The 72089-nt window shown below is 39.9% G+C and overlaps 3 protein-coding genes and 2 long non-coding RNA genes across 7 annotated transcripts in view; 3 read left to right on the top strand and 2 right to left on the bottom strand.

Annotated features, from left to right (window-relative positions):
- The window catches only part of slc22a2 (solute carrier family 22 member 2), a 10211-nt gene extending 8249 nt beyond the window's left edge, over positions 1-1962 (top strand). For 2 of the 3 annotated variants that reach the window (XM_058379337.1, XM_058379338.1), the window contains 2 exons: positions 1-22; positions 113-1962. The exon at positions 1-22 is cut by the window's left edge and continues 78 nt beyond it. In XM_058379337.1, coding sequence (XP_058235320.1) covers positions 1-22; positions 113-200 — 110 coding nt within the window. In that variant the 3' untranslated portion in view covers positions 201-1962. Of the gene's footprint in view, positions 23-112 lie in introns of those variants that run through there. The other variant, XM_058379339.1, reaches the window with a different exon arrangement.
- Positions 1963-3515: 1553 nt separating this feature from the next.
- On the bottom strand, positions 3516-18099 carry plg (plasminogen). The gene is made up of 19 exons (XM_058379335.1): positions 17972-18099; positions 17608-17637; positions 15409-15532; positions 15175-15281; positions 14311-14425; positions 14091-14230; positions 12068-12188; positions 10978-11096; positions 10725-10887; positions 9065-9189; positions 8790-8946; positions 8130-8314; positions 7261-7421; positions 5493-5701; positions 5340-5414; positions 5117-5257; positions 4391-4497; positions 4131-4276; positions 3516-3833 (listed from the first exon to the last, which is right to left on the bottom strand). The coding sequence occupies exons 1-19, from the start codon at positions 18018-18020 to the stop codon at positions 3669-3671; spliced, it is 2439 nt and encodes an 812-aa protein (XP_058235318.1). The 5' UTR covers positions 18021-18099; the 3' UTR covers positions 3516-3668.
- A 17468-nt stretch (positions 18100-35567) lies between these two features.
- On the bottom strand, positions 35568-38776 carry LOC131346072 (uncharacterized). Its single transcript, XR_009203566.1, has 3 exons — positions 38714-38776; positions 36774-38339; positions 35568-36664 (listed from the first exon to the last, which is right to left on the bottom strand). It is a non-coding gene; the product is annotated as an uncharacterized LOC131346072 (long non-coding RNA).
- Positions 38777-40583: 1807 nt separating this feature from the next.
- LOC131345710 (uncharacterized) lies at positions 40584-52644 on the top strand. Its single transcript, XR_009203521.1, has 3 exons — positions 40584-40639; positions 52265-52346; positions 52535-52644. It is a non-coding gene; the product is annotated as an uncharacterized LOC131345710 (long non-coding RNA).
- Positions 52645-53651: 1007 nt separating this feature from the next.
- Positions 53652-70834, top strand: si:dkey-206f10.1 (adenylate cyclase type 8). Its single transcript, XM_058378673.1, has 18 exons — positions 53652-54559; positions 55289-55438; positions 55511-55641; positions 56850-56961; positions 57111-57238; positions 57347-57505; positions 57604-57835; positions 57917-58102; positions 58415-58515; positions 61144-61345; positions 62808-62891; positions 62980-63152; positions 63248-63329; positions 64395-64553; positions 65567-65713; positions 65833-65925; positions 66469-66586; positions 68720-70834. The coding sequence occupies exons 1-18, from the start codon at positions 53660-53662 to the stop codon at positions 69142-69144; spliced, it is 3582 nt and encodes a 1193-aa protein (XP_058234656.1). The 5' UTR covers positions 53652-53659; the 3' UTR covers positions 69145-70834.
- Positions 70835-72089: the final 1255 nt, after the last annotated feature.

Here is a 72089-nt window from a genome sequence, read left to right as displayed (position 1 = left end):
ATGACATTGAACACCCACACAAGTGAGTTTTATTTATTTATTTGTCTTATATAATTTGTTCAAGCAGCGTCACTGCCCTGACTTCACTTCTTATCGTCTCTTTTTGCCTCAGAAATAAAGAGAACACGATGAAAACTCATCAGCTGGAGAATCTGCTGCACCCAGAAGTGACAAATAATAAAGAAACCACGACAGTATGAGTGGAACTTTTCTTTTTTTTTGCTCCGACAAGGGAGTTTAATCTGACACCCGGTCAGCAGCTGATGTGATGGACACTTCACTGTTCGGTTTCGGAGACCCGGGACCAGATATCAGAGGGTGCTGTTTAGAAAGAGTGAAATTGAGTATGTTTTGAGCGGATCCGGTTGAACTGGTGAACAGATTTATCTTTTGAACTAATTTTAATATTGTTTTTTTTTTTTATTGTTTGTATTGTTGTTGTTAATATTATCATCGTTTAAAAAAAAATGCCCTATTTGACTATTTGTGTTGTGATGATGATGAAGAAACTTCTCTGAAAGCTAACACACTAAATTTCTAGTTGATGTCACTTCAATTCCTTTGTTGTGTTGGTGTAGGGGGGCACAAACTTTTGCACAGTCTGTGCAATCGATCAGAACTATCCTGTAGAAACAAATGCACTTGAGTTTCAGTTCATAGGCTAAAGTCCCATTTATCAAAGTGGTATATAAATGTTTTATAGGCCAAAAAAAACGAAAGATTTTCTAAATGTTTAGCCGATTTCTTATGTGCGCCATATGTTGATAAAGGACTAATCACCTGTAAATGATCAAGAAAGAGCACTGCACAGTTGAGTTGTCTTTAGCCACACCCACAAATCTCCATTAAAGGGAAAGCACACAGAGAGTGCCACGTTTTCCAGTAACGCAGCTCAGCCACTGCGGCTCACCTGCTGCCATAGACACACACTAACTCATTTAACTCATGCCATAACTTATCACAATTAATGATTAGAATCTGATTGTTTAAGATTCACATTAACGAGTCTCCTTAAAAATATAAATTTAGACACACCTAAGATACACAGTGTTTTTCTGACTGAAGAGGAATTTACTGAGCTCATTTCTTGTGTAAACACTCCTGCAAAGGATTTACGAAGCCTGCTATGCGCATTTGCTAATAACTTAAAACAACTATATCAAAGATGTATGTGAATTGTCCTTGTGAAAACAGATACACTATATTTCCAAAAGTTTTGGGACACCCCTCCAAATCATTGAATTCAGGTGTTGTTTTTCAAGGGGTTGGGCTCGGCCCCTTAGTTCCAGTGAAAGGAACTCTTAATGCTTCAGCTTCATACCAAGACATTTTGGACAATTTCATGCTCCCAACTTTGTGGGAACAAAGCAAGGTCCAAAAGAACACCTTTGGGATGAATTAGAGTGGAGACTGCGAGCCAGACCATCAGTGTCTGACCTCACAAATGTGCTTCTAGAGGAATGGTCAAAAATTCCCATAAACACACTCCGAAACCTTGTGGAAAGCCTTCCCAGAAGAGTTGAAGCAGTTATAGCTGCAAAGGGCGGGACAACTCCATATTACATTCATGTGCATGTAAAGGCAGATGTTTTGGTCTGGCTCACAGTCTCTGTGAAGTTCCTCCACACCAAACTCACTCGTCCATGTCTTTATGGACCTTGCTTTGGTCACTGGTGTGCAGTCATGTTGGAACAGGAAGGGGTCATCCCCAAACTGTTCCCACAAAGTTGGGAGCATGAAATTGTCCGAAATGTCTTGGTATGCCGAAGCATTAGGAGATCCTTTCACTAAAACTAAGGGTGTCCCAAAACTTTTGGCAATATAGTGTACATGAGAAAAAATTAAGCTGAATATGTTAATATGTTTTCAAACGTCTGGTTTTGCAAAATGTTACAAAATGTGAACTGAATGAAAATACTGGTGCTAATTCATAAATAATTGCTGAATTCAGCCTCCAAAATATCTCCAGTCTCATTTTTCTGTTGTATTAAATAAATTGAGTTCTCACTGGTGTGAATTTAACCAGCCAGAAAACCGATTTGTTGTCAAGCAAAATGCTAGAGGAACGCACCACCTCCTGATAAACACTGTTCCTATGGCAACCAGTAGTAGGAACATCTACTGACGACTACACTGTACAGAGACTGGAGACTTGCAGTGATAAACCCGCTGTATGTGTGAGCGTAGCTTTATTATGATGCTGTGTTTATGGACATCCATATTGAAATTTACCTGTTTTTATTTTTTTAATTTTTTGTTTGTTTGTGTGTTTTACGTTATATTTTACTAATATATTGGTTCTCGATAGCCGAGGTCAGAGAGAGGTCTCTTAGGAGCTCTGTTAGTGTCCTGTGTAATAATAGTGTGAGGGTGCTGGAGTGTTGTGATCAGAGTGCGTCTTCTTCATGAGGTCTTGTGTGAATGAAAACTCCACTATGAAACCCTGTTGCCATGGTAATGTTCACTGCCCTTCAGTAGTATTAATGTCCGTTCCCCAAAATGCCTTTTAAGATGAAATACAGTCAACTGAATCGATTTGCATGAACAGAACCCTGTCTCTGTACTCTGTCCCTGTTGTAGATCAGTTAAAGCAAACATACAAAGACAATGAAGCTGTCATTGATATATGATATGATACTATTTTGCTCATCTGACAGATGATGATGTGAAGAAATATCTATCTATCTATCTATCTATCTATCTATCTATCTATCTATCTATCTATCTATCTATCTATCTATCTATCTATCTATCTATCTATCTATCTATCTATCTATCTATCTACTCCATCCATCCATCCATCCATCCATCTATCTATCTATCTATCTATCTATCTATCTATCTATCTATCTATCTATCTATCTATCTATCTATCTATCTATTTATCTATCTATCTACTCCATCCATCCATCCATCCATCCATCCATCCATCCATCCATCTATCTATCTATCTATCTATCTATCTATCTATCTATCTATCTATCTATCTATTTATCTATCTATCTACTCCATCCATCCATCCATCCATCCATCCATCTATCTATCTATCTATCTATCTATCTATCTATCTATCTATCTATCTATCTATCTATCTATCTATCTATCTACTCCATCCATCCATCCATCTATCTATCTATCTATCTATCTATCTATCTATCTATCTATCTATCTATCTATCTATCTATCTATCTACTCCATCCATCCATCCATCCATCCATCCATCCATCCATCTATCTATCTATCTATCTATCTATCTATCTATCTATCTATCTATCTATCTATCTATCTACTCCATCCATCCATCCATCCATCCATCTATCTATCTATCTATCTATCTATCTATCTATCTATCTATCTATCTATCTATCTATCTATCCATCCATCCATCCATCCATCCATCCATCCATCCATCCATCCATCCATCCATCCATCTATCTATCTATCTATCTATCTATCTATCTATCTATCTATCTATCTATCTATCTATATATATTCTGTAAATCAGTACTCCACAATCCAAGTTTCCTTTTCTTTAATGTGTGAATACATATAGATTGTCATCTGTTAAAATTAGACACAAAATTAAATCAACTATGTTTTTTGCTGAGGGTTTAAAGAGTTCCAAATCAAAGAACCGTTAATTTAGCTACGAAGTTTTCATCTGCATTTCAGAATTTGACGCCTGTGTGGGTTTCGATAAAGTCAATGAACTTGGAGACGCGAGCGTACACACCGGGCTTCATGGCGTTGGCACAGCCGAGACCCCACGATGTCACTCCCTGAAGAACGAAGGTGTTCTGACCAAAGCATACAAGAGGACCACCACTGTCACCCTGAGAGAGAGAGAGAGAGAGAGAGACTGAGTGTGAGTGTGTGTGAGAGAAAATGTGTATGAGTGAGTGTGTGTGAATGAGTGTGTGAGGTGTGTGAGAGTGAGTGTGTGAATGAGTGTGTGTGTGTGAGGGTGAGTGAGTGTGTGAAAGGTGTGTGAGTGAGAGCGAGAGTGTGTTAGTGAGTGTGTGTGTGTGTGTGTTGTATACCCTGGTTCAACACAGTAAACTGTTGTATTTCTGACGTATTCATTGAGTAACTGATCATCGTCTGATTCAGCAAAGGCTTGTGAGTGTTACCTGACAGCTGTCCGTTCCTCCCTCTATGTTTCCTGCGCACATCTCGTGGTCCTTCACTCGGTTGTTCAGGTATTCCAGACGGTTACACACTTTGTTTTCAATAACTGGGAAACCCGTCTCCTTCAGAATGCCTTCTCCACCCGTTCCTGTGAAACACACCGCATCACCAGAGGGATATCATTCTGGATTGTGTAAACTCAATCAGGTCCTCAAAAATCTGCTCACATGGAGGTTTTTAAGTGTGTGTGTGTGTTGTGTACCTTGGGTTTCTCCCCAGCCTGTAACATAGCACTCTGTCCCACTGGGTACGATGTAGTTTTTCTCAGGCAAACACACCTTAGACACTTTATCATTTAGAATCGCTGGCCTGAAATCAGGAGAAAAAAGTCTTTGTGGTTTGCTTCGCTTAACAAGTTTATAGTAAGAACCTATCCAAAATTATTGGCACCAATCATAAATATAAGCAAAAAAACAATAGTATGCAAATGATATATAACACACTATAGTTTTATCTAAACAGTTCCAGTGTTGTTTTGTGATTGTGCTTAATTGCTATTTTCAGCTGCTTATATATTTTTATATTCATTTTCCTAACATGAAAGAGATGAAAGACTGTCAGACAGACAGACAGTTAGAGACATACACTCAAACTAACAGACAGTTAGACAGACAGACATCCAGACCTTTAGACAGAAAGGCAGACAAACAGTCAGACAAATAGTCAGACAGACAGAAAGTCAAACAAACAGTCAGACAAATAGTCAGACACTCAGACTGACAGACAGTCAGACAATCAGACAGACACAGAGAAAATCAGATAGACATATAGTCAGGCAGATAGACAGACAGACAAACAGAAAGTCAGACAGTCAGACATGTTGGTTGTTGGTTGGTTTTGAAGGTATATAATTACACCCCAATGTAACCGTGTTGTCCTGATAACATCAACACTAAACTAATGCTGCAGGAACTCATGCTCTCCTCACCTGTCCAGCTTGAGTAAAGCAATATCTGTTCCCGGAGGCCCCTTTACAATTTTCTCCAGGTTTCGGACCTGTTTGGACAACTCATTTGCACGTTCTGTATGGATTCCTAAGTACACTTTGTAGGCAGATGGTCTGCTAGATCTGCAACATAAAAGTCAATGTCAGCATCAAGACAAGATGTTGTGGGAGACCACACTCTCAAAGCAACGTCACTGTAACTGACCGTTCGAGGCAGTGAGCTGCTGTAAGGACCCACTGAGCATCGATTAAAGTTCCTCCACAGAAGTGCAGGTCAGTGCTGGAACACAGTCACAGTCAACACACTGCAGACACAGATGTAGCAGATCATCACTGTAATATGGTTCGAGACTCTTACTTGGTCCGGAGACTGATCTGCCAAGGCCAAGAGTGAGGTTTAGAGGTGCATCCTCCGACGATCCGGCCGAAGCAGCGTCTGGGTTTCACAGCCGGCTGACCGCATTTCCCTTGTACACAGTCTGGAATGTTACAGTAGTCCCATTTCTTTGACGGATCCGTCGTGTAACACCAAGGTCCGTTTGTGTCACCGTCAGGGTTTCTGCAATTCTAGAAATTAATTAATTAATTTGTTTATTTATTTATTTATTAATAATAGGATTGAAGTATTTCTAAAAGTTAATTTTTATTTTATTTTACTTTTATTTTATTTTTTGAATTTTATTTTTATTTGAATTTCATTTTTTTTTTAATTTAAATTTACTTTCATACCTAAAAATATAGAGGCCATCAAGCCTGTTTTATCAAGTTAATTTAACACCTTATTTAACGATGTAGATGTTCGCCATGATAGCTCTGTGTTATGACATTATTTAAATAATATTTAAAAAATAATTTATTATTTAAATAAATCTTTTTTTTTTTTAATTTGACTTCAGAGTCAGACATAAATATACCTGGTTCTAACATTACATTCTCCATGATGATGATGTAGGTATTCATAAGCAGAACTGTAAAACTGACTCTACTTAATGATCATTGAAAGTATAAATGATACTGACATTACAGTGTCATGCTAATGGTATAGACAGGTATTCATACTGACATAGGCATTCATAAACATCTTATTAACAGAACTGGGAAACCTGAATGTTGCAGAAAATATGCATGGCATGGGTATTTATACTGACATTGCAGTGTCATGAGTCTGACATAGGTATTTATACTGACTTTACAGTGCAACGAGACTGGCATACGTATTTATACTAACATTACAGTGTCACGAGACCGATAGGTATTTATACTAACATTACAGTGTCACGAGACCGATAGGTATTTATACTAATATTACAGACCGATAGGTATTTATACTAACATTACAGTGTCACGAGACCGATAGGTATTTATACTAATATTACAGACCGATAGGTATTTATACTAACATTACAGTGTCACGAGACCGATAGGTATTTATACTAATATTACAGACCGATAGGTATTTATACTAACATTACAGTGTCACGAGACCGATAGGTATTTATACTAACATTACAGTGTCACGAGACCGATAGGTATTTATACTAATATTACAGACCGATAGGTATTTATACTAACATTACAGTGTCACGAGACCGATAGGTATTTATACTAACATTACAGTGTCACGAGACCGATAGGTATTTATACTAATATTACAGTGTCACGAGACCGATAGGTATTTATACTAATATTACAGACCGATAGGTATTTATACTAACATTACAGTGTCACGAGACCGATAGGTATTTATACTAACATTACAGTGTCACACCACTGACACAAGAATTTATGTTGACATTACACTGTCATGAAACTGACATAGGTATTTATACTCATATTACAGTATCACAAGCCTGGCATAGGTATTTACTTTACAGTGTCATAAAACTGACAATGCACCAAATGCAGTCTTATACCTGACCCGTGCTGGAGTAAGCCTTCATAAGTAATTTATGTAGGTTTATGCCAGTTAAAGCCTCATTAGGAATACATCACTACAGAAACTAGTATTGGTTAGCTGTAAAATATTATATTGCTGCATTCTTTAGAAGTACTGTCTTATACTATTATATCATTAGTATATAGTAACCAGTAAAGTTATGCCACAGCATCCAGGTTCTGTGACCTACGTTAGAATCCAGACCCTTTCCGGGGTGTGATTTTTCATTAAAGTTGCTCATGTGGGGGGTTGAGGCACTCCACGCTTGGCAGGTGATTCCTGTTGAAGTAATCGATATCGAACCTCGATAATCCTCTCCGACGCCAAGTTTGCAATTTTCATTTTCTTTTTCTAAATAAAGCACAAGCAGTGTTACAAAACACAGCAGATAATAATGCGTTAAAAGTTTGTGCATCCAAAAATTAATATGATAATGTTTATTTTATAATAAAAAAATGCTAAATATGCTCAAAAATAATGCTCAAATGTGTGTGATATAATTATCAATGAATAAATCCATTAACCAGGACTCTCAGATCACATAGCAGCTACCAGCTTCCTTCAAGCCATGTGAAGCCTTCACATCTTTACAAAACTGCTGCTTTAAGTGGCTGCCCTCTTCCACATACATAAACTCAGAGATGCCCCTGATTGGCTAGTGTCACTGTGATTGACAGGGGAGAAAGAGTACTGCCCTCCCACCCAAAATGCACAACCAATTTCACTCTTGGTCTCTACTTGGACAAGTCTTGGACACATTCAAATCCCAATAATTGGAAGATTTTTTCATTTTATACAAGGGCTGCTCAGATCTATGGTGGAAGCTTGAGTGGTTGTTGATTAGAAAATCAGGGTTGAAGCCTCAGCACTGCCAAGCTGCCACCATTGGGCCTTTGAGCAAGGCTCCAATCCCCCCTCTGCAACATGGCTGACCCTGCGCTCTGACCCCCCAACCCTCCAAGGATGGGATATGCGAAGAAAGAATTTCACTGTGCAGTAATGAATATGTGACAAATAAAGGCTACTTAACTAGATAGGTGTGGTTTAATGAAGACAGACCTGTGTCTTTTGAAGGAGGAAGAGGCTGTGGTATGACAACAGGGGGAGGACGCACATCCTGAGGGGGAGGAATGCTACCACAGCGCTCTATCTTACAGTACTCCCAGCGTACAGCGGGGTCAGTGGTGTAGCACCATGGAGCCCTGTCACCATCAGGGTTCCTGCACAGGTTCCTTCTCAAGTCTCTGTGTGAGGAAAGAGATATATGGATTAAAACATAGAGACAGAGGTTTTCAGTGAATCGGTGAAGCTAGTAGTTTAGGAGCTAAGGCAACAACTAAGCCACGCCCCTAAATCACATGCATAGACTGGAGCTCCTGAAGGCTATTGTTTTGGCATTACATTTGTAACTTCTTGAAATTAATTGTTAATAAACTGTAAAATAGAGGTAATGATTTTGTCCAGAAACCATTGGGAATGCAAATGTTTTGCATTATTATGAGAGATTTTCAATTTAACGGTTTTGTCCCCCTGAGAAACGTTTGCAGGTTCTATGTAGGTTTCCTTATAAACACGGCTTCTATGTAGAACCCTTTTAGCTAACAACTTTTAACACACCTCATGAAAACCAAGATTTTTCTAGGAGTATTGAAACAAAGGGTTCTTCAAGGGTTCCTCTGGATATCTAAAGGTTTTCAGTTAATGTTACAACATCCTTACGCATTGGGGTATTGCTGTGGTGTCTTTGAATGTTTATGAGGGTTTGTAGAGCTCCAGGACTGACACTTCTTCCCAGTGATGGTCTCTGACATGACCCCACGGTACAAACTGCCGTTTCCTGTGTAACAGTCCTCAGCTGGAGCAATAACCGGCTCGTCTGTTAAGACAGTTGTATACGTATACATGATATTTAAATAGTAACACAGTCACTGTGTGTGTGTGAAACATGTGTGATGATTAATATCAAGTGAATCCTGGCTGTACGGAAGGCTGACCTGGGTGTGGCTCGGCACCACAGCTCGATATATTGCAGTATTCCCAGCGGGTATCTGGGTCTGTGGTGTAACACCAGGGGGTCCTCTCGTTGTCAGGGTTTCTGCAGTAGTTGTTATCCAGACCTCTGCAACACACAAAATTACAATTTCTCTGAGAATAAAGCCACAATAATGCAGCATACCTTTACACTCTTAAATTTAAGTCCTAAAGCATTTATTAATTTGTTGTACAATCCTACGACATGATTTCTGTATCAGTGAGGCTTCAGAGTAATTCAATAGATCTTTTTAGAACTGTGTTCTAGTTGGAAACCTTTATGTACATTAATGACAACACACTAATGACAACATTCTTCTGTCAATGAAGGAATCCAGCAGAAGGATAAACCAAGATAGGTTTATTTCTTCAGTGTATATTTCTGAAGGGAAAGTGGTTCCTCAAGTGCTTGGTTGGATGGTTAAGTGTTCTTCTGGCTTTCCAAGAAAAAGAAATCTCACTGCATTCTTGCACTTTTCATGAACTGTGGCAGTGCAACCTACATGAAAGTCTCTTTTAAAGCCCATAGACATCCCATTGATCGAACTCCAGTGGGCTTTTATGGTCTTCTGCGGCAGATTCAAATGCAATGAGCTTTAATGGGTAGAAAGAATAATTCAGATTGAATAAAAGACTTTTGATATGTCTTTATGGGTTTTGTCCAGGTGCACGGCTTCACTGGGAGTGAATGGGAATGTGGGTAGAGTCCCTTCAGAAATTATTGGTAGAATAAGGACCATGCTTTTGTCGTTTCCCCTGATGTGTGTTGTGGATCTTTGTCTTGCTGCATGATGAAATTCCTCTCAGATTGGATGCATTTCTCTCTAAATTGTCAGACAGAATGTTTCTGTTTCTGTAGACCTCTGAGTTTCACCATCAATAAAGACTAGTGAGAACGTTCCAGAAGTGGCCATGACACTACCACCACCATGTTTCATGTATCATTTTGGATCATGAATAGATTTTTTTCCCCCATATGTCGGCCTTTCCATCACTTCGGTAGAGGTTCGTCTTGGTTTCTGAATTATTGAGTCTTCGGATTTTTACCGCTGATGATGGTATAGCCTTTATATTTCTGCTCTCAAAGTCTTCTTCAAACAGTGGAGTCTTCTTCGATTCACCCCTGCCTTGTTGGTGATGTTGTTTCTGGGTTTTTCTTCATAGTTATGTCATGGTTTCTGTCTCTGTTTTTCTAAGTTGCATAGAATATCTAGTTGTCAACGTGAGGAAATGAAATATTCATCTTTTGGTCTCAAACCCAAATAAATTGGCCTTGTAGTTCCAATATTTTTGGAGGGGAATGTATTTCAACATTTATTGGACAGTGCTCTTGGTTTGTCCAGCCTGGACACACTGATCTACTGTATAATTGGAAGATCTTTCAAAAGGGCCGAGCCTTATAGTCATCGGCCAATTCCTTAAAAAAGGTTTGGATGGGTAACAGCTCGAAAGGACATTTTCTATTGAAGCATTTTTGCCACTATTACCCTAGAAGGACCAAAAAGGGATCAAAAAACAATGCTAGATTTAACCACATTTCTTTCTGTCTTAATGATTCCTTAAAACATCTTAATTAGCCAACACCCATCATGCCTCCATAGGTGATAACACATGGTTCCTCACTTGCACGGGTAGTTCTCTGGTGTTCTTGAATGCTTCTGAGGAAACTGAGATGACCATGCCTGACAAGTTTTCCCTGATTTGGTCACAGCGACAGTGCCTCTGTACGAGCTCCCATCTCCTGTAATACAGGTGACCTCTGGTGCGATGGTTGGAGGCTGGGTCGCTGTGGGGTTAAAAGAAAAGACATGTAGAGAATGTGTACAGTTCACTGAAACCATATGGAGGAACCTCTGGAAATAATAAAGGAGCTTACCGCAGCGAGGGATTGAACAGAAATCCCAGCGTTTGGCTGGACTTGTGGTGAAACACCAAGGTCTAGGTTCTCCATCTGGATTTCTGCAGTAGTTCTCCTCCAAGTACTTCTCAGGAAAACTACACACACACACACACACACACACACACACACACACATAGCCAGTCATTAAATAGGTATGAATGTAATAATTATTAGATAATACAGGAGCTCACAAACTTCAACATCCATACAACATTAATTATTTGTCTCACGTCTCGTTTCATCTAAGTGAATCTTTACAGCGTTTTTGGTTGCAGTTCTGATCTACGTAACATTGCCTTGTTTTGTTTTATGGCGAAGTTTTCATGTTTTACTTTCAAATGTCATTTTAAGTTTTTTAAGTTGCTTCAGAAAATGTCACACCCTCAAGGGTCAGGGATTGACCTTGTTACTGTCCAATTTAAGAAAGTTAAATATTCCTTCGCTTTTTCCCATTTTTGAAGCTTTTTTTTGTCTGACTTGTGCTTAGATGTTCCTCTTCCTCCTTGGCGATGTTCTTTTACTGTTTATTTTTAGTGAGTTTTAGACATGAAGAAAGATTTAGCTAGCTGCCCTCATGGTTATGCCGGAATCGACAATCGACCCATCAGCCCCAGCATGTCACATGTCTGCCACATGTCCTAGTCTCTCAGACCTGTTCTGTTAGCACTAATTAGCTCTTCTCTACCAGCTCCTGTGTCTCAGTGTCTGGTAAGCCTTTATTGTCATCATGTTTTATTGTCTTCATGTTCGTTGCCTTCTTCTTTTTTATTGGTTCTTGTTTTTTTTCATGGATTTTTCTTTATTTGTTTTGAAATTTATCAAATAATACAAATAATAGGATACAATAAAATCTATCTATCTATCTAATCTATATTATCTTATCTATCTATCTATCTATCTATCTATCTATCTATCTATCTATCTATCTATCTATCTATCTATCTATCTATCTATCTATCTATCTATCTACCTATCTATCTTATCTAATCTATCTTATCTAATCTATCTATATATCTATCTGTCTATCTACCTTGTAATAAATGTGCAGAGGTAATAAAAGTCTTACACGCTGGGATTGTATCCATGGTTATTGGGTTTCTGTGAGTCCCACCGTTGACAGGTGTATCCTCCCTCGGTGGTGGAAATCTTCCCTCTGTAGTTTTCTCCACTACAGTACATGCATTCCTCTGTAGACCATGAGAGAACATAATAATAAGCAGAAGAAGAAATAAAAAAATAATAATAATCATAATAATCATAATTTTTGCTTAGATTTTCACATTAAATAAAAGTTTGCATGCAAGGTATCATTCTATATGTTAAATCAACCTTAATACAACATTCTAGTACAAGTATAGAATCCACCTAAACATATCAAATGTTCACTCAAATGCTAGATGTCACATATTCTTCACTAGTGACTGTATTTTCGGTAGCTGAAAGGATTTACAAGTCTGACTGTACTGGCAGACAAGAAAATAAGTGTCATGTGAGAGTGTGCTTTGCGCAATATGTTTAAAAAAAGAGAGATAAATCTCCATCCATCCATTTTTTTTATCCTACACAGGGTCATGCAGAGCCTGGAGTCTATCCCAGGAGTCTTGGGGTACGAGGTGGGGGACCTCTGGATGATCACACACTAAACATAATTTACAGATACCAATCAGCTTCCAGCTCATTTTTGGATTAGGGGAGGAAACCGACAGGACCTGGAGGGAACCTGAAGTATGAGGAGAACACTGAAACTCCACACACACGGTCAGAGACGGGATTTGAACCCCTGAACCTCAAAGCTGCGAGACAAACATAATAACCTAGAGGTAAAATTAATTATTACATATTGATTTATATTCAAATAGGATAGTGGTAGAAGTAGGTGTGGTTAAATGACTATGAGTGGTTTACTATAGTTACTTCTGTATAATTTTTTGTGTATATTTTACTCTTTATTCTTTATTTCATCATAATTGCTTCTATTTTCATGGCATGGATGGTCAGGACTCACTAGGGTTAAGGTTGTCGTATCGTGTATGGTTATGTGTGTGGCAAACAGAATTAAAATATGATACTTGACATTCGAGTAAACATTTGATACGATGACATGCAACGTATGCTCGTGCTAAAATGTCAATATTCAACATATAAGATTATATGGGAAAAAATGACAGTAAAAAATAGGATCATGCATAAAACTATAAACAATGCATAAAAATAAAATTATGTAAAATAAAATACAATATAATTAAATAAAATACATTTGAATGTAATTAAATTAAATAATATTTGATTTGATTTAATTGAATTAAGTTTCATTTTATTTTCTTTAATAAATAAGGGAATCAGAGTGAAGATAAATGGTGGTCGTTAGATTTGTGCCACACTGATCACGGACAATTCATCGTCCAGCCACCAGGGGGCACCAAAATCACTTTCTCTGAATTCAAGCAGAATGTAAATAAATCCCGGTGTAAATGTGAACGCTGTTTATCAGCTCAGTCATGGGAGTTCTAAACTGACAGTTTATCTGGCTTGCTACACTACTTGTGACTCAGGAGGCTTTCACACTGCAGTTTAGTCTGAAGCTGTAATGGGGACCAGCGAGTGTTTTTTGGTACCGAACCCTAGACTACTAGAGTTCGGTTCTACTGGATATGTACCGCGATTAGAGTGGAATAAAGCATCCTGCACGCGTGTTTTAGCTGATGAATTCATAACAACACACATGTAGCATGAGTGGCAGGGGAACACTACGGGACACCGAAGAGGTGAGACACCTTAACGATCCTAATAATAATAATAATACTAATAACGTGAGTCGATATGATTGTTTTCTCCTTAAACGCAGACAAAATCAAGTCGGAAACCTACACCAAAGCTGCTGAGAGGGACAAAGTAAACAATCAAGAAAAGTCTTATCATGTCCCGGATCCTGCTGGATTTGTTTGCATGTCCAGTCACCTGTGTATTGACCCTGTGTCTGTCTCTGACCCCTGACCTGTTTTGATTTCTGTGTGTATGACTGGTACTTAGGCTCTGTGGCACTTTAAGCCTTGTGCTTATGATTCGTCTGAATTCCATGTGAGTCGTACCACTGCAGCTCGGGATGGAACAGGACTCCCATCTCTTATTCACATCCGTGGTGTAGCACCAGGGGCCCTGAGCGTCTCCGTCTGGGTTTCGGCAGTAATTGGACTCCAGGTCAGCTTTCGGATGCGTTTTGGGCGTGATGCTGCAAGGACAGTACAGTTATCTTTCAAACCTTTAATCATAATGCTACGGTATGAATATTATGACTTCAGTAACTCGTACTTCGGCTTGTGAGGGAACAAAGCTTCCCAGCGCTGGCACTGTGTTCCTGATTTTGTCCTGCTCTGTGTTCCTCTGTAGTCATTCCCGACGCCGTTCACACATTCAAGTAAATAACCTGAAGGGAAGAAAAATGCTTTTTAAAAAAAATAATAATAAAATGACCTGGTTCATAACAATAACAATCTCTCAACAATACATCAGGTTCAATCTGTGTTTAGTGCTCAGTCAACACTACAGTGTATCTTAGTAAAGGTGTAAAGTACTTAAGTATTCAGTTACTTGACATTTTAACCCTTTTCTCTGGCATTCGAAATGGATTTATGGCACATTTTCACTCAATATAAAGAAATGAATGATGTTGTGTCTGTGAGTCCGATCTAAAAAGGAGTCTGTCGGCTTTCAGTGTGTTTTAGACGTGTGTTTTTCCCTCTGTTGGAGAACCTTACACAGAATTTTACTGGTTGAAGATGAAATCTGAGCTGCTTTTTAGATGAACAAGCACTTGGAGAACATCTCAGAGAGCAGAAATGGGTTTGAGATCAACATTTACTTTGAAGATACAAACATTTCATGTGGAGAACTTTTAGTTTTTTGGAACATTTCTATTAATATATCGCCCCTAGTAGTCTAGGGAAAAAACAGAAATACTTATAAAACACTGCAAATTCTTAAAGTCCTGAGTTTCTGCTTTCATATTAACCTCCACTGTGGAGTGAGACATGACCAAGACACTCAATCATCAACATGGACACAACAAACACAGGAAAATCTCTTTGTCCTGTGGGAAATCAGAGCTATTACCAAAAAACAATCATTAGAATGAATAAAGTTAGCTACGTTTTTATCGACTCCCACACAACTTACGTTTCTTCTCATACAGAGCTGTACTCGCTTTCCGATACACCTGCTCTATCTTCGAGTTAGCTGGTATCGTCATACATTCCTGATCTTTCTCGATGAATACGAAAGACCTGAAACAGAGAAATGAGAGATTTCACAGGTTCAGTCATCATGTGTGTGTGTGTGTGTGTGTGTGTATGTGTGTGTGTGTGGACTGTATAACTAATCTTCGAGGTTCAGCGTGTCTCAGAGTCTCACCTGCATGTGAACTGTGTTTCTTCATCACACTTTTGTGCACATTCCTCCACCTTGGCTGTAACGTACGTTCTTCTCTGCAGCGTGTAAATCCAAGCGCCGTCGGTTTTGAGGTACGAATCTATATCTGCCAACGAAGACACAATGACATGACGCGAGTTAACACCAGTGCGAGGATGCTAGGAAGGGTTTATTTATAAAGTCTTAGTAGAGTGACTATCTAAATGCTTAATGAAACTGACTAGAAAGTACACTCAGGTGCGAAAGTTAGCGCACCCTAGCATTAAGCGCATGTTAAACAAAGCACACCGATCAGTAATAAGTTTGGAGGCTTGTGCCAGACGCACATCTTTATTCTGTCTTTGCAAAGACAAAAAAAAATCGATCCATTTTCTGTAGCACTTATCCTACACAGTGTTGTGGAAAACCTGGAGTCTGTCCTTGGGGCAGAAGGTGGCGGACACCCTGGACACCTCAGAGCTCGTCTCATGGCACAATCACACACACTCACACAATTCAGGAATGCCTACAAGGCATGTCTTTGGACTGGAGGAAACCAGAGAACCCTGAGAAAACCCCTGAAGCACAGGGAGAACATGTAAACTCCACACTCAAACACAGGGCAGTGGCGAGAAATCGAACCTGCAACCTCAGGGTGGTACGAGACAAAAGGACAAACCACTAAAAGCCACTGTAGCTCCATTTTTGTGTTGAATCTAAATTGATGTCAGTTAAAGGTGCAGCTTTCAGGTTGAACAGTTTCATATCCCAGCAGCCAATCACGTCGCAGCAGTGCAGCATATAATCATGTGGATGCAGATCGAGAGATCAGAATGAGGAAATACGTCACCTCACTCTGACTGACCTTGTTATCAGTGTCGGTTTTCAGAATATGTCGGATTTTCACGCACATCCGTTGAGCAGGAGTTCTGTGGTCAGAGGAGAACCTATGGACCGGTTCGAGCTGACAGGAAGGCTACTGTTACTCACAGAACCACTCTGTTCAACCATGATGACTAGAGAAGCAGCTCAAAACACACAGCATGTCAAACCCCCCAGCATCACATCCCAACTTCTGTCTCAACTTAGCTAGTTGCTAGCTCATAGCCAGCGTTATCTAGGGGCGAATCATCTGCTAGCTTCCTTACACACCGACATAGATGTTTATCACACATCTGACCCATCACAAGGATCAGGCTGAGAACTTGTGAGTTGTCTATCAAACAAAATGACTCCTTATGATGTAGTAACACCTTGCGAGCATGAAAAGACTAGACTAGACTCTTCTATCTGGTTGAAGTGTCTGAGAGGAGAATGCTAAAGGAAACTTCTCAGTGTCTTTGACAACGCATCACACCCCCTGCATTCGACACCAGAGTCATACCGGAGCACGTAGACTGAGACCACCGAAGACAACCACAGAACGCCACAGGAGGTCTTTCCTACCAGTGTCCATCAAACTCTATAACTCCTCCCCTTTCAGTAGAGAGCCAAGCTGACCAAATGAACACTGACCGTGTCAAAATTTCACAATAATTACATCGTACGTTAATGTAATACCATGTGCAATACCATATTATGTGCATTAGTTCTCTAGCACCTTTTTTTTTGCGCTAGGACTGGACTTGCCGGACTTCTAAGACCTGAGCTTTGGTTTGTCTTGCATTTTAGATTCCTTCTAGCTTTTTGGGGTTAGCAGGAACCAATAAATATAATAACCAGATATTATCTTTGAACATGAAGCCACTTCTTTTGTGTACAACAGGCTCCAGTTACAAGGATGGTGCACACCATACCAAAAATGTGATGTCCACGTATGTGGACACCAGGTTGTAGGAGGTTAAGGAACATGTATAATAAAGATTGTGTGGATTTAAACCAAAAAGAAATTCCAAAATGGGTTGAAAATGTATCAGTCGCTACTCGTACATACAGCAGCTTATAGTATCAACCGAGACCATTGCATTTATTATGATTATGATTCCTTATGTGACTTGAGAGCATGAAAAAGTGCTAAACTCTGCTAATGATGGCACTGAGAAATCAACAGATGTCTAGATAAGCAGGCTTCAGTGTGAATGAAAGGATTTACTTCAATAAAACTGAAGACAGAGCGGTTCAAGGATGGAAGGATAGCATGAGGTAGATTTAGAACTCATAGCCATGTTTCTGCAGAGAGGATCTAACTCCTCATGATCATACCTGCGTTCTCGGTCTGGACTTGAAGGACACCTGGTGAGGAAAGAAATTCGGAATAAATAAATATATACATGTATGATAAAGTTCATCTGGATTTCAAAATCTGAAATGGCTAGAAAGTATATCGTATTAGTCGCTACTCATACACAACAGCTTACATATATATATATATATATATATATATATATATATATATATATATATATATATATATAAACTGAAGGAATAACATTTATATAATTTGGATTATAATTTCTCTATTAATCCCTATTATCCACAAATATCCACAAGTTTATATATATATAAACTGAAGGAATAACATTTATATAATTTGGATTATAATTTCTCTATTAATCCCGATTCTCACCTGCATAAAGGAAAAACCCGAGAAGCAGAGTCGCTTTGTGAGCATCCATGCTGTAGCGCTAACACACACACTGATTTCAGAGAAGGTTCTGTCTCTTAGGCCATGTCAATAAGACAAATAATCATCGGTCAATCATTTTCTCAACAAGGACATAGAACAGAGTTCATGTTGTGTTTACTGGACCTGCGTTTACTGTTTGTGATACACAGGTTGTTAGCATTCTGTATATGGTATATGATCCTGTCTCTAAACCTCTAGTCATAGCTTGTTTTTGTGTGTGTGTGTGTAATTACTTTAAATGATTTGCTTTTTTTTCTTTTTAATCAACCGCCGTCATTTTTCAACGTCGTCTCATTTGAGTCGAATTTATGTCAAAATGTTTGCAAAACAAAACTAGCAAAGCGCTGTGTAAAACGCAGACGTTCAAGCTAGACGTTAAACGAAATAAGAAGCAATAATAAGCAAATTTTAAAGCAATAATTCAATCTCTATACATTTTAAAAGTACATTTTCAGCCCTGAGTCTGAGATCAATAAGTTAATAACTAACCTTTATCCAAACTCAATTTGCCAAACATCCAAAGTTTTCGCAAGTCTGAGCACACAGAGCTGGAGACAAAATAAAAATACAAAACGACTGAGGAAGATTAAAACCTTACTCATCCTTCATGACTTTAATTCATTAAAATACTGACCATTACATGTTTTTAGGGAGTGAAGCTCATCTGATTAACACTTTTTACCAGTACACTGGTGTTTATTTCTGTCGATTTACAGCACATTTTCACTCAGTGTAAAGAAATGAGTGATGTTGTGTCTGTGAGTCTGATCTAAAACGAGTCTGTCGTCTTTCAGTGTGTTTTAGACGTGTGTTTTTCCCTCTGTTGGAGAACCTTACACAGAATTTTACTGGTTGAAGATGAAATCTGAGCTGCTTTTTAGATGAACAAGCACTTGGAGAACATCTCAGAGAGCAGAAATGGGTTTGAGATCAACATTTACTTTGAAGATACAAACATTTCATGTGGAGAACTTTTAGTTTTTTGGAACATTTCTATGAATCTATCAGCCCTAGTAGGCTAGAGGAAAAACAGAAATCCTTCTGAAACACTACAAATTCTTAAAGTCCTGAGTATCTACTTTCATATGAGCTCCATATTAAACATTGTTTGAGTGTGTGTGTGAATGTGTGTGTGTGTGTGAGCATGTTTGAGTGTGTGTGTATGTGTGTGTGAACCATAATTCTGCTCCTTTCCACATTGTTTAATAAGTTTTTATATATTGAAGTTTCCTTAAATAAAGGCTTGTGTGTGATTAGAACAGAAAAATAAAGGACGAATGAAATGTAAAAATCTTCCTGTTTATGGTTTCAATGACTGCACAGTCTGAGTTATAACATTTTTTTATTAATAGATTTTCAATATTATTAAGGATTTAAACAGAGACACGCCTTCGTTCAGGTCAGACTCCGCCCTGAACACAGTAGTGGGGTCTAAGGTCAGAATCCCGTAGTCACCAGGAGCAAACATCTGTTTCTCCGTCACAGCTGGATGAGGGAGGTGCATTCGCAGGTCCTGAAAGAACGCACAATCACAGCAGCAAACATCTGCCACAGCAAGACCTTGTGCTTCAACAGTGGAGCACTCAGGCCTTGTGCTGATGACAGTGAAGCATTCTGGGAGCTTTCTTAGTGTGAAGTGGTTGGAACAACAGCTCCCATTAGAGAATCAGCTGGAGTACACCGACGCTGCAGGAGGAGACTAACGGAGATTAACATGAGAAGGTCCGACAGAGTCGAACACCGGGAGTGTGTGGGAAGGGCTAGGGGCATTTTTCATTTTTTCAGTTTCTGTCTGTCCGTCTGTTGTTATCAGATCCTAGTAGGCAGGAGGGGTCTGTAAAATAATCACCAGAGTTGGATATTAAAATCAAAGTAATTTCCTCACTGAACACATCAGCAGTGTGATCTCTGCTCCAGAACTGGTTAGTGAATAGAAGAATAGAATAGATGTTTATTGTCACTGTACCATTTGCATGTACAATGAAATTTAAAAAGTGTCAACCAGTCAAAAGCGCAGCAGTCATACATGCATTCAAACCCTCAACAATTAAAAAAAAGTATTAATTAGTATATAAAAAATAAATAAATAGGTGTGGAATTGTACACAATCACATTCATCATCTGTCTATTGCACATCTCATGTAAACAGTGTTTTTTGATTATTGAGTGCGGTTATGGCAGTTGGTTAAAAAACTTTAGTCTGTTTGTCCTGGCTCTGATTGTTCTGTATCGCCTTCCTGATGGTAACAGTTCAAACAGATCGTGTCCGGGGTGTGATGTGTCCTTGAGGATGCTTTGGGCTTTCTTAATACAGCGTGAACTTTGTAGATCTTCCAGTGTTGGGAGAGGGCAGCCGACGATCTTCTGGGCCATGTTTATGACCCTCTGGAGCGCTTTCCTCTGGGCCACTGTGCAGCTGGTGAACCATACGCCAATGCAGTAGGTTAGGATGCTCTCTATGGAGCACCGGTAGAGGGACACCAGTAGTCTCTAGGTGACGTTGTTCTTTCTCAGCGCCCTAAGGAAGTAGATTCTCTGCTGGGCCTTTTTCAGCAGCTCAGAGGTGTTCGTGCTCCAAGTCAGGCCCTCCTCTATCTGGAGGAGTCTATTCTGTTCTAACTGTCTCACCTGGACTGAGTCCTGAATTTCCTTCTTAAACCACTTGTGGGTCAGGATTTTACTGAAATCTGGCCGAGAATCAGGGTCCCGTTGCAGGCAGAAGTGAATCAGATCCCAGCAATCTGTGTGATCAGTCATAAGATTCAGACACAAACTTCACACAATAAAATGAATCATGAAAAGTGACACTTGTGCATTCCCTCACCCTTTGAACCATAAGAAAAGAGGCGCAGTCGTCCATTAATAAGCTCTTCATCGTCAATGAAGGGCGATGATCCGCAGATCATTTCGTAAAGGACTACTCCCAGACTCCAGACAGCATGAGGAACGCCCAAATACTGTCTCTGGAGAACCCATTCAGGAGGATAGTAACCCTGAGTGACTGTAAGCCAGCTGGTAAATAACACCTGAGTAGCAGTGAATAAACCCCCTAACTACACACTAATATAATCGCTGCTATTAAAACTGATCAGAACTAAAGGTTGTGAAGTCTAAATGAACTACAACAACATGACAGAAGTACACCCAATCCATGCAGGAGCTTTCTGAACTAATAGATTTGATCAGATAATTAATCTCCAGCTTGTTTGGGCAAACTCTTGCTAAATGTCATGTATGTGCACACCGGACACGCACGTGCTTTTGCAGTTCACGGTCTCGTGCTCGTGCCGCTGTCCGGTCAGTAACCCCTCTGTCACAAATGCACCGTCTTTCTCATGGCATATGCAGGACTAAAACCCTACATGGGGAGCAGAAACACGGTCTTGGTGCCGGACGAGAATCAGGGACCGATCCACTAACATTAGTGTCTGTCACAGTATCTTTAGGAAGCAGAAATCTGTACATTTCTAGTGCACAAGGCACAGGCTCTGCTACTAGCTCGTGTGTAGCTAGCCTGAACTAGCTAACGTTAGCTAAATTAGTATTAGGAAGAAACTACGTGATAAAAGGACGATAATAAAAAAGCAGAACTGGAATGAAGAAGAAGAAAATGAGAGGGAAACTTGTAGCTGATGTTAAATTCATGTTTAATTCATCTTCAGACGGTAAACCTCATACACTTCACAAACAACCTCGTTACCTGAATGAATGGAGGACTGAAACGTGCTCCTCTTCCTCACTGCTGACGTCATCGCCAAACTGCACAGGGCTGTGATCTGATTGGACAGAGCCACAAAGACCCACTCTATACAGCTCTGTGATTGGATGTTTGCTGCTTTTTGCATGAACAGTGATTGATCAGTGATTGAGAATACACACACACACACACACACATACATATATTACATATATATACATATATATATATATAGCAAACATGAAATCAAGCAAACTTGAAATCAAGCTGGTGGTAATGCAGGACTGTAAATAGCCATTTATCAGGTGATTATGATGACATCAAATTAGATTGGCGGGATATTTGTGGAATTTACATGTTTATTACATCAACTACTCGCTCGGGATTACAGCGTCACACGCCTTCACGTTGAACGTGATTTAACTCCTTTGAGGAGGAGGGGGTGGAATGTTTGAAGAATTACTCACATTCACCTGACTTAAACCCAATAGAACACCTCTGGGACATTATGTTTCGGCCCATCCGAGGCTGTCAGGTTGCCACTCAGACTGTCCAGTCTGAGGAGCTCAGTGATGCTCTGGTCCAGATCTGGGAGGAAAAACCTCAGAACACCATCCGTCGTCTCTTTAGGAGCATGAACCGACGTTTTCAGGCATCTATACAAGCATGTGGGGGCCATACCAACTACTGAGTACCATTTTGAGTTGCTGCAATGAAATTTCAGCAAAATGGACTAGCCTGCTGCATCATTTTTTCACTTTGATTTTCAGGGTTTCTTGGAATTCTGCCCTCTGTAGATTGATTCATTTTTTGATTCAGCGAGTTTGGTGTGAAGGAACTTGACTGGCCTTGACTATCCAGCATGTTATTTTTCCCCCTTCCTGTTCCAACATGACTGCACACCAGTGCACAAAGCAAGGTCCATAAAGACCTGGATGAGTGAGTTTGGTGTGGAGGAACTTGATTGGCCTGCCCTCAACCTGATAGAATACCTTTGGGATGAAGAGCCAGGTCTTCTTGTCCAACATCAGAGCCATTCCCAAACTGGGACCTTTATGTGCACATGAATGTAATATGGAGTTGTCCCGCCCTTTGCAGCTTTAATTCAATTCAATTTATTTTGTATAGCGCCTTTTACAATGAACATTGTCTCAAAGCAGCTTTACAAAAGAAGAAAACAGAGAAAGGGGAGGGGAAAATGAAAAATAATAATAAAAAATAAAAAAATAAAAAATAACTAATTAACTAGAAATAACAATAAATTATTAAATTCTATAATTAGACTATTTTATTTTATCCCTATAACAGCTTCAACTCTTCTGTTTATTGGAATTTTTGACCATTCCTTTAGAAGAGCATTTGTGAGGTCAGGCACTGATGTTGGACGAGAAGGCCTGACCCGCAGTCTCTCTAATTCATCCTAAAGGTGTTCTGTTAGGTTGAGGTCAGGACTCTGTGCAGGCCAATCAAGTTCCTCCACACCAAACTCTCTCATCCATGTCTTTATGGACCTTGCTTTGGTCACTGGTGTGCAGTCATGTTGGAACAGGAAGGGGTCATCCCCAAACTGTTCACACAAAGTTGGGAGCAAGAAATTGTCCAAAATGTCTTGGTATGAAGCTGAAGCATTGGATTGGATTGGATTGGATTAGATTAGATTAGATTAGATTAGATTAGATTAGATTAGATTAGATTAGATTAGATTCAACTTTATTGTCACTGCACATGTGGGTACAAGGCAACGAAATACAGTAAGAGTTCCTTTCACTGGAACTAAGGGGCTGAGCCAAACCCCTGAAAAACAACACCTGAATTCAATGATTTGGAGGGGTGTTCCAAAACTTTTGGCAATATAGTGTATGTATGTGTGATAAGAACGCGTTTTCCTCTCACTTTCCCTCTTAGATAGGTAGGCCAGCCATGTGACGGGGTGGGCCCTCAGTCTCTAACTTCAGGCCCTGGCTTTTTTCTCCCTTGACACACAGTTTTCATTTAACAGATTCAATTTAAAATAATCAAAATGTTTCCTCCTGGTTACTCAAGCTGTGTGTGTGTGTGTGTGTGTGTGTGTGTGTGTGTGAAGGTGTAAAACATAGTTCATTCTTTGCAAATATTTCAAATTATGTCTCATCGTCCAACATTTTGTATTTAAAAAAAACACAAACAGTGTTTTCAGTGACAGTCCATCACAGGGCACACACACACACACAATCAGCCTACAATGTATGTCTTTGGACTGAGGGAGGAAACCAGAGTACCCAGAGGAAACCCACAAAGCAGAGGGAAAACATGTAAGCTCCACATACACAGGGCAAGACTGGAAATCGAACCACCAACCCCAGAAAACAGAGTCTGAGTTAAATTATTATTTTTGGTGTCAACCTCGTTGCTTCTGACAAGAGATTTAACTTATAACTTATAACATGGTTTTAGTTGTGAAACAGTGTGCACATCTTAACACACAATGGACTAGTATCCCACCCGGGATGCATTCCCTTATCACCACCCTTATGATGATGGTTTTCTTTATCCTATTCTAATGATAAATCCCTGCTTCTGTACTAATAAACTAGATTACTGTGTACTGTGGTTTTACTATGGTGCTTTATTACAGTCAGGGTACCATGGTTACTGAACAGTTATTCAAGAAAATATATAACTTTGGTAACAAGGGGCGTGGCTAGGGCTAATCATTATCAATAGGTCTCGAGACCGGAAAGATTTTAATCCAGCCCTGAATGTTTTATATGGCGTCAAATCCGCGCCATAAATATCGTACTCGTAAAAATAAATAAAACACATCACAAGGATGCTAGTTTGTTCTTTCCAGCATGTTAGTGTTTGTTATTCCAAAAATCACGCATAGAGTTTTATGCAGATTAGGGGGCGGGATAAAAGTCCCCACTGGTCCACTGCTTCTCAGCCTACTGCCCTTCTCTAGCCAGTCTGTAAAGTGACGTCACTGACGCGTGACTCTGCCAGTTAGTGTTTGAATCTGTCTTAAGCAAGTGAGAAGATTTAATTAATCCGTTTCTTAAATGTGTGTCTGTTGTAGTATCGAGTGAAACTTCCTGTTATTATGCTAAAGAGTATTTTAATGAACTGGACAAGTGTATCATTGTACAATCATTAGCATCATAGCATAACATCATTGTTGCTCAAACAGTAGAGTAGTGCGCTAACAGCACTAAGCTCATGTGTTCAGTTTCATCATGATGAAATGTAGAGCTTTAAAGTAATGACCTTCACTTTGTGTTTACTCTGATCTCTGTATTAACCCAGACTCTTAATCAGAGTCCTGTATCACCATGTCCACAGGTTCAGGTCAGTCAGATAAAGGCTCAGGTCAGTCAGATACAGGGTCAGATACAGGCTCAGGTCAGTCAGATACAGGCTCAGGTCAGTCAGATACAGGCTCAGGTCAGTCAGATACAGGCTCAGATACAGGCTCAGGTCAGTCAGATACAGGCTCAGGTCAGTCAGATACAGGCTCAGATACAGGCTCAGGTCAGTCAGATACAGGCTCAGGTCAGTCAGATACAGGCTCAGGTCAGTCAGATACAGGCTCAGATACAGGCTCAGGTCAGTCAGATACAGGGTCAGGGTCAGATACAGGCTCAAGTCAGTCAGATACAGGCTCAGATACAGGCTCAGGTCAGTCAGATACAGGGTCAGATACAGGCTCAGATCAGTCAGATACAGGGTCAGATACAGGCTCAGGTCAGTCAGATACAGGCTCAGATACAGGCTCAGGTCAGTCAGATACAGGCTCAGGTCAGTCAGATACAGGCTCAGGTCAGTCAGATACGGGGTCAGATACAGGCTCAGGTCAGTCAGATACAGGCTCAGGTCAGTCAGATACAGGCTCAGGTCAGTCAGATACAGGCTCAGATACAGGCTCAGGTCAGTCAGATACAGGCTCAGGTCAGTCAGATACAGGCTCAGGTCAGTCAGATACAGGCTCAGATACAGGCTCAGGTCAGTCAGATACAGGCTCAGGTCAGTCAGATACAGGCTCAGGTCAGTCAGATACGGGGTCAGATACAGGCTCAGGTCAGTCAGATACAGGCTCAGGTCAGTCAGATACAGGCTCAGGTCAGTCAGATACGGGGTCAGATACAGGCTCAGGTCAGTCAGATACAGGCTCAGATACAGGCTCAGGTCAGTCAGATACAGGCTCAGATACAGGCTCAGGTCAGTCAGATACAGGCTCAGGTCAGTCAGATACAGGCTCAGGTCAGTCAGATACAGGCTCAGATACAGGTTCAGGGGCTGCAGGATCAGAGATGGACACATGCACTAATCAGGACATGGCCAAGTCCATGCTGGTGCTGTAATGAAGCATAGATTCTCTATGCAATGTTTTCCAGATGACCGTTAATAAAAGCTAGATATTCAGTTTTATATGAGGATATGAAAGTCTGCTGCTTTTCTCTTTATCACATTTTTGGCTCTTTCCCCGATATTTTCAGGAGGCAGACTGCCTGTGGAAAAAGAAGAATAAACACTGTTCCAGAACCCAGGAAAGATACATTACAAAGTTACATTATTTTCTGTTTAGTGTCACCCAAATGAGGATGGGTTCCCTTCTGAGCCTGGTTCCTCTCAAGATTTCTTCCTTTCCATCCCAGGGAGTTTTTCCTTGCCACCGTTGCCACAGGCTTGCTCATTAGGGATAAAATAGTCTAATTATAGAATTTAATAATTTATTCTTATTTCTAGTTAATTAGTTATTTTTTATTTTTTATTATTATTTTTCATTTTCCCCTCCCCTTTCTCTGTTTTCTTCTTTTGTAAAGCTGCTTTGAGACAATGTTCATTGTAAAAGGTGCTATACAAAATAAATTGAATTGAATCCTTGTTTTCTTAACTAAACCAGAAATATCCATAACTAATCTTATAGGTGTCATCAAAGATTTTAGTGTCTTCTCAGGTTATAGGATTAATTTTAGTAAATCTGAAGCCATGCCCCTAGGTAACCTACAAGCTGTCCTTCCAAGTTCACTTTCTATCCCATTTAAGTGGTCCCCATTGGCCTTTGTATATCTGGGAATACATATAACCCCTAAATTCGACCAGATGTTTAAGTCAAATTTTACTCCCCTTTTTAATCATATTAAACTTGATTTAGAAAGATGGAATACTCTCCCTATTTTTTGGCTGGGGGGCATTACTCTTTTGAAAATGAATGTTCTTCCAAGATTATTATATCCGATTCAGATGATTCCAGTTCTTTGCTTGCAGAAAACATTAAAAGACAGATGGTTCAATTCTTTTATATGGGCTAATAAAAGACCTCGCCTTAGGATGAACATATTGCGTCTACCAGAAGATATGGGCGGTCTTGGTCTCCCGGATATTAGAAGGTATCCGCTTGGTGCCCATTTACGTTACATGACTACTTGGATTTCAGAAGACCCAACTTCATTATGGCTTAATATAGAGTCCTTTCAATCACAGGTCCCTCTTCAAAATTTTCTCTTTCTCAAAAGTATGGAGACGGTTAGAGTAGCTTGTACAAATCCTATTACTTTAAACTCTGTGAATATGTAATAATCTAGATTTTCCCCCAGGTGTCAGTGATTCATGTTTTCCAAAGTGGGCTCTTAAGGGGCTTTCTAAACTAAACAATCTTTTTGATAATAATACTCTTATGTCTTTTAGTCAGACTTCCCAAAAATACAACCGTGATGGGCGGGATTTTTTCCGCTATTTACAAATAAGAAATTATATTCAAAAGGATACAACACTTCTTTCTAATGCAACTTCCTCAGAAACTGAGAAGCAGCTTTTTGAGATGCGCTCAACTAAATCTAGAAGTTCATTTTAGAGTATGTTATCGGAGTATGTTGGCACATCCGCTCATTTTCTCAAAACGATTTGGGAAAGGGAACTTAATATTCAAGTAGCAGATAAGGACTTGAATATGGTTTGGAAAAATGCAAAGAGTCTGAGTATATGTAACAAAGTAAGAGCTATTCAGCTCAAGATTCTTCACAGAGCTCACATTTCTCCTTCCCAGCGCAGTAGATGTAGGGCTTAGTTTTCTCATTTCTGTCCTAAATGCAAGATAGAAATAGGTAGTCTTACTCATTGTTTGTGGTTCTGTAACAAGATACAGAGGTTCTGGTGGGGGGTTTCTGAAGAACTGAATAAGATTAAGATAAGAAGAGTGTTTCATTAAATTTGGGAACCTTTTCTGACATATGTTGACCTTGATATTGCTTCCATCCTGACAAGAGGATTTATCTAAGGATGTCATAGCTGGTTTTGTTAGTTGTACTATAATCTTTACTCATTGTCAGTACTTCAATATTTTACTTTCCCCGACTTGCTGAATTCCCATGTATGTGTATACGCACATGTAACCATTGCATCTTGTGTGAGCTGAAATTATTATTATTTTTGTTTGTTTGTTTGCATTGTTTTTATTTACCTGTTGAAAAGTGAAAATTCATAAAGCATATTTAAAAAGAAAAAAAAAAGTATTAAATCAGGAGTCTGATGACTTTTCCATCTCTGGTATTCTACTTTTTCAGTTTTTTATTCATTTTCAGAACTGTTACCTTTCAGTAGTTTGATGTTGTGAGGTGAAAATTTGTAAATAAAGCTGACAAAGATAGATATGGTATTATAATTTGCTATAGATATGTATTAATCCATTTTCTAAAGAAAATACAATAGCAGAATGCATTAATCTATTTAAAAGTGATCAGAAATGGATTGTGGGACGTTTTCTCCAAAGCAGACTGTATCGTCTGTGCTACTGAGAAAATCAGAGAAATCTCACTGGATTATACAAGCTGTGGATCTGCCTGTCTGTGGAAATAGAAACTCATTTATAGATTTATCTATTTATTTATCGTTATTTGCATTTAAATACACTACCTTTTTACAGACTAAAACTGACTTGTATTAAAGAGCCCTAACTCTAGCTCTATGATTTTATATTGATCACTTTAACCATTTCCCTTTTTTATAATTTATATTCTATCCCACTCGATAAACTCAGAAAATTCAATATGAAACTGAGGGATTTTAATCTAAAAGTTACTGCCTAACCTTGTGTGTGTGTGTGTGTGCGTGTGTGTATAATTTGAAAGAAGAACATCAAGTCCAGACGAAAATAAGTGGAAAAATGTTGAGATTTTTATTTATTTTTTATTTCCAATGTCATACATATATATAATAATAATTATATAATGTAATTAGCAGAAGGCTCGATCCAGAGCTATTTACAGAAGGGCTCTGACCCCATCATTACACTGCTATTACCCCAGCTGCACTACTGGAGCCTTCAGAAATTTGGGCTTGTGTGTTTTACTCATTATTGGATCAGTGATTGGTTTCACACTGATACAGTAAAACACTGTAATGGTTATAATAACGCTTATGATTTTAGAGTAGATAGAATTAATTTTGGTTCATTTCAGTGATTCTTAGTGAACTACTGTCGATGTATTTTTATTGACAGAGTCTTCAAAAGCACTTCTGAAAGCTGCTCTGGATAAAGCCTTCTGCTAAATGCCGTAAATGACAATGTAAAAATCTTAAATTCTACTTAAATCTAACGTTTATATAACATTTACATCTTAGAAAAAAAAAAAAAAGCAACAGGAGCAAGGCTCCATAGTTCTTATGGATGCCCATACAGCAGATATTATATTTAAAAAACAAATGATTATAAAATAATAATAATAATAATAATAATAATAATAATAAACACACTAATAATACTTTTTAAAAAAAACTTAATAATAATAAAGGCACTCATTAGATCTGTATATATATATATATATATATATATATATATATATATATATATATATATATATATATATATATATACACATACATACAGTATCTCACAGTACACCCCTCACATTTTTGTAAATATTTTATTATCTTTTCCTGTGACAACACTGAAATTCCCCTCTGCTCCAATGTACAGTAGTGAGTGTCCAGCCTGTATAACAGTGTAAATTTGCTGTCTCCTCAAAATAACTCAACACACAGACAATAATGTCTAAACCATTGGCAACAAAAGTGACTACACTCCTAAGTGGTGTAAGAAAAATAAAACGATGAGGGTGTTGAAGATCTTAATGTAGAAGTTTATTGCAGTGTCGCAGTGACAAAATACATGAAGTACTTTGGGTTCATCGGAGTCAAAAAGAAGCAGGACAAATCCTGCTCAAACCTTTTATACAGTGTTTCCCGTCTGTAATTTAAATGAGTTTCACTTTAAATGTAAATTAGTGTAAGAACTGAGTATCCCCCAAATGGCTGGATGATACTGTCGTCTAGTCGGATGTCCTTAAATGGTCATCAAGGTCACGTATACCTTGGCTAGGTATTGTTCTAGGTGTTATCACCCAAATGGTCGGGCGATACTAAATGGTAATCAAGGTCACGTATACCCTTTGTTCAGCGACTGTTCTTGATGTCTTGCTGCCGCTCCCAGACTAATAATTGATTGGATTAAGTGTTCTAAATGTTTGGTAAGGCTGCTTTAAGCCAATGTAAAAATACCAAAATAGATAAACTGGTCTGAATTAAAGATATTTCTATATGATATGTAAGCCTTTTTGGGAATGAGCTCTTTCAGATGTGTACTGTGGAGTGGAATCTGGGTTGAGGCAGTCTGTAGTTTCTTACAGTCCCCCCTTTGATGCTTTTGGCCCTGAAGCATCACAACACTTCCTTTACACAGATTACACCTCCCATTCCGAGCAGGTGCCCAGTGGCGGTGAAGCCCTGCAGTGGGTTGTCCTCCTTCGGCCCTCAGAGAATCTTACCCGTCATCGAAACTTCACCTCATGCACACTGGTTATGGCTCCATTCCACTAGGCAAACTTATCATAATGTTTCTTCTTAAAATTTGTTTCTATGTACAAATATTTCCTGGGTTTGGAGCAGAGGCATTCAGAAACCATCAGAACCAACGGGAACATCCTACATTGATTATTCCACTGTTATGCCGATGATACCCAGGTATATGTTTCATCAAAACCAGATGAAATATCTAATTTGTCTAGACTAACTGATTGTGTTAAAGATATTAGAGATTGGATGACCGATAATTTTCTATTACTAAATTCTGATACGACAGAGATATTACTTATTGGCCCAGAAACCAGTACACAGAAGCTCTCGCAATTCAGCTTGCATCTAGAAGGATGTACTGTTACTACTAGCTCGACAGTGAAAGACCTGGGCATATTATTAGACAGCAACTTATCCTTTGAAAATCATATTTCCAATATCACAAAAACAGCCTTCTTCCATCTTAGAAATATTGCCAAGCTTAGGAACATTGTATTTAGCTCCAAAACATTGGAATAGTCTTCCTGACAGTGTTCGGGGCTCAGACACAGTCTCCCAGTTTAAACGTAGACTAAAGACTTGTCTCTTTAGCCAGGCATACATTTAACACATCCCATAACCTTGTGCTCCAGTACATCTGATTAAATGCACATTATCATCTAGTACTGCTAATATTATGAACAGCAGCTACGCTAATGCTGTTCCATTGTTTCCCTTCTTCTACCCATCCTGAGGCATACAGAGACTGTGCCGGCTCCAGTGGCATCCGGAGATGGACCAGGTCCAGCCGGGTTCTGCTTTGTGAGGATTGGGGTATTCAAAGCAGCGCTGTGGACAACACAGCTTATTGATTTACATAACATTCTACGCATCACACAATTGTCACCCAAATGAGGATGGGTTCCCTTTTGAGTCTGGTTCCTCTCAAGGTTTCTTCCTCATACCATCTAAGGGAGTTTTTCCTTGCCTCAGTCGCCTCAGTCACCTCAGGCTTGCTCACTTGGGATAACATCTAGGACTGTTTTTCTGTTTAGATGTTTGTTGTTTTCTTATGTTGTTTCTCATGTAAAGCTGCTTTAAGACAATGCTCTTTGTTAAAAGCACTATACAAAATTGAATTATTGAAGTATCTGCAATCTGACATATCAATATGGAACACATAAAGCATAGCATAATGCACTGGGAGCAGCAGCAAGACATCAAGAACAGTCACTGGACAAAGGGTATACATGACCGTGATTACCATTTAGTATCGCCCGACCATTTGGGTGATAACACCTAGAACAATACCTACCCAAGGTATACGTGACCGTGATGACCATTTAAGGACATCCGACTAGACGACAGTATCATCCAGCCATTTGGGGGATACTCAGTTCTTACACTAATTTACATTTAAAGTGAAACTCATTTAAATTACAGACGGGAAACACTGTATAAAAGGTTTGAGCAGGATTTGTCCTGAGTTTTTTGACTCCGATGAACCCAAAGTACTTCATGTATTTTGTCACTGCGACACTGCAATAAACTTTTACATTAAGATCTTCAACACCCTCATTGTTTTATTTTTCTTACAGTGGAAATGTCTAAATTGGGCCCAAAGTGTCAATATTTTGTGTGGCCACCATTATTTTCCAGCACCGCCTGAACCCTCTTGGGCATGGAGTTCATCAGAGCTTCACAGGTTGCCACTGGAGTCCTCTTCCACTCCTTCATGATGACATCACAGAGCTGGTGGATGTTAGAGACCTTGCGCTCCCCCACCTTCCGTTTGAGGATGCCCCACAGATGCTCAATAGGGTTTAGGTCTGGAGACATGCTTGGCCAGTCCATCACCTTTACCCCCAGCTTCTTTGGCAAGACAGGGGTCGTCTTGGAGCTGTGTTTGGGGTCGTTATGTTGGAATACTGCCCTGTGGCCCCATCTCCGAAGGGAGGGGATCATGCTCTGCTTCAGTATGTCACAGTACATGTTGGCATTCATGGTTCCCTCAATGAACTGTAGCTCCCCAGTGCCGGCAGCACTCATGCAGGCCCAGACCATGACACTCCCATCACCATGCTTGACTGTAGGCAAGACACACTTGTCTTTGTACTCCTCACCTGGTTGCCACCACACACGCTTGACACCATCTGAACTAAATAAGTTTATCTTGGTCTCATCGGACCACAGGACATGGTTCCAGTAATCCGTGTCCTTAGTCTGCTTGTCTTCAGCAAACTGTATGCAGGCTTTCTTGTGCATCATCTTTAGTAGAGGCTTCCTTCTGGGACGACAGCCATGTAGACCAATTTGATGCAGTGTGCGGCGTATGGTCTGAGCACTGACAGGCTGACCCCCCACCCCTCTGACCGGCTGACCCCCCACCCCTTCAACCTCTGCAGCAATGCTGGCAGCACTCATACGTCTGTTTCCCAAAGACGACTTCCGGATATGACTCTGAGCACGTTCACTCAACTTCTTTGGTGGACCATGGCAAGGTCTGTTCTGAGTGGAACCTGTCCTGTAAAACCACTGAATGGTCTTGCCCACCGTGCTGCAGCTCAGTTTCAGGGTCTTGGCAATCTTCTTATAGCCTAGGCCATCTTTATGTAGAGCAACAATTCTTTTCTTCAGATCCTCAGAGAGTTCTTTACCATGAAGTGCCATGTTGAACTTCCAGTGACCAGTATGAGAGGGTGTGAGAGCGATAACACCAAATTTATCACACCTGCTCCCCATTCACACCTAAGACTTTGTAACACTAACGAGTCACATGACACCGGGGAGGGTAAATGTCTAATTGGGCGCAATTTGGACATTTCCACTTAGGGGTGTAGTCACTTTTGTTGCCAACGGTTTAGACATTAATGGCTGTGTGTTGAGTTATTTTGAGGGGACGGCAAATTTACACTGTTATACAGGCTTTACACTCACTACTGTACATTGGAGCAGAGGGTCAATTCTTCAGTGTTGTCACATGAAAATATATAATAAAATATTTACAAAAATGTAAGGGGTGTACTCACTTTTGTGAGATACTGTATATATAATAATAATAATTATATAATGTAATTAGCAGAAGGCTCGATCCAGAGCTATTTACAGAAGGGCTCTGACCCCGTCATTACATCCACACCTCGTCTCACACTGCTATTACCCTAGCTGCACTACTGGAGCCTTCAGAAATTTGGGCTTAGGTGTTTTACTCATTATTGGATCAGTGATTGGTTTCACACTGATACAGTAAAACACTGTAATGGTTATAATAACGCTTATGATTTTAGAGTAGATAGAATTAATTTTGGTTAATTTCAGTGATTACTAGTGAACTAGTGTCGATGTATTTTTATTGACAGTCTTCAAAAGCACTTCTGAAAGCTGCTCTGGATAAAGCCTTCTGCTAAATGATAATTATAATTATATATAATAATAATACTACTGTGGAACCTCGACATGCCCTGTCTTCAAATTTTCTTCTTAAGAATTGAAATTTTGGAAGAAATTAGCATCTGCATACGAAGGATTTTCAACATACGAACGAACCGAACCGAACGCCGGCTAATTTGTAGATTTTTGGGAGGCTGGAATGGATTATCTACATTTAAATTATTTCTGAATTAAAATTTATATGCCGAGGTTCCAGTGTAGCAGTAATAATAATAAACAACTAAATAAAACATTCATTTAAACAAAACTGGCAAGTCCCTTAAAGGTTAAAGGTTGTCCCACTTTAGACCTGGGTGTCTGACCCATGGTGGGATTGACCGCTCGTCACAGAATGGACTGTGAAAAAGAGCTGTATCTGTTTCTTTTTAAACAATTTGGTGCCTTTCGTGGTTGAAAGGATGTTCATCAAAACTACCTACCTTCCTTCTTACCCACCTAACTGCATACTGACCACCACATTCTGCCACACCCACCTGCACCACCAGGCCTCACACACCCACCTGCTCCAGTCAGCCCAGCCCACCCAGCTACCCCAACAGGCTCCCCCTCCCGCCCAACCCGCCAGCCTGTACCACGCAGCCCACCCCTACCCCCCCGCTCCGACACAGCCCACACCATCGCCCGCCTCCCGGCCACAGCACGACACCACCGCCCACCCCCTCCAGACCTATCAAGCGTGCCCACCCTCCGGTGGCCCCCGCCCGTCATGCACACTATGTTCCCTGCCCCTCCACCTACCTAAACATGACCACCCCCCACCCCCTCCCGACCTACCCAGTCCCGCCCAGTCTACTACACCCTCTCACCCCCCCGAATCCACCGACCTGAACACACACCTAACTAGGAACTAGAGCTGCACGATTACTCCTTAAAAAATTGCCATCATGATTCTACGCCATCTTAATCCTACTTTACTACAGTTCAGCTAAATCTATTTTCATGGAAATGAGAGAAGTGTAACGAGGAGAGAGGAGCGTTACCAAGTATCATCTATTTTTCAGTTTTAAACTAGATTACGCTGCATTACAAGCAATGTTTACTCACGGTCTCTACACCAAAGGGTAACACCACCAACCTGTTTAATCACCTGACACATTCCAGACCACACTAACGTTAATAAAAGCGACGTTATTCAGCGCAGGGGAGCGTCAATAAATGACTAACTGAATGACACTAAACCGATGTTGTTACAAACACCTTCACACTGTCTTTCACATGTGAGTAAAAATTATCATTTAAAACATTAGATGGAATTGGATTCACACAGCACATTAAATTAAAATAATGTCTAATTTATTTTACTAAAAGGCTTAAAAAGAAGATAAACATAAGATTAAAACTAATAAACATAATAAGATTATTTTTATTAATTATTCTTATTATAGATTATTAAGATGATTTTACGTTTTAATTTAATTTAATTTAAATTCTATTTAAATAATAGAATTTAAAATACATGTATTAAAATTAATTATTAATATTTTAAATAAATTCTATTTATTACTACAAAAGTGAAACAAGAAGTGCCTCTTTTTATTACATTTTGAGGGCTTCTTCTATTTTATATGAATATTTTTATGGCAAAATTGTGATTTATTTATTTCTCATGAAAAACCTGGTAGTCATTTGTTTTTATTTGTTTAAATTTAATAAAAGCAAAGAGCATTTTTTCTGTTTTGTTTACGTTTGGTAATTTAAGGTGCAGGGTTTCTAAATCACTAAAGTTCATAGAAATAGAAAAGCGTGATTTATATTCTAAAAAAACGACGTATTTCTCATTTGGTCCAGAATCGTGCAGCTCTACTTCACACCTAAACAACTGAAACTCAACCTACTGACCTACACAACTGTCCACCTACCAGCTCACTGACTGACCACCTACACATACCTACTGACCTACACAACTGTCCACCTACCAGCTCACTGACTGACCACCTACACACACCTACTGACCTGAACACTGTCCACCTACCAGCTCACTGACAGACCACCTACACACACCTACTGACCTACAGAACTGTCCACCTACCTGCTCACTGACTGACCACTTACACACACCTACTGACCTACACAACTGTCCACCTAGCTGCTCACTGACTGACCACTTACACACACCTACTGACCTACACAACTGTCCACCTAGCTGCTCACTGACAGACCACCTACACACACCTACTGACCTACACACCACCTGCTCATCTACACACACCTACACACCTGCTCATATATACACAAATCTCTACCTACCTACACCCCACCTACACAAATATCTACCTACCCACATATCTACCTATCTACACCCCACCTACACAAATATCTACCTACCCACATATCTACCTATCTACACCCCACCTACACAAATATCTACCTACCCACATATCTACCTATCTACACCCCACCTACACAAATATCTACCTACCCACATATCTACCTATCTACACCCCACCTACACAAATATCTACCTACCCACATATCTACCTACCTACACCCCACCTACACAAATATCTACCTACCCACATATCTACCTATCTACACCCCACCTACACAAATATCTACCTACCTACACCCCACCTACACAAATATCTACCTACCTACACCCCACCTACACAAATATCTACCTACCCACATATCTACCTATCTACACCCCACCTACACAAATATCTACCTACCCACATATCTACCTATCTACACCCCACCTACACAAATATCTACCTATCTACACCCCACCTACACAAATATCTACCTACCCACATATCTACCTATCTACACCCCACCTACACAAATATCTACCTACCTACACCCCACCTACACAAATATCTACCTACCCACATATCTACCTATCTACACCCCACCTACACAAATATCTACCTACCTACACCCCACCTACACAAATATCTACCTACCCACATATCTACCTATCTACACCCCACCTACACAAATATCTACCTACCCACATATCTACCTATCTACACCCCACCTACACAAATATCTACCTACCCACATATCTACCTATCTACACCCCACCTACACAAATATCTACCTATCTACACCCCACCTACACAAATATCTACCTACCTACACCCCACCTACACAAATCTCTACCTACCTACACAAATATCTACCTATCTACACCCCACCTACACAAATATCTACCTACCTACACCCCACCTACACAAATATCTACCTACCTACACAAATATCTACCTATCTACACCCCACCTACACAAATATCTACCTACCTACACCCCACCTACACAAATATCTACCTACCTACACAATTATCTACCTATCTACACCCCACCTACACAAATCTCTACCTATCTACACCCCACCTACACAAATATCTACCTAGCAGGGATAACTAGCATGCGCAGGTCTGGTGAGCGGTGAGCAGAGGCCGCGGGGCTCAGGTAGGCAGGCGGGGCAGGCCGGACGGGCCAGGCAGGGCAGGGCAGACTACGTGTACAGGCAAAGCAGGGCAGGTCGGGGGGGGGTTAGCCATATGGGGCAAGCTGTGTGAGCTGGGCTGAGTGGGGCAGGCTGGGTGATGCAGGCCGGGTGATGCAGGTAAGGTGAGGCAGAATAAGTGATGTGAAGTACGCTAGCTGAGGCGTGATAGGATAGGAACGGTAGGAATAAACTTACATTTAGAATTGTTTTGATTATTCTCAACAATTTTGATCTGAACTTAGTAGTTCTGAGTTCAAAGAATATTCAATGTGCATCTATATGCATGTGATGTCAGGTGTAATAATAATAATCTAAATATTATAGACATCACTTTTCATAATACATGTTTAGTCTGTGTCCTTGCCAGTGATGTTTTATAGTTAAAAAAACTTAACATTTATGACTGCACTAATAACTATAGCACTGATAACAAAATCTTATCAAATAAAATCTAAATGTAAAGGTGATGAGGAGAGTTTACAAACTATACTGAAACTCAAATATCACAAAATCTCCTCAGATCAAATCTAAATGAATAGTCTGTACCGGTGATGAGGAGAGTAATGGGCTTTGGTTTTGCCTGAGTGATGAACTTTCATCCGTCTACATCTGGAGGGCAGACCATCACTCTCACCAGGACAGAACCACATGCCACTGGACACTGATGAATCATCATCTGGAGGGCTGACCATCAGGTTCTGTGAGGATTGTAACGTACTGTGAACTGAAGGGTCGAACGCTAGATGTTCCTCAGATTTAAACCTGGACTCTTTCTGTTCATCAGAAGGGCTACAATGTTCTGTATTGCCTGGCAGAAGCTGGTGAAGTTTCATCAGCCACTTGGGTTCTTCTGCTTTCTGCCTTCGAAGCACCTTCTCAGAGAGCTAACAAGACACAAGACTTCCCCTGGAGTCAAAGAGAGGGAGAAGAAGAGGAAGATATGTTGTGATCATGGCTCGAAGGAGCTAAAAGGACAGTGAGGTTGTGGAGTTCAGGATGTTCAGTGTGTTTTAGCTTCACTGCATGAATAACGTTCATCTTCTTCTTTTACATTATGAGGAACAAAAAACTGAACGTGTTTTCTCATCACCTTCTTTGCCATAATCTTCACTGAACTTCTACAAATCTACACAACAACAGCAGAACTTTATAGAGCAGGGTTCTCCAACCTGTTTTCCTTTAAGAGCTACTTTGACTAAATGGATATTGTTTTCATTTAGATCATTAAATTATTGTTTTAAACACTTGTCAGATTGAAGACACAAAAAAATCTCTCTTACCTCAGTCTGAAAGTGTGAACCGTCAAGTCTCCAAAGTAGAAATGATCTCTTCAGCAGTCCCACGTCACTGTTCTAATTCTGAGTCTGATTCTGTTGTCACATGACATCAGTCACATGCCCTAACATGCCCTAACATGCCCTCAGTCACACGCCCTAACATGCCCTCAGTCACACGCCCTAACATGCCCTCAGTCACACGCCCTAACATGCCCTCAGTCACACGCCCTAACATGCCCTCAGTCACATGACCTAACATGACCTCAGTCACATGACCTCAGCACAGCTGCTGTAGCTTAGCAACACTGTATCTTAGTGGTTCTGGGGTTGACGGCATCGTCAACGATGCCAATCACTTTTTTTCTTTTTGAAAGTGTTTTTGTAAATGAAATGATATTGTAGCAACCCAGAAAATAATATGTACACAAACGGCAGACGGTTGTCTTTCCAAAAAGTGTATTGCCAAATAAATGTTTGTTATTAAATTAATGTTAAAAATAAAAAACAAAGGTACACTATATTGCCAAAAGTATTCACTCACCCATCCAAATAATCAGAATCAGGTGTTCCAATCACTTCCATGGCCACAGGTGTATAAAATCAAGCACCTAGGCATGCAGACTGTTTTTACAAACATTTGTGAAAGAATGGGTCGCTCTCAGGAGCTCAGTGAATTCCAGCGTGGAACTGTGATAGGATGCCACCTGTGCAACAAATCCAGTCGTGAAATTTCCTCGCTCCTAAATATTCCACAGTCAACTGTCAGCTGTATTATAAGAACGTGGAAGTGTTTGGGAACGACAGCAACTCAGCCACGAAGTGGTAGGCCACGTAAACTGACGGAGCGGGGTCAGCGGATGCTGAGGCGCATAGTGCGAAGAGGTCGCCAACTTTCTGCAGAGTCCATCGCTACAGACCTCCAAACTTCATGTGGCCTTCAGATTAGCTCAAGAACAGTGCGCAGAGAGCTTCATGGTATGGGTTTCCATGGCCGAGCAGCTGCATCCAAGCCATACATCACCAAGTGCAATGCAAAGCGTCGGATGCAGTGGTGTAAAGCACGCCGCCACTGGACTCTAGAGCAGTGGAGACGCGTTCTCTGGAGTGACGAATCGCGTTTCTCCATCTGGCAATCTGATGGACGAGTCTGGGTTTGGCGGTTGCCAGGAGAACGGTACTTGTCTGACTGCATTGTGCCAAGTGTAAAGTTTGGTGGAGGGGGGATTATGGTGTGGGGTTGTTTTTCAGGAGCTGGGCTTGGCCCCTTAGTTCCAGTGAAAGGAACTCTGAATGCTTCAGCATACCAAGACATTTTGGACAATTCCATGCTCCCAACTTTGTGGGAACAGTTTGGAGCTGGCCCCTTCCTCTTCCAACATGACTGTACACCAGTGACCAAAGCAAGGTCCATAAAGACAAGGATGACAGAGTCTGGTGTGGAGGAACTTGACTGGCCTGCACAGAGTCCTGACCTCAACCCGATAGAACACCTTTGGGATGAATTAGAGCGGAGACTGAGAGCCAGGCCTTCTCGTCCAACATCAGTGTGTGACCTCACAAATGCGTTTCTGGAAGAATGGTCAAAAATTCCCATAAACACACTCCTAAACCTTGTGGACAGCCTTCCCAGAAGAGTTGAAGCTGTTATAGCTGCAAAGGGTGGACCGACGTCATATTGAACCATATGGATTAGGAATGGGATGTCACTTAAGTTCATATGCGAGTCAAGACAGGTGAGCGAATACTTTTGGCAATATAGTGTATGTCAAATTCTCGTCTCCACACTCCCCGGAGCCCCGCCCCTCACTTAGCGCTCCATTCACATGGAGGATTTATGTAAACGACTCTATTCAGATGGAAGTAAATGCTAACTGCTGTGTTGTTTGGGGGGAGTGATGTGCTGATGCCCGTGTCCAACAGAATAAAAAGGTGTGTACAATTTCAAATAATAGTAATCATCATGCTTTTTTTTGCTGTTTGTGTCCAGCATCGAATAATTATTTGACCGTGAATGTCTAGAATGTGGGTTTGTGAATTTATGACTGAAATAAAGCTGCTCACATCGGCGCGCGCTTTCACTTTGCAAAAGGCAGCGTTTATTTAGCGAGTATATATTTGTGTATATGTTGTTTTGCTAAGCAGACGAAATGTAAAATCAATAATAGTACCACAGAAAAACAACATAGCACAAATATATACTCGCTAAATAAACAGTAAATAAAAGTAAAAAAGCGCGCGCCGATGTGAGCAGCTGTATTCCAGTCATCATATCAGATCACCCAAAAAATAAAAGATCACAGTGCACGTTGTCTGTGAAAGGCTGGAATGTGGTTGTGAATATGACTTTTAGCGAATGTTCTAAAAGAACTGCATTTCAGTGAAAATTTCAGAAACCATGCTTTATTTTTTGTTTCTCTGAACAAAACCTGGCCTCAGTGTACCCTGTTTCTGTAGGAGGAATCTGAATGTATAGGTGCGAACAGGTGAGACAGCAACAGGAGTCCAGGGGAAACCTGGTGTCACCTGAGCCAGGTGTCAATAGATCTTACATATTCATGAATAGTCATGGATTATTCAGTGGAACAGAGGCTCTGCTGAAAAAAGTTAGGCACATCAGCCACTTTACCCCAAATAAAAGGTCTTTCTGAGTGTTATAATTTAGCTGTTTTTCTATGGGCACACACCCAAGACTTTCATGAACTCAGTCCTGTGTTCAAAACAATCTGCCAGGTTTGTTTATTCTCCATTTTCACTGTTTTTCTGCTAGAGTTCAAAATAGACGTGTATGTGTATTTTGACATAAGCTTAAAAGTCACACACGAATCTAACATATTTACATCAGCCATATTATGAAAAGCCCAGTTTGAACTGGAACACGCTGTCGTATACGCCGATCCAGAGCGTCCCAAACATGCTGAATGGGTAACATGTCCGGTGAGTATGCTGGCCATGCAAGAACTGGGATGTTTTTAGCTTCCAGGAATTGTGTACAGATCCTTGCAACATGGGGCCGTGGATTATCATGCTGCAACATGAGGTGATGGTTGTGGATGAATGGCACAACAATGGGCCAGGATCTCATCATGGTATCTCTGTGCATTCAAAATGCCATCAATAAAATGCACCTGTGTTCGTTGTCCATAACATACGCCTGCCCATACCATAACCCCACCGCCACCATGGGCCACTCGATCCACAACTTTGACATCAGCAAACCACCTCACCCACACGACGCCATACACGCTGTCTGCCATCTGCCCTGCACAGTGAAAACCGGGATTCATCTGTGAAGAGAACACCTCTCCAAAGTGCCAGGCGCCATCGAATGTGAGCATTTGCCCACTCAAGTCGGTTACGACGACGAACTGCAGTCAGGTCGAGACCCCGATGAGGACGACGAGCATGCAGATGAGCTTCCCTGAGACGGTTTTTGACAGTTTTGCAGAAATTCTTTGGTTATGCAAACCGATTGTTGCAGCAGCTGTCCGTGTGGCTGGTCTCAGACCATCTTGGAGGTGAAGATGCTGGATGTGGAGGTCCTGGGCTGGTGTGGTTACACATGGTCTGCGGTTGTGAGGCCGGTTGGATGTACTGCCAAATTCTCTGAAACGCCTTTGGAGACGGCTTATGGTAGAGAAATGAACATTCATGGGCAACAGCTCTGGTGGACATTCCTGCAGTCATCATGCCAATTGCACGCTCCCTCAAAACTTGCGACATCTGTGGCATTGTGCTGTGTGATAAAACTGCACATTTTCGAGTGGCCTTTTATTGTGGTCAGCCTAAGGCACACCTCTGCAATAATCATGCTGTCTAATCAGCATCTTGATATGCCACTCCTGTGAGGTGGATGGATTATCTCGGCAAAGGAGAAGTGCTCACTAACACAGATTCAGACAGATTTGTGAACAATATTTGAGAGAAATAGGCCTTTTGTGTACATAGAAAAAGTCTTAGATCTTTGAGTTCAGCTCATGAAAAATGTGGGCAAAAACAAAAGTGTTGCGTTTATAATTTTGTTCAGTGTATATATAAACAAACTTGAAATCAAACTGGTATTAATGCAGGACTGTAAATAGCCATTTATCAGGTGATTATGATGGCATCAAATTAGCGCCATGAGTATCATACCTGTAAAAAAATATAATACACTTAAAAATAATAATACATTCGATTCGATTCTGTGAATCACAGAATTGAAAACACAATTCAAAAAATAAAACAAACAAACAAATAAAAAAACACTCGAAGCGATAAAAATTAAAAACAAACGTTTATGTTCCATGCTTTCTTTACTCAGATGTTTGTTCTTTCCAGGTTGCTAGTTTGTTATTCCAAAAATCCAGTTGGCAGACCGTCAGAGCCAGCAAGGCCTTCTCTGCTGGCCTAAACAGCAGTGATCTGAATCACTGACTTGCATTTTAATATATTTATATTTTTATTTTTTCATTTTATATATTTATATTTTAATATATTTTTCCATGAATTTGTATTAAACTTTTCCCAATAGTCTATTCTCTACATTTCATAGCTTTTCTCTCGGTTGCGCTGCTTCCAGTAGTGTATATTTATGATAAAAGTATTTATCCAATCATATTTCAGCCAGTGGCTGACATCATGTGTTCCCAGAGTGAACACTTGCCTCAAGGCCTTCGGAAACAAAAGTGCAGGCGCCCGTAGCTTAAAATATGTGGCAATGAAATTGTTACCTTAACCAATCAGATTTCGAGTTGGCATCACTGGGGCCATCTAGCAGGCATACGATTACGTAAGCAATTTCCCGTCCTTTGATTGGATAATTGGAGTAGTCAGAGGCAGCGACCCGCCCATATACAGTGTTTCTATATTCGCTGGATCTCATTTCGGATGCTGCGTCCTCTGGAGATTACAGTTTGCTGCATACGGCATCAAGAATGACTTTTTTGAGAAAAGTAACCGTAATAAAATTGACTATTCCTTGTGAGGTGTGAAATACTGTAGTCTAATTTCTTTTTTACTTTTTATTTAACAGTTGATTAGGATCTACTGCCGTGGCGTCCAGAGGCGATTCAAGAATTTTCATTTAAGGGGGGCTCAGCCCCAATGAGGGTATAATAGTAAAAAAAAATAAATAAATAAAATAAAATAAAGGTTTGACTAACAGAGTAGGATGGTAAACTTATTGCAGCATTCCACTGTATTGCATAGATGTGTATAACATTTGAGTACTGAACAAGCCAAAATACAAAAAAACAAGCCAAATACGAGTCTTCCTGATCACACACACACACACACACACACTTGTCCTCTGATCCTCGCTCTGTGACGCCACGGTGTGTGGTTTGAAGAACGTGCTGAAAGACGGGGAGGAGCCGAAGTCTGCCGCCGTTTTCATATGAAATTTAAAGGGGACTGAGGCGATCACTAGTTTGTGTACAGTTTATGGAGAATCGCAGAATTTTAGGAGGGCTGAGTAGAAAATGGCCTAGCGACGCCCATGGTGGCGTCATAAAGATGGTATAGAGGTGGATTAATTCAGGAAGGACACCAGTGAAGGCCTAGGTGTGAAATGCACGGCCCGCCACTGCAAAAATCACAAGTAAAGTTTTATGTATATTAGGGGACAGTGTCGCGCGTCAGTGACGTCACTTTAGTGATTGGCTAGATTGGTATCTACTGTTTACTATTAGTATAGACCTAGTATTAGGGTGTTTTTATTATAGTCCATGATTATTAATACATTACAAAAACATTGTAAAATGAAAAATGTACCTGCTCTGTGGCTAACTGTGGTTTGTTCTGTGATAGAATCACTGGTGGGATGAACGATGTCATGGATTTCCAGGTATTGATATTTGCTGGGAACTTATTCTGCATCTTTGCACAGCTGAAAATGTAACTTCAGTTCATCCCATTGCTCTAGTACACGAACACAGCAGTCACATCTAGTGCCTGAAAGCTGCACTAGCATCAGTGGCGTTTCACCGGGGTTGATTAAGTAGTACATTTTGGCATATTCTTTGCGCCTCAGTGAGAAAACCAATTGTGTGAAGGTGAATTTAAAAAACTTGAGATTGCGAGGCAGTGTTTCGACGCCTTTGCTGAAAGACACACGCACTTAAGCAGCTGCAGTTTCTCATTCTTTTTGAGAAGGTGAGTGTAAACAGAGTTTTTCTGTCCAACAATGACAATACAGCCATCAGTTCAGATGAAGACACACTTCTTGAAATCAAGACCAATTTTGTCAAGAAACTCCATCAGTGTTGTCGCGATGCTTCTACCTCTGCTGTCTCTCCCTGCATATCCACTAAGCCCAAAAATGTTTACAATTTTGTTCAATGAGACACTGAAATAACGCACTACTACACATAGCTGCTTTACCGTAGCATCGTCTGTGCTCTCATCGATCTCCAGTGAACACTGAGTCTCTCCGATATCTTTTACCAAGTCTTTGAACATGCATGGAGCTATGATGTTGTTGATAAGTGCTGTACATTTTGTACAATGAATGCTCAAGTCCTTTTCAAAGGCCGAGTTTACCAGTTCACCCGAGTGATCAAATGAACTGACCGCTGCGTGACAAGCGACATAACATGCTAGGTGAAGCTCAGCCTTTTGATTTACAGTGCAAGATTTTGACACTGTAAAACCCATGTCCGTTAGACGTGTTGACGAAGATGGCTTGGAATTTCTCTTGTGTTTGTCTGTGCTTGCATGTTGTAGGACATCTCCATGGTGTGTGAGAGTCTCCCTTTCACAGTACCTGCACATCGCTTTACTTTCATCACTGACCACTTGACCTATCCAGTCTTTAAGTTGTGTATTCTTTTCCCAGTCTTTGTTGTACTTTTTAGCCATACTTGGACCACTTTGTTGGCGGCATGTTTGTGGAAATTTACATGTTTATTACATCAACTACTCGCTCGGGATTACAGCGTCACACGCCTTCACGTTGAACGTGATTTAACTCCTTTGAGGAGGAGGAGGAGGAGGAGGGGGTGGAATGTTTACGCATTAGGCTACAGCATTTATATTACTGCACTGATTAGCTAATAACTGAGAACAGACTAAGTGTCAATCAAAGAACTGGAGGAAACGGCAACCATAAATGTAAAGAAACGAAGTTGCTTGTCAGATTTTCCTAACAAGCAACCATATTTTTTAAAATAACCCCAAAAAACCGCAACCCGGGTCCCAGGATTTTTTCACACAACGGCTAAAAGTCACATATTTTATGTGGACTTGGCAACAGTGGTGAATTTTTTGTCAATTTTTTTTTAGTCAGACGAGAAGGTCTGGCTCGCAGTCTTCACTCTAATTCATCCCAAAGGTGTTCTTTCAGGTTGAGGTCAGGACTGAGAAGTTCCCCCACACCAAACTCAAGCCCAACCCCAACCCCTGAAAAACAACACCTGAATTCAATGATTTGGAGGGGTGTCCCAAAACTTTTGGCAATATAGTGTATGTACGTGTGATGAGAACACATTTTTCCTCTCACCTTCCCTCTTAGATAGGTAGGCCAGCCATGTGACAGGGTGGGACCTCAATCTCTAACTTTAGGCCCTGTAGGTTAATGGCACCCATGGCGGTCGTTGTTAATCCGGGCCTCGACCGATCCGGTATTAAATTCTTGGGCTTGGGACCGGCACAGAAGTCACTGGACTGTGACCCCCATGGCTAGATTTTAGTAGTGAATTGATATTTTATATATTTTAATAGAAAAGACGCAGACTTCTTATAGACTGTAATCCACCTGGTAAATAACACATAAATAAATAAATGACTCTTTCACATAGGGTCAGGTAGGTTTGGACAGCTTTTTTTCCCTGACAAATGAAATTATCATTAAAAACCGCATTTTATCTTGATGATCTGAATCATTTAAGAGTGACAAATATGCAAGAAAATAAAAAATCGTTTTCACAGCACTGTAGATCAGGACACAGTTTAGTTTTCATTTAATAGATTCAATTTAAAATAATCAAAAGGTTTCCTCCTGGTTACTCAAGCTGTGTGTGTGTGTGTGTGTGTGTGTGTGAAGGTGTAAAACATTCATTCATTTTTTGTAAATGTCTCAGCGTCCAACATTTTGTATTTAAAAAAACACAAACAGACCTTATTATGCCTGAGTTACAGCGCCATCTAGGGGACAGAAACTTATTATGTTTTTATTCTTATCTTTTTATAAGCTTTTTAGAATTTGAATAGAAAATGTTCATGTTATTGGAAATGTATTGAAAATTACAGAGGAAGGTTTAAAATTGTAATAGTTTAATAAAACAAATTATATGCTGTTACTAATATCTATCTATCTATCTATCTATCTATCTATCTATCTATCTATCTATCTATACACAGATAGATAGCCTTTTTATCAACATGTTTTATAAATGCTAGAATCCTGTTTATGAATAAGTTTATTTTTGGAACCCAATATGAGATATTGCTTTTTGGGAGAAAATATCAGAATATCCATATTATTTGTATTTATGAATGTGGAGGATGTGTGATTTTGCACCGTGAAGTCAAACATAGATGTATAAAGGTTTTTTTTTTTTATCTGAATTTGTCATAAATATGATCATGAATGACGTCGCTGAATAAAAGGTGAATGATAAAAAGTTGGTTTTTAGGATCAAACAGTGAAACCTGACACTTATTCCTAACATTTAATGTTTCTTAAACACCACTGTAGCTGTGATAGAAATAAACGATGTCCTCTTGTGACACACAACTGCTAAACTCATCAGAGGAATAACGACGATACAAAACCATCTAACAATCCACCAAACTTTACACAAAAAGGCATGTAATCGTTGATAATAGTGATGTTTTCCTGTAATGGAGGAAGACAAGCTCAAACAAAACGACTAGCATTTTTATTCGCTGTTAAAATGAACATCATACATTACAGCAAAACTCTAGCACCAAGTTTGACCTCTCTAATGTCTGCTGCATGCTAAATTACAGCGCTAGGAGTTAAATCCTGTTCCTGGGTTGGCATATGGCACTAATTTCATTCTCTTGTGTACATTTAACTGATTTCTATTTCATGTAACTGGAAATTCAATCCGAACACAGTTATTACAGCTGACGTGAGCAGAACGTTGAGGGTAGAAAATGGCTCCAGCTGCTCATGTTGACCTGCTTATTAATGCTCAACTTCAGGTAATTATTCAATGAATGAGTGTTAAATTAACCGACTGGCTGTTAAATAAATCATAATGTACTGAATATTATCTTTTATACCTGAGGTCATAATGCTCCTAAGGACCATGCTAAGGTCCCTGTATGGAGTGACAGTCCATCATGGGGCACAATCTCCCTCTCTCTCACACACGCACACACACAATCAGCCTACAATGTATGTCTTTAGACTGAGGGAGGAAACCAGAGTACCCAGAGGAAACCCACAAAGCAGAGGGAAAACATGTAAGCTCCACATACACTGGAAATCGAACCACCAACCCCAGAAAACTGGGGAGTTAAATTATCTCTGGTTGACCCAATTGCCATAATAATGCTTCGTGTGTGTTTTTCTGGCGTCAACCTGGTTGCTTCTGACAAGAGGTTTAACTTATAACATGGTTTTAGTTGTGAAACAGTGTGCACATAATGGACTAGTATCCCACCCGGGATGCATTCCCTTATCACCACCCTTATGATGATGATGATGATGATGGTTTTCTTTATCCTATTCCGATGATAAATCCCTGCTTCTGTACTAATAACCTAGATTACTGTGTACTGTGGTTTTACTATGGTGCTTTATTACAGTCAGGTTACCATGGTTACTGAACTTTTATGCAAATATTCAAAGAAAAAAAATTGATTGTGGTAACCAGGGGCGTGGCTAGGGCAAATCATTATCAATAGGTCTCGAGACCGGAAAGATTTTAATCCAACCCTGAATGTTTTATATGGCGTCAAATCCGCGCCATAAAATATCGTACTCGTAAAATAAAATTATCGTGCTGGTAAAAATAAATAAAACACGTGAATCACAAGGATGCTAGTGTTCGTTATTCCAAAAATCACGCGTAGAGTTTTATGCAGATTAGGGGGAGGGATAAAAGTCCCCATTGGACCACTGCTTCTCAACCTACTGCCCTTCTCTAGCCAATCAGTAAGGTGACGTCACTGACACGCGACTCTACCGGTTAGTGTTTGAACCTGTCTTAAGCAAGTGAGAAGATGGGCGATTCCACACAGCTACATGTAATCCATATCAATGTATACGTTAGTTAGATGCCCTTATTGTCCAAGGAATCAGGTGTAATATGTCTAAAATGGTTGTTAAATGCCCCCAGTTGTTTTGTGTAGGTGTGGAGGACATGGTGCTTTCTTCCTAGAGGAGCAGAGTACTGGGGTTGTGCTTACAGAGACTGAGTGGACACTGTGACCACAGGCACAGTTTAGGACACACACTGACCCAAACTCCCCATCCTAAGACTTTGGAAGAGATCTGTATTCATTAGTTTTAAACTATGTGCAGCAAATTGTGGAATAAATGTGTTTTAATTACATTTATAGCATCACTTTGCAATGCATTTAACCCCAAATCCTTCTGCAGCTTTTATGGTGGCATGCAACTCCATAATGATGTTGATCTGTCTCTAACACACAGACAGAAATAAAGAGTCTAGAAATCATTTCTAATTTAAAGAGTTATTTTGAGCTTGACTCTGACAAGAAGCCACAGCGCTCGCTCTCTCTCTCTCTCTCTCTCTCTCTCTCTCTTAATATGAAACAGTAACACTCACTGCTTTAATAAAACTATATTTTATTTATTTCTTTTTTTCAACATAGGACAGAACTAGCAGTAACAGCCCTTGACAAAGAATTATAAAAACTTAAAAAAAAAAAAAACAACTTATTATAAATGATAAAACTACTGCAATGGGCAGAAACAGAAGTGCAGAGTCAAATACTTTAAAAACATTATGCAAAAAAAATACAATTACACAGGAGTTTCCCAAAATGGTGATGCGTCTTGAAGGGATTTATGTGTGATTTTATACTGAAAGTGGCATGTCATTTTTTATTTTTTATTTTTTGTAAGATCACGTGGTGTTTTAGGTTTAAAACAGAAGTCTTTCTCCAGACTTCACTTGTGAACTTTCTGTTCGACGTAAAAGAACTTAAAAACCATGACTTAAGCTTGAGCTGTTCAATGGATTCATGCACTAAGGTTCCTGAAGTATTTGAATGAATATATTTGAAGGTAGAGAGGAGTTATTGTGAGGTAAAGTGGGACAGACAGAAATACTGTTTTCCACTTGCTGCTGCAGTATTAGTATATGCAGATTCAGATCTGTCCTGAATCACGTGTGTGAATTAGCTAAGAGCTGGGAATCCCATTAGTGACAAACTAGCATGGCTAATACCAAATCCCTCGTGATCAGGGATATCAAAGTCGAGTACCACAGGATGCAAAGCGCCACAGAGTTTAATGCTTTCCCTGCTTTATCGCGTCTGATTGGTGAAGGTGATCTTCCGCTCCTGGAGATCAGGCAGGGAAAGCTGTGCACTGCTCTCATGCTCTTGGGAAACACTTTCAGATCCTCCTAGGCCTTTATTTTTCTCTAAACAAACACTGTAATGAATTAAACGCTGGGGCTGAGAAACATTTTGTTGTTTTGTGTGTTTTAATTCCTAATATTAGATGTTGTTCCATAATGGTGCATAAACTACAATGCAAATTTTATTTAAATCCTGTGTCTTAAATCAGAAACACAACATTTTGTGCACTTCCTGTTTATTTAATTTGATTCAATTTATTTGTTTAATTTTGTTATTAATGAACAAATGACACATCATAAGTTCCTTTTAGAATTAAAGGTAATGTGCCTGTTATCACTTATGCTATAGCATAGATAAACCCTTGTTTCTTCACAAGTCTTCTCCCCAGTTTTCTCTCTTCTAACCTAGATAAAATTCCATATGATTCTAGATGATTTATTGCTATTTGCTTGTTATTAGAAGTGTTTTCTACTAGGAGACATGTAGCATCATAGCGAGCCTATTCATCATCAGATCAGGTTCTTTGGCCAAGTTTATTAAGTACAGAAATAAATAACTGCACTATAGGTTTAGTTTACAGTCTAAAACCTTGCAGGTTTGTAAAAACTGATGAAAAGGTGTCTCAGGTGAACTGCCTGACACTGAAGCAGTTCTTCTCCAGTGTATATAATCAGGTAGGATAGCTGAACACAGAGACAATAAACAAAAACATAGAAAGTACTAGAGAGCATTGTGCCGAGGCCATCCGTGGCGCCAGCTTGCGGTTAATACGACTTGAGTCTTAGCTTAATTCTGCAAATCCTTCACTTGACCCTCTTCTTAGTCTCTCAAAGATTGAGTAAAAAGTGTGTGTGTGTGTGTATGCATCTTATAGCACACACACTTTTTACTCAATCTTTGAGAGACTAAGAAGAGGGTCAAGTGAAGGATTTGCAGGATTTGCACACACACACACACAGACAGTTGAGGTGAATAACATGATTATCTTGGTAAAACAATGGTGTCTGTCAGGGCGTGAGATATATTGGACAGCAAGTGAACAGTCAGTTCTCAAAAGTTGATGTGTTGGAACCAGGAAAAATGGGAATTTGAGCAAGGTCTATATGGTGATGTCTAGATGATTGGGTCAGGGCTTCTCCAAAACAGCAGGTCTTGTGTGATGTTCCCAGTATGCAGTGGTTATAAACTACCAACAGTGGTCCAAAGAAAGAAGACAGGGTTATGAGCACTCATGGATTATTGATGCACATTGGGAGCGAAGGCGAGCCCGTCTGATCCGAACCCAGAGAAGAGCTACTGTAACAGCGATTGCTGAAAAGGTTAATGATAGAAAGGTACAGAGCATCATAGGTTGCTGTGTATGAAGCTGTGTAGCTGCCGAGCGGTCGGAGTGCCCATGCTGACTCCTGTACACCATTGAAAGCACCTACAAAGGGCTTGTGCATGAGCATCAGAACTGGATCACGGAGCAATGGAAGAAGGTGGTCTGGTCTGATGAATCATGTGGACAGTGGGTGCATGTGCTTCTCTTACCTGAGGAATACTCTGGGCAATGTTCTTCTAGGAACTCTTAGGTCCTGGCATTCACATGGATGTTACTTTGTCATGTACCATCTACCTAAACATACCTGCAAACCAAGTATACCCCTTTATGGCGAAGCTATTCCCTAATATCATATGCCTTTTTTAGAAGGATAATGAACTCAACAAAGCATTCAAGGTGTTCACTTGGGCTTCAAATTCCCCAGATCTCAATCTGATCTGTGGGACAAAAAAGGCTCCACCTCAAAACCTAACAGACTTAAAGGATCTGTTGCTAATGTCTTGGTGACGGATACCACAGCCCACCTTCAGAGGTCTGTGCCTCCTCAGATCAGAGTGTTTGGAATCACAAGATGTTTTGGTATTTACACAAAATTAGGCAGATGGTTCTAATGTTATGGCTGATCTGTATATATATATATATATATATATATATATATATATATATATATGATATATCTGTATATATATATATATGATGCTTGAATCCTGGACTCTGTATACCTGCAGCTCTTCAAGTCATATCGTCATGTTGACGCTGTTGTGTGACGTCGGCCATCGGCAACCTGTAGACACGGAGCATCACAGCTGAGTATCTAATCCTACTTATGTCTATCTACTTGCTTTCTGTCTCCTCTACTCCCTCAACACCTGTTGCTCCTCAGCAAATTAGCAAATTATTTCCTTCCTGATCACATGATGTTGTTATTTTTCTTCAGGAAATATATTCCTGCTTAACATTTAACATGGGTATTTTTATTTATGTTCTTCATTCTGCAGCTAGAAAACCCTGTGGATTACAATATTAGGGCAAATAATCCCTTATGGAAAAGTGCAAAGGGATTTACAGAACCTCTGAGCAAAGCAGCAAAATAACTGGAGACATGATGGTGAGTAGTTTCATCTTTTCAAATTCTTTGACTTTAATTTTTCAATTGCATTATGAAGCAAAACCTACTTAAAAACACAAACTCAACTCTTTTTACCCATCATAATTTATTATCAACAATGAATAATCTGTCATATACTCAGGGGACATCCTATTTTAGATGAATACATAATTTTTTACAAGTTATTTATTTATTAGCTGTTCTCCAAAAGTCAGAAAAGAAGTCAAAAGTGATGCTCACCACAATGCTACCACCACCATGCTTCACTGTAGGCATGGTGTTCTCATGGGTCTCCTGCAAATATATACTTACTTGTGTGTTGTGAAAAGTGTGCAAAGTGTATTTCTGGTAAACAAGGATTTGGTACACAGTGGCCACTGAGGACTTTTCTAATGCCACCTCAGAAAGAGAGTTTCCTGGCTCAGTTGATCTAAACACTTGGCCAAGGAATAGCTGCTATGTGCCAGAGATTTGTTTTCAGCTTCTATCTGTCTTAACAAGCTCAGTACCAAATTTGGCATCCAAAGGTTGCCAGGTTGCCAAGGTATTTGAGATAACTCCATTCTGTCTTCCAGGGGGTGTGGGGGCATGGGTCAGGGGTCAGCACTTTCATCTCATCCTTGTTTTTGTTGGGGTGTCCAATCTTTTCCACAAAGGGGTGCAGGTTTTTATTCCAACCAAGCAGAAGCCACACCAGAGCCTATCGAAAGCCAAGAGCAGTTGATTAAACAGGTGGAATCAGGCGTGGTTTCTGCTTATTGTAATGAAAACCTGCACCCAAACTGGCCCTTTGTGGATAAGATTGGATATCCCTGACCTATCTAAAAAAATACTTTACATATTCTTGCCTTTGTTCTCAGAGATCCTTGGGTAGTCTTCAAATCTACTATGGCATTGATCGGGGTACTGAAGTGGTTACTTCATAAATGATGGTGAACGAAAGGTCTTTTTGTCTTTTGCAGGTCCATCTGTCTCTCTTCCTTGAAAGACAAACAAGATTATTAAACTTGTTCTAATGTTGGGAGGGAACTGCTTCAACGAGTCCTACAACATGCAGAAGATGCAGGTCCCGTCTCATCTTGCCCCGTCCTTGTCTCCAGGGCTACGGCGCAAGCAGCTGATGTGGAAGAATGCCGTCAAGCACATCATCAGCCAGCACGAACTAAAGGATCAGTATGGTGCCGAGCCAGCGCGCAAGATTAACGTCACCGACGTCTACATTGAGGAAATAAACCGACAGATACGCAGCAAGACGTCGCGTGGTTGCACCAAACGTCGTTCCTCGGTTGTTCGTGTTCATCCATCCTTCTTCAGAGAGCAGAACTGCTCCAACAGCACTCAGACGGGTGTAACCACCGAGTTTGCCAGCGACGCCGATTTCTTTGTGCGCTGGGGCCACACTATTCATGGAGTCTATGTCCCGACTCTGAGACACACCTTCAAATCTCGTGACCTGGAGAAGCTTTACCAGAGGCACTCATCACATACCAGACGTACCTCGTTAGTGATCACAAACATTATAGACGCTGCAGCAAAGCTGCACCTACTGGTCCTGTATCTGGCCCTCGCCCCAGATGGAATAGACCCGCTACATGCCTGGATTACTAGCTTTTTCATGGCATTTGCGGTACTGCTTTGTGTTCTGGTGTTCACCTGCAAGCGTTCCCATTTCCCAGAGTGGCTGCATTATGCTGGCATGGCTAGCTGGCTGTCACAGACTGCCCAGGTACTGGTTAGGCTTGGGTACGGGCTAGAGAACGACCCATCCTGGTATGTACTGTTCACCCTGTTTGCCACGTATACACTTCTGCCATTACCGCTGCTGTGGGCCATGGGGGCTGGCTCACTAACGTCAACACTCCACCTTATTGTGGAAACCGTACAGCACTTTAATGAAGCTGGAGTTCTAAGAAAGGTGATGGTTAGATTCTACAAATGGAGAATGAGAGGCATAGTTCCCTTCCATAGATACTTTTCTACAATGTTTATCTTTGGTGAAGGCATGCATCAATACTAGAACTTGTTAATACTGATACCGATGGAACATTGTGTGTAGCCTTCTTTCTAAATGTAGGTATGGTGTTCTCATGGATATACAATATATATATATATATATATATGTGTGTGTGTGTGATGCCAATTTACAGAATGTTTGTTGTTTGTTTAGCTCTCTTGATGTTTCCCATAGTCTAAACAGTGGTGCTCACCTGCATGCACTTATGCTAGCAAGTTGAAGTGAATTAGCTAGCTATATTATTTAGCTTGGATACTTGTTGTCAAGGACCTTGTTGTTGGTTGACCGTCAGGAACAACATAGAGGGCAACAGGTGTTATATTCACTCACCTTGTAGTGTGTAGACAAATCTTTCTTGCCTAGTCAGCATTTGATGCTTGTAATGAACTCTGTGTGCTGGGTTTTATGTGTAAGTTGCTTTTTCAGGTCATTAGGTTGTATTGTCGGAAGATACTGAAGTTCCCCCTCTTCTGCTTTACTTCTTTCTATCTTTAATCTTGCTGTACACCATTAGGTTCACGTCCTACATTGATATCGGAGCATTTTTACATGTAGGATATGATATGGTGTATATGGGACAATCTTTCGGCTCTCTCTGTACCTGATCTCCACACTCTTTTCCCATCCCAGATTCTTGCAAAGACCTTGCTGTATATGAGTATGAACACAGCAGGGCTATTCATCCATTATCTGATAGACCGGGCTCAGAGACAGGCCTTCCTTGAGACCAGGCGTTGCATTGAAGGCCACATGAAGCTGGAGATGGAAAACAAAAGACAGGCAAGAAGGCAGATGTAGTATCGGTGGAGTCATATGTTGGAGTACGAGAGTTTAATGTTTGTCTTCACACAGGAACGTTTGGTTTTGTCTATACTGCCCCGCTTTGTTGCCTTGGAGATGATTGCTGACATGACCTCCATGGATGATGAACTGCTGCCTCAGCAGTTTCATAAGGTCTACATCCATCAGTACACTGACGTCAGGTATGGAACATCTGTTATGATGGATATAAGATTAAAGTAAATCTCACTTAATCCCAGTTTGGCTGGAGCTTACTGGTAATGTACCTTACTGAAAGATATGGACACTTGAAAACATGACTTGTGTGTTACTAAGAAGTATAAACAGTAATACATGTCAGAATAGTTCATATTACTAGTCATATTGAAGATGAAGGTGTTTCAGTGTTTTTTCGGCTGCTATGACAACATTTGTGGCTTCAAGCAAATTCAGAAATGTATCATTTCTATAGTGACAGCTTTCACAAGGATCCCCATAAACATTCTAACAGATTAGCACTAGAGTAACTCTACCTTTTGGATACAAAAAAAATGGTTCTATTTATATTTCTGGAATTTAGCAAACACCCTTATCCAGAGCTACTTACATTTTTATCTCATTTTATAAAATTGAGGGTTGAGGGCCTTGCTCAAGGGCATGCTCTTGGTTGACCTGTGATTCAAACTCACAACCTTCCAATCAGTAGGTCAACACCTTGACCACTAAGCTACACTAATCCCCATATTTATGAGTTGAACACACATGAGCACCACCAAAGAGTTAGCATTACAAGTGGAAAACTCTGGATATTTTTTGAGCTTTTAAGTTTTCTTGAGAAATTAAAATTATTTTTTAGTTCATCTTCTGTTTGGTTTATGCAGAAAATTAATGAAATACAAGCAACGTACTAATATTCAAACACATATAGAAAAATGGTTCAATTACAATACTATATGCAACAGTAAAGTTTACAGAGGCTTCATAAATGGAATAAAAAAAACAAAATACACTGGATGCACATTGTTTGTTTAATTAAATTTTCTAGAAATAACGTTAAAAAAACTTGCTAGATTTTTCTGTAGGTGAAGAGAACCTCCACGTCGCTCTAACCAAAGCGACTTGATCTCATCTGAGGTCGTAAATACGACTTTCTGACTCATAAATTCCCAAACGGACTTGATTGTATAATCAGACTGATTTTTGGCATCGCTAACAAGCCAAATGAAGAGAAAACCTTTCTAACTCTGCCTTTTATCTGAGCTAATAGCTAATAGCTGCATATTTACATGCAGCCTGTGTTGTTTAAACCCACAAACCTTCTTTAAAATGTCTTCCTTGTCTTTATATTTGTTCACTTCTGCCTGGTGGAATATGCAAAAAATAATTATTGTTTATTCTCTCCTTCTTCCAGCATCCTCTTTGCTGATATTAAGGGATTTACCTTGTTGTCCATGACTATGTCTGCACAGGAGTTGGTGCGCACCCTGAATGAGCTCTTTTGCCGTTTTGATCGTCTGGCTGAGGTGAGACACCTCGGATTTTAGCTCATCTCAATGTCTTAAGTGTCTAAAGAAGCAACTAAGAGGTCAAAAGAAACTTTCAACATAATGCTACCATATATATATATATATATATATGTATTGTGTGTGTGTGTGTGTGTGTGTGTACATAGGAACACCACTGTATGAGGATAAAGATCCTGGGTGACTGTTACTACTGCGTGTCTGGAGTCCCAGAGCCGCAGAGAGCTCATGCTCGGTGCTGTGTAGAAATGGGTCTTGCTATGATCATCACCATCCGGTACACGACTAGAACTCTTGACCTCTCTGACCCCACACTGCTTTCTCCATCATCCTTTACAAACTCATCATCACTCTCTTATGCTTATATTTTTGTCTTGACCCTTAGAAATGTGCGAAAGCAGCTGAACCATGACATGGACATGCGGATCGGGATCCATTCTGGCTCGGTTCTGTGCGGGGTTCTGGGCCTGCAGAAGTGGCAGTTTGATGTGTGGTCCTGGGATGTTGGTGTAGCTAACATGCTAGAAGCAGGCGGTATCCCTGGGTGAGCAAAGAAGGAATAAATGATGATAAATGAAATCGCCGTCAAAGAAGGAAGATTTAGCAAGCTAGATTTTCTGATTCTGGATTGTCTGTGGTTAGCCGTATCCACATCTCACGTGCCACGCTGGACTGCCTGGAGGGGAGCTACGAAACGGAGGACGGTCGCGGTTATGAACGCAGCGAGTTTCTCCGCAAACACAACATCGACACTTTCCTCATCTGCCCCAAGGAGGAGGAAAACGCTGTAGAGGCGGAGCCTTCCAAAATACGCATGACCATTCACACCTCCAACACAGACAATATATTCGGCAGCATCAATAATATGAGCAGTGTAAGAATCTCTTGGGGATAAGAGATTTAACAGAACTTCATATAAGTTATGTTCTAATGGTTCTACCTCTAACCTTCTCAGATCTTGGCATCATTCACAAACGGCTCTATGGTGCAGCTGCCTAATTCGAGAAACAGGTATTCCAGTGCCAAAGAGATTAATAAACGGATCGAGCACGCCATCGAACTGCGCAGCAGCGAGCGTATGCAACAGGAGCACATCAGTCCATCCACGCTCGTCTTCAAGGACACACACATTGAGAAGAAGGTATAAAGACAGTAGCCAAGGTCTGGGGTTTGTCCTAACCTCCTTTAGGACACCAGCCTTCCTTTTCAGGGGTCATCATGAATTAAAAAAAAATGATTTGCAAATTTTTTTACATTGCAAATAAACTGAGTACAAAGTATTAAACTGCAGGAACGAGATTTTCTCCATCCATTTATAACAACAGTTATAAAGGCAAAACATAGGAGAATGAAAGGAGAGGAAACCCCTCAGAACAGACATCATAATACAGTAAAAAATGATAAAGATTCTTATTTTGATGTGCAAGTAACATTTTTTTTTTTTTTGTTCCAGTTCTCACAGATGAGGGATGAATCTTTTAAGACCAACCTGGTCTGCTCCTTCATCATGCTCATCTTCCTCATGGCAGTCCAGGCCCTTATCCCTGCACCCAGGTAAACAGCCCTCACTGAAAAACCTGTCAACATGCAGACAGTCACATTTAAGAGACTATATTAGACATAATTTGCATAGTAATATTACATCACGGTATGTTTGAATTCCTAATGCTGACCTGACGGCTCTGATTCGTAGTGTCAAAGTAAATGTAAAGTGAATCTGATAAATTTGAGTATGTTATGAAATCCTGACATAAAATGTTGGCTATTAAAACAAGAGATGTCTGATATTTTCATTGAAAAATACACAATCAAGTTGGATCTTGAACGGAAACAAAATGCTAATGTTAAATCAAAATGCAAAATGTTAATATCAATATCATATATCTATACACAGCTGATGAATGCATTTGAATTAAGTAAAAGAACTGCTGTTTTTTCTCTTTTTTGTGCATAGAGGAAGTCTTTACAGTGGAACCTCGGCATAGGAATTGAATTGGTTCTGGAGGAGAGTTCTTAAGGTGAAAATGTGTATTGTGAAACGAATTCTCCCATAAGAAATAATGTAAATATAGATAATCCGTTCCAGCCTCCCAAAAATATGACCAATATTCCCAATATGAAGCGTATGTAAACTGTATGGCTGCTTACAAACAACTGACCCAAGCCAAGCATTCCATGTCAAGGCTCCTCACAGGAAGTTGTGCCACCAAGCTTGGGCTAAAAATAGAACAGACCACCCACACCACCAAAAAAAACAAAAAAGTGCATTCGTACGCTGAAGGTTTCACTGTAATTGACACATAAATGTTAAAATATGAGATACGGCGACTCCTGGGGCAGATACGGGCCCATCGGTGCCATCTTAGCAGTTCTAGGGCTTACTGAACCTTCTGATCAGTAACCTTGAGCCTTTAACCAAAGAGCTATCACATTTACTGTTGTGTAGATCTTAAAACTTTTATTCTTCTTAAAATGTTTAATACTGTTACTCTATTGCACTTTTAGGACTCCGTATATTGATGATATGCTGCAGTAGATCCCAGTGCATGTGCCCTCTTGGTTTAATTAGATCATAGCACAGCCTTTGACACTGATCATGGTTTACTTTTCAAGCATCTTAAAGAAGTATGTCAGAGCCAAAGGATTAGCGCTTAAATGGTTTGCATTTGCTGGTCTTAGCTGCTGGAGATGGGAAAAATGGCAAGAGTTTGAGCCTAAACAGGTGCTGGGCAAACAATTATAAACAATTATTCGCTGTACCAAGATAAAATGAACAGTACAGTGAAAACGTTTTTGTGATATTAAAACGCCCACAATAAAATTCTAACATTAAAACTTAGTAGGTTAGGTAAAAAAAAAAATTAGAAATTTAGAATAGCACTACTGTGACATGACCAGGCCAACCCTGAGCAGGCAGTTACTAAGGATGAATCAATAACTTTATTATATTAATGTTTATGAATGTGGTCTGTGAGCTTTATATCTGTCTCTAGGCTTGCACTTGAATGGAAGTAAAATTTCCTCACTTGTTTCCTCACAAGTTTGTTGTTGCATCCCAGAATACAGCTGTACTGGGGCAACTGGTTGTTCAGTGGTTAAGACACTCTCTGGTGGTACCCAAATGAGGATGAAGTTCCTTTTTAAGTCTAGTTCCTATCAAGGTTTCTTCCTTTTACCATCTAAGGACGTTTTCCTCACCACAGTCGCCTCAGGCTTGCTCATTAAGGATAAATACAAATAAATTTAATATTAATCTTGAACTTTTTGTCTAATACAGTGGAACCTTGGCATACAAATGTCCTCCCTTACATATTTTCACCTTAAGAATTGAAATTTTGCAAGAAATTTGCAATTATGCCGGCTAAGTTGCGTGTACATCCTGGAGCTGTTCAAAACTTTTTAGCGTCAGTGGAAAGCCAAGCAAAGCGAGCTTACAATTTTCTTTTCAGTCAGTGAAATCTGTTTTGAAAGAGTCAACCCACATTACACATTACGATAACGTTGCATTCGGCATGGGTTAAAAACCTAGGTGTTTTTTCGGACGTTTTTTTGGTGACAGATTGGTGGCATGGGTGGTCTGTTCTATGTTTAGCCCAAGCTTGGTGGCACGACTTCCTGTGAGGGGCCTTGACCCTTGGAGTTTGATAAAATTGTTCATATTTTTAGGTGGCTGGAACGGGTAATCTGCATTTACATTATTTTTATGGGAAAAAAATTCGTTTTGCAATACAAATTTTTGCCTTCGCCTCCAGAACGAATTAAATTTGTATACTGAGGTTCCATCTTGAACCTTTCGTACTATATTTCTTATGTTCTGTAAAACTGCTTTGAGACAATGTCCATTGTTAAAAGTGCTACACAAATAAAATGAAAATGAAATTGAATTGAATTAAGACACTGGCCTACTAGTTCAAATCTCAGGAACACCAAGCTGCCACTGCTAGGCCCTTAAGCAAGGCCCTTAACCCTCAGCTGCTCAGTTGTATAAATGAGGTATGTGTAAGTCGCTCTGGATAAGGGTTGCCAAATGCTGTATATTGAAACCTCATGTAAAAGTATCCTGAGACATACCAACGTTAATGTTTTCTGTTCATTCTGAATAAGGTGTTTGTATTTGGTTGTGTCCTTCCTGTTACACACATCTTTGCACTAGATTCACTTCATTGGCTTTTTGTCCTGCAGGCCATATCCCATCGCTGTCCAGTTCTGTGTGGTGCTGCTGGGATATCTGCTGTTACTGGTGATGGCTCTGGCTGAGGAGTTCAAGCACTTCCCTACTGGACTTCAACGGTTCTGCTGCTGGATTCATGAGAACAATTTAATGCGTTCTCTGCTCACCGTCACTGCCATAATCTTGAACTTCGGCATGGCTTCTGCTGACATGGTAAGACCCAAACCCACCAATCAGAAACTACAGAGTCTCCAGCGGATTTCTAGCTATAAAAATAACTACCAGTAATATGGAGGTGTAGCTGAAAGCCTTCAGAACTGTAGTACTACTTGTATTTCTTCTTACTGGGAGGTTCAATAACATCCCTACGACTCCTGAGCGCTTCGGTTTTGCGTTATCATGAGTTTTGAATCCAGAGAGAGTTAAAGACAGTCTAATTAGCTTTACCCCGAGTAAAGCATTCCAGGTCAGAGGAACACTCTAGTTCCCTTTCTCCTAGGATGTCTTATGTAATGCTGTCAGGGATTGAGTGAAGAGATTAGCATTTAAATTTAAACCATAGAGGCGGGACATAACATGAGATAACATGATTTGCTCCTTCTGCTACTGTAATATGTGGCATTCCACAGGGGTGTGTTTTGGGACCTCTCGACCTTTATGTTACTTGTTAGCTCAAATTATTTCCAAGCATTGGAAAATCACAATCCCTCTAGAATTTCATGATATTTGGAGGAGCTTGCAATTTTTCAAAATGACTTTTCACAGATTCGAGCCAAGACATGTCATGTGACATCATCACAACAAACATGTAGACAAATCCCATTTTAATTCATGTGCATGGAACATGAGTAAAGTTCTCATAGAAAGTCATTACATTTGCGTCTTCATTGGTAGGAGTGCACCAATTCATGAAGTTTTCGTGAAAAATAAAAGACTTGTATCAAAGTCGAAATTATATCAAAAATTTGGGAAAATAAGCCACAAATTGAGCATTTTTGGCTGCGGCAATCACAAAAAAAACTCTGTAAGGGACTGGACAATATGCAGCATTACATTTCTTTTGCTGTGATGCTAGCATGTCACTATTTTCTGTCTGTTCATGGAAAACTAATAATAGAAGTCGATGTTCTAAAACTTAAAGTTACATCTTTAAGCGCTGACACTGGAGACCTCTTCTTAAATCCCTGGGGATGTTGTAATTACAGAAATGCTGACATATTAGAGCAAGTTTATTAAAATAAGATAAATTTGGGATTAAACTTAGCGTTTATGGATCGTCATTTCTAAAAAGATTCGAAAGCTGTGGAAGATAAGAAAAAAATCAGACCTGAACTTTTTCTTCACAGATTATTTAAAGCGGTAGTGCTGGATTTAACCAATCAGGATTGTTCATATGCAAATATGCAAATAAGAAGATGGTTAATCCTGGGTTTAGGTATGTACAGTGTGAAACATTAGATTATGAATTCATTGTTAATCCCAGGTAAAGTAGGAGAAGTGTGAAACCTCAAACTATGCAACCCAGGATTCCTTTTATACAGAGGTTACTAGGACCAAGGGAACTATTTCAAGTGTGAAAAGGTGTATAATTAGACAGAATTGCTGTTAAAGCTATTAAATGAATCAAACTAATTAATCTGATAACAGTATCGTGGTTTATGTTGCAATTGTTTAGGTTTGGTGTAACTTCATGCATGAAGATGTGGAAAGCACACCTGAGGCCAGCCAGAGACCTTTAACTGTCTGCACTTACCCCGAGGTGAGGCTTTTTTATTCCTTAATAATAACAGTATAACGATATTCACTCGAACGTGTATCACGTCTCGCTCTTATTATCCTCCGTGTAGTTTTTTGTGCTGAGTGGCGTGGTTTCCATGGTTACCTGTGCAGTGTTTATAAGACTCAGCTCCCTTTTGAAGCTCACCGTTCTCTTACTGGTAGCGACCGTCTATACTTACTTCGTTGAAGTGGCCTTCCACGCGCTCTACGTCAATCAACAAGAGCAGGAGCAACTCTCCAGGTAAACGCCTAAGAGGAAATAAAAAAAATGAAAGACAACAGGACGTGTTATACTGCGTTAGGTCATCAGCTCAGTCTTATGGGTGTCATCTCCAGATCTCACTACCTGAGAAGAAAAGGCATCTCAATTCTGTTAATGGCCATGTTTGTGATCGCTGTGTTCTACAACGGGCGACAGGTATGTTGTGCATAAAAATTTAAAGGAGCAATATGTAACATTCAGCACTAGAATGCTAAAGCTAGAATACTTAAATAATAATAAAGCTACCAATAATAATAAAGCTATAATAAAAAATCTGTTATATTGCAACACAATGAATCAGACAAGTTTTAGGCTTGGTTAGAGTTTTCTGGCTCAGAAATTAAAAACAGCTTCACAGGCAACCCTTACAGTGGGTAGTTTCAAGAACATGTTAGTGTAGATGGAATATGTTTTCAAAACTCTAAAATAAAATATATAAAAAACTTTTATTTAAAGGTTTAAAGCTGCAATATGTTTTTTTAATAGTGTTGTACCTAGAATAAGCTAATAATAATAATAATAATAATAATAATAATAATAACTCACAAGCATGATTTGCAGCACAAAAAAAATATTGCTAATTCTATGCTTATGTACAACTTTCTGGCCCAGAAATTAAAAGCAGCCTGTTAGCTCCGCTCCTCTTCCATAAAAGGACTTAAAACTTATGAGCTTTTACAGCATGTGTTTTCAAGGACATTTTAGTGTGGAAGGAATATTTACAAAACTGTTAAAAGAAAATGTTTCATAATAATGATATTGTTAGCACTTTAAAGGTGCAATGTGTCATTTTTAATAGTGTTTTACCTAGAGTAAGCGAATAATAACAACATAACCTACAGAAATTGTGATTTGTAATGCAACAGAAATTAAAAGCAGCCTCTCAGCTTCACCCCGTAATAACAGTATTGTTAACAATTTAAAGCTGCAATCTGTAACTTTTAAGAGTAAAATAACTGAATAATAACAATGCAACTTTGGAGAAACTGGGCATTAGGATTTTACCATAAAATTAATTTTACAGTAAATTTTTTATTCATTTTGTTTACAATAATCTTGCCAGAAAATTCATCTCCACCACATTTCTATAAAAGGCAACTCGCATGACATATCCTGACTTTAAAATACTTAGGTCTGGATATATTGGTTCAAATGATGAGTGGGATCAGGTAGAGGTATAGGGGAAAAAAATGCTCGACAATGGGATCTTTATGTTGTCAGTGGGAGGCTACAGCCAGACTGGACTTCCTGTGGCGTCTGCAGGCCCAACAGGAAGTGGAGGACATGCGGGAGCTGAGAGAACACAACGAGTGTCTGCTTCACAACATCCTTCCTGCGCACGTCGCTCGCCATTTTCTGGACAGGAACAAGAACGATGACGTGAGTAACGTATCCAAGCAAATCTTTCTTTTAGGGACGGAAATGAAAGGCAGGAAATAGACAGATTTTTATGTAGAGCAGTGTTCAAAGGTCAAGCCAAGGACACTGTCTGGTTTACATTAATTGATTCTATAGCAACAGCTAATTTACATATGGCTAATTTGCTAATTAAACTAATTAAAAATGTGTAATTGTTAATATGGTGAAGATTTCTGATGAAAAAAATGTTTTCAGGACAGAGGATGGTGTTTTTTTAGGCTTATTAACTTCCAGAGAGAGAAAGAAATTGACGCTGTTGAGGAAATAACTGTATACAAAACAGGACTGATTACTCTAACTAACTACTGTAACTATAAACTGATAAAAATTATGATGATGATGTCATGACATTTACAAATATGATTTCATAAATAGGCCATTTATGTCAATTTACTTTTTATTTTTGCCCAGGGGCCAGAAGACAAGTCCCAAATACACTATATTGCCAAAAGTTTTGGGACACCCCTCCAAATCATTGAATTCAGGTGTTGATCATTGAATAAGTTTTTCAGAGGTTGGGCTCGGCCCCTTAGTTCCAGTGAAAAGAACTCTTAATGCTTCAGCTTCATACCAAGACATTTTGGACAATTTCATGACTGCACACCAGGTCAGGACTCTGTGCAGATCCTCCACACCAAAGTCACTCATCCATGTCTTTATGGACCTTGCTTTGGTCACTGGTGTACAGTCATGTTGGAACAGGAAGGGGTCATCCCCACAAAGTTGGGAGCATGAAATTGTCCAAAATGTCTTGAAGCTTGGTATGAAGCTGGTATGAAGTTTTGGTGTCCCAAAACTTTTGGCTATATAAGTGTATGTTAACAACAGGTTTTTCAGGAAAGTATTGATAATGTGGGGGGTGCAGACGGCTCAGAAACTCGTGTAGCAAAAATGATAGAATTGAAGTTGTGAACGGTGCATCTAGGAAAATATAAAGTCCTGTAATGTCTCTCTCTCTCTCTCTCTCTCTTCAGGAGTTATATGCACAGTCATACGATGAGGTCGGTGTGATGTTTGCCACCATTGCTGGCTTTAACGAGTACTATGAGCAGAAAGAGATTAGACAGGAGGGCGTGGAGTGTCTCAGGCTCCTCAACGAGATCATTGCTGATTTTGATGAGGTGATGAAGAGTCTTATGTAGTCATTATGGAGGGATGGAGTCACTTATCTGATGACCATGGCATATGACATTTTCACTGTCCATTGTCTGCTAAAAAAACTGTTTTCTTTCTACTTCAGTTGTTAGACGAAACATACTTTTTGGATATTGAGAAAATCAAAACCATCGGGAGCTGCTACATGGCTGCATCTGGCTTGTCACCTAATAAACAGGTTGGTCATGACATTAACGTTTTAAAATGGCTCCTAATTAGCAAGAGGTGAACATGATTTCTTGGTTTCTTGGTTTTTTTTTTGCCTATGTAATTAAGGAATAAGGAATCTGGAGTTAAATTGATATTTCTGATTGGTTGTTGATTAATTTTCTATAACAATTGTAGGTACAAGGCGAGGCAATACGTTATTGTTTCTATAGTAACTGCTAATTCACAGGGACTTTGTGGTCTTCAACATCAGAGATAAACTTTAAGCAGATGTTAAATGTAACTACAAATGGATAAAATGTCCCATTGTATCAAATAGATCAGAGATGCTAACTGCTCGAGCTAATAAATCAGGTCAAGTCTCAATAATCATGAGCGTGTAGATCCGAGTGGAAGGACGTAAACGTGATCTGGAAGCGTCTCTGGATCCATGAGAATACTTTCATCACAAGTTCTCTTTCACCAGTCATGCTTGCTGATGCTGATATGAGCGCTGTGTAAAGATTAAAATTTAAGGGTGCTTAAAAAAAGTTTCTACTCTCTGGTTCTCCAGACCCGAGGTGGCAGCGACTGGCATCACCTGAGTGAACTGGTACTTTTTGCTCTGGCAATGCAAGAGACCTTGAGGGTGATCAACAGACACACGTCTAACAACTTCCAGCTGCGTGTCGGTAAAGTTACAACTCTTACTTATAGCTTCAGATAATAATGCAACTAGCAATACACTGATCAGGCATAACATTATGACCACCTGCCTAATATTGTGTTGGTCCCTCTTTTGCTGCCAAAACAGCCCTGACTCGTCGAGGCATGGACTCCACTAGATCCCTGAAGGTGTGCTGTGGTATCTGGCACCAAGATCTTAGCAGCAGATCCTTTAATCCCTGAGAGTTGCGAGGTGGAGCCTCCTTACTTATCATAGGACTTAAAGGATACTTTTGATAGATACTGACCACTGCAGACCGGGAACACCCCACAAGAGCTGCAGTTTTGGAGATGCTCTGATCCAGTGGTCTAGCCATCACAATTTGGTCCTTCATCAAACTCGCTCAAATCCTTACGCATGTCCATTTTTCCTGCTTCTAACATCAACTTTGAGGACAAAATGTTCACTTGCTGCCTCTAATATATCCCACCCACTAACAGGTGCCATGATGAGGAGATCATCAGTGTTACTCACTTCACCTGTCACTGATCATAATGTTATGCCTGATCTATATATATATATATATATATATACACATATATATTTTAGTTCAGTGGTTAAGACATTGGACTACAGCTCAGAAGGTTGTGAGTTGTAATCCCTTCAAATCCCAGGACCACCAATCTGCCACTGGGTCCCTGAGTAAGACCCTTAATCATTAAATGCTCAGCTGTATAAATGACATAAATTTAAGTGCCTCTGAGAGACACATATGGTGTTTTGTTGGTTTTTTTAACGGAATGCTTCTAGATGGTTTAGAACCTAAAATGATTTTGTCATTTGCTTCATATTGTAACGTCTGGGACCCCCGCCCTATGCGGGGCTCGACCCCAGACGCCTGTGGTGTGTGCGAGCACGCCAGCAGACGGTGTAATGAGACCCATGCGCAGGATTCAGCGAAGCACTGCTTTTATTACATTTAAGACACGACATAGGGAAACAAACATAACACAAGACATGGCGTGGTTAACTAAACTAAACAAAACAAAACCTAGACCTTAGCTTGGACATGGAACCTAGCAAACAAAACCAACAGAAACCACGGTACAGATAACAATCATGGACAAGGACACAAACACAAGGATCCCTATTTATAGGGGTAGACATTAGGGCTAATGGGATACAGGTGACACAATCAGGATAGGAACAATAGGAAGGGCGTAACAAGAGACACACAAAGAAGCAGGCTTCCAAGGTTCACCTGCCAGCGCCCTCTCTGGGCCTGGCAGGGAACTGTCCAGCTGTTCCTGACACATATAAGGAAAACCAAAATGGTTCTTTATATAGAAGGGGGTTCTTTGAATCCAAAATTGATGATTCCTTTTTAGGAATGATTTTCCATACAGTGGAACCTAGGAATTTAATTGGTTCTGGAGGCGAGTTCTTAAGGTGAAAATGTGTATTGTTCCAGACACCCAAAAATATGACCAATATTCCCAATAGGAAGCGTGTGTACGGTGTATTACAAGGATACAGCTGCTTACAAAGAACTGACCCAAGCCAAGCATTCCATGTCAAGGTTCCTCACAGGAAGTCGTGCCACCAAGCTTGGGCTAAAAATAGAACAGATCACCCACACCACCGATCTGTCAACAAAAAAACACCCCAAAAATCCCCTACTTTTGAACACATGCTAAAGACAATGTTGGTATCGTGGGTTGATTCTTTCAAAAGAGCTTTCACTGACTGAAAAAAAATCATAAAATTTGTAAACTTGCTTCAGTTGGCTTCGCTTTGCTTTCCACTGACGCTAACAAGTTTTGAATGGCTCCCGGTCGTACACGCAACTTAGATGGCGTTCGGGTCGGTTCGGTTCATTCATATTCTGAAAATGTTTCGCATGCCGATGGAAATTGCTTGCAAAATTAAAATTTTTAAGGTGAAAATTCGTATGGGAGGACAATCGTATACTGAGCGTCCACTGTATATCACAGCACAATGAAATTTTTTCTTCACGTCAAAGCTGGAGTTAGAGATGATATATAGTGTCCCTGAAGTAGATCGAGTTAAGGGTTTTGCTCAAGGGCCCAACAATACAGCTTGTCAATACTGACACTTAAATCCTCAAACTTCTCTTTAGTAACCCTTTAACACACAGGAATCGCACACGGACCGGTCGTTGCCGGGGTGATCGGTGCTGCTAAACCACAGTACGATATCTGGGGGATGACGGTAAACCTGGCGAGCCGCATGGACAGCACAGGCATCAATGGGAGGATCCAGGTCCCCGAGCAGACCAAGAAGATTCTGTCTGACTGGGGATTTGTTCTGGAGCTGCGTGGAGAGATCTTCATTAAGGGCGTGAGTGAGCGCCAGGGACGCTTACGCACCTACTTTATCAACAACAGCAGGGCGTATCGAACCGTCAACATATCCACCAAAGGGGGAAAGACAGCCAGACGTGACGTAGGGAGGAACACGCTAGCTTCTGTAGTGTTCAGTCTCCTTCGGGCTATCCAGAAAGAGAAGCAAAGCGGCACCGCTGGACGATTCTCACTGTCCACCAACAACATCCAGTGTTAATGTGATCCTGACCTGTGAAATGAGCTGGACTTGTTGCCTTCACTGTCCAAGAGAAATTCTTCAGCACTGCGTCATTATAAAATCCCCATTCATTTAATTCCCTAAGAGTCGAGCAAATGTTTACATGCCACATCAAAGGTGACTAGACTTAACACTTATATCATTTATGCTGAATTTGTTATTAGATAGATGTAATGACATGGTAAGATTTCCTTTTAAGTACCATAAGGACAAATTTGATTTAAATGGTGTGAAGCAATTATGTACATTGTACCTTTCCAAAAGTAAAGTCGTAGTCCTGAGCCATTCCTTTCATATCATTACCGTTTTAATTAATCGATGACGTTTTCATTGAATGAGTAAATTCTGTTGGTTAATACTTAGCAGTTCATTTGGGATGAGCAGAACTTGACAAATTCATGTCCAGAACTTGAAACATTCAGGAGCAGGATTTAGCTACCTCAGGAGCAGAACATGATTCATTTAGTCACAAAATTCGCAGACCTTGTTTAATTCAGAAACAGAACTTCTTTAATTCAGCACTAATTCTTGGCTAAGTCATGAGTAGAATGTAACTAATTTAGGAGCAGGACTCTGCAGTAGAACTGGTTTAGTTCAGAAGCAGAACCTGGTTAGTTCAGGAGTAAAACCTGGATAAATCAAGAGCAGAATTTGGATAGTACAGAAGAAGAATTGATCAAATTAAGGGGCAAGATGTTTAAGAGCAGAACCTTGTTGATTCATGTACAGAACTTGGCTAACACAGGAGCAGAATATGGCTAAGACAAAGGAAGAATTAAATAATTAATTGCTAATTCAGGAGCAGGATCTAAACAAGAGCAGATTTGGCAAATTTGGAGGCCAACAATTAGTTGATTCATGTGAGGAACTTGGCTAAACTTTGGAGCAGAACTTGACTAATTCAGCAGCAGAACTTTCAGGAGCAGAACACGAGTGATTCAGAAACAGAACTTGACTAATTCAGAAACAGAACTTGACTAATTCAGGAGCAGAACTTTCAGGAGCAGAACACGAGTGATTCAGAAACAGAACTTGACTAATTCAGAAACAGAACTTGACTAATTCAGAAACAGAACTTGACTAATTCAGGAGCAGAACTTGACTAATTCAGGAGCAGAACTTGGTTGATTCAGAATAATTTGTGTAAGAAATCTGCTCCCTTCTGTTTCAGTTGTGTTCTGTTCAATTGTCTAGTGATTTCAAATGTATCACAAATACACTAATAAACGATGAGAGGAAGTCGACATGGTTGTAGTAAAGATGGTAATGAAATGGGGTGATACTTTTTGCGGGTCTGACAAAGAGAAATTACTAAACATTATATTATAATAAAGAAAGAAAGAAATCCCTAAACATAATGCTGATGAATGTTGGGGGCAGTTGTGTTCTAGCATAGGTTCTAGCAGTTCTAGCATGAGTTCTAGCATTTGTAGCATGTGACGTTTTAGCATTTGAATGTATCTACTGAGTCTCTTTGCCATACTTGAAGCACTGAAAGTTTTATCTTAGGTTTAGTTGAATATTTATATACATGCAGTACAATGTGCAGTCAAAGCCAACAGAGTCTCTACCAATTCTGTGTCAAATTGTGGTGTTCTTTATTTTATAGGATCTCTATCTCAAGGCCATGACGGTGTACAAATACCTCACATTTGCGTAGATGCATATTGTATACAATTGTTTTTTCACATTCTGTTGTATTCTATTTATTACTGTATCATATTTCATATATTTTGTATGCAACATATTAAAAACAATACAGTTTCTACCTTGGATGTGAATGATTACGAGAATAGTAGTTGTGAAAAAAATTGCTAAAGATTAACCTGCATTAATCTACATTTTGTGAATAATTATTTGCTACTGATTCCTTTCATTTTTACTCACTGCTAGCATGCTAGGTTGAGATGTTCTGTTAAAGAAGCAATTCGAAAAGCAAAAGCAAACCAATTCTTGTACATTTGTCTATTTACCTCAGATGTAGCCTTCAAACCTGGACACGTAGCGTCTTAAGTGTTGTTTGTACTCAGCTAAGGCTAATTTTTCTAGTGAAAGCATATACAAAGCAATTCAAAACAAAACAAAACCAATTCTTGTACATTTTTTTTATTTACGTGAAAGCCTACAAGCCCAGACTTGTAGCATCTAAAGTGTTGTTTGTACTCAGCCAATGCTAATGTTGCTAATTGAAGCTTATACAAAGCAATTTAAAGAAATACCAAACCAATTCTTGGACATTTTTCTGTTTACCGCAGATGTAGCCTACAATCTCAGACATACAGCATCTAAAGTGCCAAGGCTAATGTTGCTAGTGGAAGCTTATACACACCAGCTTAGCATGTTCTCCAGTTTCCTCCTACTGCACAAAAACATACCAGAAAATAGACCGGCTAAGTGGAATTGCTTCTAGGTGTGAATGTGTGTCTTGTGTCCTGTGATTAGACCAGTGACCCATCCAGGGTGTATTCCCACATTGATTGTTCCTTGGATCAGGATATACCTCATCTTCGACTGAAGATGTCATTTTGTTTTGTCAGATAACGGAACCCACATTCTGACCAATATGTCTAGCAGGTACTAAAACATGGGTCATGCTGATAAAGTTCATCTACCAGACCACATGTTCTAGCTCCCTATCACTACTAGGCTGTTTTGGGGTAACGTAAGACGAGTAGGAAATGTCTTTTACTGGTCAAGTCGTAATAAATCTGGAAAAAGAACACTCACTTGAACCTGTGAACCAATCTGTGTTTTTGAGACTGGTAGCTGCTTAGAACAAAATGAATTTTTCCTCAGGTTTTGAGGTGAATATGTACTATATATGTCACTTTATCTGCTGTTGTCACTTTATCTGCTGTAAATACTACCTGCACATACTTTTCTATACACACTCTGACATAGCCTTATTTATTTATCGATGTACA

This window comes from Hemibagrus wyckioides, linkage group LG25 (assembly GCF_019097595.1).
Source record: "Hemibagrus wyckioides isolate EC202008001 linkage group LG25, SWU_Hwy_1.0, whole genome shotgun sequence".
In the NCBI taxonomy this organism is placed as follows: Eukaryota; Metazoa; Chordata; class Actinopteri; order Siluriformes; family Bagridae; genus Hemibagrus; species Hemibagrus wyckioides.
This window is presented reverse-complemented; position numbering and strand designations above follow the sequence as displayed.

What these genes read in the sequence shown, in the direction of transcription:
- plg (XM_058379335.1), bottom strand. Translation starts at nt 18,020, where the DNA reads ATGGATGCTCACAAAGCGACTCTGCTTCTCGGGTTTTTCCTTTATGCA. An exon ending in TTGTTCCCTCACAAGCCGAA is followed by an intron (nt 14,231 to 14,310) that starts GTACGAGTTACT and finishes CTGTCCTTGCAG; the next exon opens with CATCACGCCCAAAACGCATC. An exon ending in CAGATCAGTCTCCGGACCAA is followed by an intron (nt 5,415 to 5,492) that starts GTAAGAGTCTCG and finishes ACTGTGTTCCAG; the next exon opens with CACTGACCTGCACTTCTGTG.
- si:dkey-206f10.1 (XM_058378673.1), top strand. Translation starts at nt 53,660, where the DNA reads ATGTTGGGAGGGAACTGCTTCAACGAGTCCTACAACATGCAGAAGATG. An exon ending in CTGTCTGCACTTACCCCGAG is followed by an intron (nt 62,892 to 62,979) that starts GTGAGGCTTTTT and finishes TCCTCCGTGTAG; the next exon opens with TTTTTTGTGCTGAGTGGCGT. An exon ending in CAACTTCCAGCTGCGTGTCG is followed by an intron (nt 66,587 to 68,719) that starts GTAAAGTTACAA and finishes TTTAACACACAG; the next exon opens with GAATCGCACACGGACCGGTC.